This window comes from Tachysurus fulvidraco, chromosome 16, assembly GCF_022655615.1.
Source record: "Tachysurus fulvidraco isolate hzauxx_2018 chromosome 16, HZAU_PFXX_2.0, whole genome shotgun sequence".
NCBI lineage: Eukaryota > Metazoa > Chordata > Actinopteri > Siluriformes > Bagridae > Tachysurus > Tachysurus fulvidraco.
The window spans coordinates 10,135,656-10,207,744 of record NC_062533.1 but is presented as its reverse complement, the minus strand read 5'-3'; the positions used below and the strand labels follow the sequence as shown (position 1 = coordinate 10,207,744).

At 37.4% G+C, this 72,089-nt stretch overlaps 5 protein-coding genes and 1 pseudogene across 9 annotated transcripts; 2 read left to right on the top strand and 4 right to left on the bottom strand.

Moving 5' to 3' along the window:
* Positions 1-4,441: 4,441 nt before the first annotated feature.
* On the bottom strand, positions 4,442-10,089 carry LOC113634349 (leukocyte elastase inhibitor-like). Of its 4 annotated transcripts, none has more exons than XM_047801779.1 (8): positions 9,967-10,089; positions 9,517-9,694; positions 7,315-7,389; positions 6,823-6,963; positions 6,338-6,455; positions 5,913-6,055; positions 5,455-5,622; positions 4,442-5,025 (listed from the first exon to the last, which is right to left on the bottom strand). In XM_047801779.1, exons 2-8 carry the CDS (start codon positions 9,682-9,684, stop codon positions 4,621-4,623), a joined length of 1,218 nt encoding a protein of 405 aa, XP_047657735.1. In that variant the 5' UTR covers positions 9,685-9,694; positions 9,967-10,089; the 3' UTR covers positions 4,442-4,620. The 4 variants fall into 4 exon arrangements, with proteins under 4 accessions (XP_047657735.1, XP_026989053.2, XP_047657737.1 ...); XM_027133252.2 differs by having other exon boundaries at positions 9,517-9,633; positions 9,967-10,034; XM_047801781.1 differs by lacking the exon at positions 7,315-7,389 and having other exon boundaries at positions 9,517-9,633; positions 9,967-10,034.
* LOC113634339 lies at positions 4,442-17,507 on the bottom strand (annotated as a pseudogene).
* A 6,909-nt stretch (positions 17,508-24,416) lies between these two features.
* Positions 24,417-26,542, bottom strand: LOC113634338 (syntaxin-11-like). 2 transcript variants are annotated; one of them, XM_027133237.2, is made up of 2 exons: positions 26,387-26,542; positions 24,417-25,565 (listed from the first exon to the last, which is right to left on the bottom strand). In XM_027133237.2, the coding sequence occupies exon 2, from the start codon at positions 25,563-25,565 to the stop codon at positions 24,738-24,740; it is 828 nt and encodes a 275-aa protein (XP_026989038.1). In that variant the 5' UTR covers positions 26,387-26,542; the 3' UTR covers positions 24,417-24,737. The 2 variants fall into 2 exon arrangements, with proteins under 2 accessions (XP_026989038.1, XP_047657343.1); XM_047801387.1 differs by lacking the exon at positions 26,387-26,542 and adding an exon at positions 26,094-26,218.
* An 885-nt stretch (positions 26,543-27,427) lies between these two features.
* On the top strand, positions 27,428-29,639 carry LOC113634352 (syntaxin-11-like). Its single transcript, XM_027133254.2, has 2 exons — positions 27,428-27,900; positions 28,717-29,639. Exon 2 carries the CDS (start codon positions 28,723-28,725, stop codon positions 29,617-29,619), a length of 897 nt encoding a protein of 298 aa, XP_026989055.1. The 5' UTR covers positions 27,428-27,900; positions 28,717-28,722; the 3' UTR covers positions 29,620-29,639.
* Positions 29,640-32,670: 3,031 nt separating this feature from the next.
* On the top strand, positions 32,671-37,022 carry irf4b (interferon regulatory factor 4b). The gene is given in 10 exon segments (XM_027133247.2): positions 32,671-32,808; positions 33,040-33,237; positions 33,398-33,584; positions 33,727-33,809; positions 33,924-34,038; positions 34,157-34,264; positions 35,113-35,445; positions 36,242-36,354; positions 36,544-36,660; positions 36,663-37,022. Coding segments are annotated over 9 exon segments (1,284 nt in total). The 5' UTR covers positions 32,671-32,808; the 3' UTR covers positions 36,693-37,022.
* A 2,012-nt stretch (positions 37,023-39,034) lies between these two features.
* On the bottom strand, positions 39,035-62,440 carry exoc2 (exocyst complex component 2). The gene is made up of 28 exons (XM_027133246.2): positions 62,293-62,440; positions 59,536-59,663; positions 59,209-59,385; positions 58,932-59,058; positions 57,574-57,693; positions 56,470-56,594; positions 55,223-55,303; positions 54,626-54,771; positions 54,380-54,461; positions 53,966-54,068; positions 53,756-53,874; positions 52,454-52,567; positions 52,222-52,346; positions 52,060-52,128; positions 51,506-51,663; positions 51,290-51,411; positions 49,469-49,530; positions 49,289-49,369; positions 49,099-49,158; positions 48,855-48,916; positions 48,374-48,440; positions 47,833-47,949; positions 46,258-46,399; positions 43,977-44,032; positions 42,584-42,706; positions 42,391-42,452; positions 42,197-42,256; positions 39,035-40,084 (listed from the first exon to the last, which is right to left on the bottom strand). Exons 2-28 carry the CDS (start codon positions 59,651-59,653, stop codon positions 39,991-39,993), a joined length of 2,772 nt encoding a protein of 923 aa, XP_026989047.1. The 5' UTR covers positions 59,654-59,663; positions 62,293-62,440; the 3' UTR covers positions 39,035-39,990.
* Positions 62,441-72,089: the final 9,649 nt, after the last annotated feature.

The window sequence follows — 72,089 nt, the reverse complement described above, 5'->3', positions numbered from 1 at the left end:
TGCTGGTAGATTGGAGGTTGCGGGGTGCAGTGCGAGGAATGATGAGGGCTTTGAGGTAAGAGGGAGCTGGTCCATTTTTGGCTTTGTAGGCCAGCATCAGTGTTTTGAATCGGATGCGTGCAGCTACCGGAACTTTGGCAGGTTGAAAACAAGCCGGGCAGCTGCATTTTGGATCATTTGCAGAGGACGGATTGCGTTCATAGGTAGACCTGCCAGCAGTGCATTGCAGTAATCCAGTCTAGAAATGACAAGAGACTGAACAAGTACCTCAGCAGTCTGTGTGGACAAAAATGGCCGAATCCTTCTAATGTTGTAGAGAAGAAACCGACATGAGCGAGTCACATTAGCAATATGAGAGGAAAAGAACAGTTGATTGTCCATGATTACCCCAAGGTTGCGAGCTGTGGCTGAAGGGGAGATCAGATCGTTGTGCAAGGATATAGCAAGATCATGACCTGGGGATGTATCACCTGGGATGAACAGCAGTTCAGTTTTGCTAGGATTGAGCTTTAACTGATGAGCAGTCATCCATGATGAAATTTCTGCCAGACATGCTGAGATCCGGTCAGAAGCTGTGGCATCTGAGGGTGGGAAAGAGAAGATAAGTTGTGTATCATCAGCATAGCAGTGGTAAGAGAACCCATGTGATGAAATAACTTCACCAAGAGAGTGAGTATACAGCGAGAAAAGAAGAGGACCAAGTACAGAGCCCTGTGGGACGCCAGTGGAGAGTCTGCGTGGAGCAGATGTCACTCCCCTCCATGTTACCTGATATGAGCGTCCTTCCAGGTAGGAAGCAAACCATTCCCAAGCTGATCTGCAAATCCCAAGACTCTTGAGGGTGGATAAGAGAGTCTTGTGGTTGACCGTATCAAACGCTGCTGAAAGGTCAAGGAGGATAAGGACGGATGACAGTTTGGCTGATCTAGCAGCATGTAGTTTCTCAGAGACATCCAAAAGGGCTGTCTCTGTAGAGTGAGCTGCTTTAAAGCCAGACTGGTTGGGGTTTTGGAGGTTGTTCTGTGAGAGATAGAAAGACAGTTGATTATAGACAATGCGTTCAAGAATTTTTTAAAGAAATGAGAGAAGTGATACCGGTCTGTAGTTACTGATGTCTGATGGATCCAGAGCAGGTTTCTTTAGGATAGGAATAACCCTTGCTCTCTTGAGAGTAGTTGGTACCTGACCAGATGCTATGGATCTATTGACGATAGTGGAAATGAAGGGCAAAAGGTCTTGCGAGATGGTCTGGAGCATAGTGGTAGGGAGCGGATCCAATGGGCAGGTGGTAGGATTGCAGGACTGGATGAGTTGTAAAATCTCTTCTGCTGCCACAGTTGAGAAATGTGACAACGAAGGTGTAGGGGAATGCATACTCTGAGATGTAAGTGCAGTCGGGGCTGAAGTGAAGGTCCGGCAGATTTCCTCAATCTTCTCCTGGTAGAGCAAAGTCTTCTACAGTCAGGGAGGATGAAGAAGGTGGAGCCGGGGGTTGAACAGAGAAGAGATGATGTTGTGGAATTTCCGAGGGTCATGTGAGGAAGCTAGAAGCTTTTCCTTGTAGAAGGACGTCTTTGCAGAAGTCACAGCTGAGGAGAACTTGACAAGAAGTGTTCGGTAAAAATCAAGATCTGCATCAAGTTGTGATTTCTTCCACTTTGTCTTTGAAGATCTTAGCTCTCTTCGATTGTTGCACAGCACATCTGAAAGCCAAGGAGCAGAACAAGAAGTTTTCTTGGGTTTAGTGAACATAGGGCAGAGGAAGTCCATAGTTGAGGAAAGCGATGAGAGGAAAGTATCTGTGGCTGAGTCCAAGGGTAGTGAGGAAAAAGACTCAGGATCAGGAAGGGAAGAAAGAGTGCCAGAAGCTACAGGGGAGACAGAGTGAATGGCGGGTAAGAGCGAGGGGTGAGAGGTAGTTTTAGGTAGGATAGGTAGAGTGATGGTGAAGGATACCAGGTGATGATAAGAGACATGTAGAGGGGTAGCAGTCACGTCTGTAGCTGGAGAAGGACAGGTGAAAACCAGGTCCAGGACATTGCCTCCTTTGTGTTCGGGGATGTAGCTGTTGAGTGTGAGGGAGAATGAGTCGAGAAGAGACAGGAGGGAAGAAGAATGTAGCTTGTCAGAGGGGAGGTTGAAGTCACCAAGCACCGTCAGGGGGGAGCTATCGAAAGGGAAAGCACTAAGCAGTGAGTCCATTTCTTCCAGGAAGTCTCCTAGGGGACCAGGAGGGCGGTAGACAACAATGATAACAAGGTTGATTGAAGAGGTAACTGAAATGGCATGGAATTCAAAAGAAGAGATGGTTAAATGAAAAGGAGAGGTGTAAAGCACCATTTCTTTGACAACAATAAATCTGTACCACCACCCCTGCCTGTTTCTCGTGGTGAGTGAGAGAAAGCATAGGCAGAGGATAAAGCAGCTGGTGTAGCAGTGTTCTGTGGGGATATCCAGGTCTCTGTTAGCGCAAGGAAATCAAAGGAGTAATGGGAAGTTAAAGCAGAGATAAAATCAGCTTTCTTTACAGCAGACTGACAATTCCAGAGCCCGCCTACCACCACTGTTTGAGACTTCCACAACAGAGGAGGGTAGATATAAAACAGTTCTGCTCAAGCCCAGACATTTTTAGTGTCATGATTGAGGACAAGCTGTTGTCCAGAGACAAGCTGTTTCCTGTTGAGGTTTTGTTCAAACCGACCATCGAAAATACCCTCTCTAATGAATGTTTTTTTTTCATTGGTTGTTGCGTTAAATCTCACCCATATAGTGCTATTTTCTGATTGGCTATTGTGTAGCCTCTTTTTTTTGATTGGCTGATAAGTGTCAGGCTCGACTAAGAACTGAGATGCGCTTGATTTCTGCCCGGTTCCATGCGGTGCGGACTGATAGATTTTGGGCTCTGCGGCTTATTAAATATATAATAAATAGTCAAAAAGCTTTCTGCGTGAGAAATACAATGTGTGGCGGGGGAGCGTGAGAAAAGACCAAAATGCGTGATACTTGACAGCCCTGATAACTGTACCCAGGGCGGCATTAACAACAGGGCCAGGTGATGCCGAAACCCTGGGGCTCACATCCACCCATCACTCTTCAGTCTTTATTTCCTTCTAGTCTAATCTGAAAATGATCACACATGAGGAAGTCTTTGATAGGTATAAATGTCATACCTACATATCAAATGTTTTTTACTGTAAGTGTGAAAAATTAAAGAAAAACAACAGAGGAAACATGAGTTACCAGGTTATTTTACTAAAGTTGATGATGGAGTGGAAGTTGAACTGGTAGTAAACCGGGCCGGGAACGTGACGGTGGATAAAAACACAGCTTCATCATTATCCCCACCAATTTTAGGCTACTTTGTTTATTTACTTGATGCAGGTGTATTGCTTTGTTGCACTTGAACAAACCATATATTCGCATAAGGGATGGGCATGTGATCTTGAGGTTTTAAAGTCAATGCCTAATAAAGCTGTTGTTGCCCTGTGTCAATAATGTTAAACAAACATTACAAGGAAAATCACTCACTGTCCTTGACTGAATAACTTTCGTATTAAATAAGAAAGATTTCATACAATGAAAAATACAGTAAATTTTTTAAAGTCAGCCATTTTCTTTATTGTATATTTTAACTGAATTGGCAACTGTTATTCTAAATATCTGTAGGTGATGGTGGTGGGTCCTGCAGTAACTCATAGCCCTTGGGCCCAGTGAGGTCTTAATGGGGATCTGACTATACCATAACTGCTGTCTCTAGAGTTTACTCAGAATGGTGAAATGAAGAGAAAAAACACCCAGTGAGCAGGTCTGTAGACAGAAACTCCTTGTTGATGAGAGACGTTGACAGAGATTGTCCACACTGGTTTAAGCTGACAGAAAGGCTACAGTAACTCAGTATCCACACTGTACAATTATGATGAACAAAAAAGTATGTCTGAATGCACAACACATCAAATCTAGAGGTAGATGGACTACAAGAGCAGAAGACCATGTCAGGTTCCACTTTTGTCAGCCAAGAACAGAAAGCTGAGCAAGAGTCAACACATGCTAACCAAAAATGTACAGTGGAAGACTAGGAAAATTAATCTCTGACTATGTGCACCCCTTCAGGGCAACAATCTTGAACCATAATACCCTAACTTCTAGCATGATAATGCACTATGTCACAACACAAATGTCATCTCAAACTGGTTCTATCCAGTATTAGTACAGTGTTCCCTATAAAATAATAATATTCTATATGGCCAAAATTATGTGGACACCTGACCTTCCTGGAAAGGCTTTCTAGAAGTATGGAGGTTATTATTAGAGCAAATGGGACTTAAACTCAAATGGGATTACAGAAAAGTACATATGAATGTGGTGTGATGGTCTGGTGACTTTTGGTCATATAGTGCATCATATCTTATATTTTACAATAAATAAGAAAATACCAATGATACACTGTTAAACATTGAACATTTATTACTTTCTCCAAAATTCACACGCACTAATACAATTATTTGATTGAAAAACAGTATAAATGTCTTAATAACAGTCAGTATGGACATTTGATCCTCCTTTTAATATTATTAACTGAAATTTTAAAAAAAACAATCTGGCTATCTGCAAGTTAGCAATTTAAGGTGAGCTGTAGCGGCCACAGAAGAGAATGCTTCGGGTTGGTTTGTGTTGAATGAAAAAGAGGAAGGGATGGTCAGCCACAAAGCGCTCTGATATAAATATTGCACAATTAACCATGGTGGCTGCAGTAGCTGCAGCTGCTTCGGTGCCTTCCTCGGTCACGTCTACAAATGACTTATGCACCACCTTGGAGAGCACCAGATCACTGCAAGGAGACATGCGTGAAAAATCACACTTGCTGGGGTCAAAGGCATCTACCATGCCCATGCTCATGAGGAGCTTCTTCAGGTCATAGGCTTGCTCCAGTTTGAATCGTGGTACAGACACTTGCACCTGCACAGTGTTCATCATATCGGGCCGTGTCCACTCCATGAACTTCTCATAGGTGAGATGTTTCTCTAGCTGAAATATATTTACACACACACAGACACTAATATATTATACAGACACTAATATATTTACACACACACACAGACGCTAATATATTATACAGACACTAATATATTTACACACACACACAGACACTAATATATTATACAGCCACTAATATATTTACACACACAGATGCTAAAATATTTTACAGACACTAATATATTTACACACACAGACGCTAAAATATTTTACAGACACTAGTATATTTATACACACACAGGCACTTATATATTTTACAGATATATATATATATATATATATATATATATATATATATATATATATATATATATATATATATATATATATACAGAGAGAGAGAGAGAGAGAGAGAGAGAGAGAGAGAGAGAGAGAGAGAGAGAGAGAGAGATTTACAAAGAATTACAATTTAGTATTTACCTTCTCAAGGCCAGTGGTATCATCTTCAATCTCAATAGGTAGCATAATTAGCATGCTGAGCTCCTGGCCCACATACGGCATTTCAAGAATCTTACACTGCATCTCAGGAATAAATGCAAGGGGAAAGCATGCCTCCTGATTCATCATTGGCACTGGTTTAGTTTCTATCTGCATTTAATCAAATATGAAACACATTAAAGTACATTCTTTAGCATTAATCTGAATAAAAGAGAGGGAAAAGCACAATTCACAAATGTGCATGACAGATCAACAGTGTTTTGACATGCTGTGATTTTTAACTGTAGCATTTTTACTTCCACAGGAGAGGAAGTGAACAAGAGAGGACAAGTACACAGAGGAGGACAGAAGATAGAACTGCATACAACTGCACAATAGAGGACATAAAATAGAAGAGGAAAGGTTAAGAGACCACATTTTTATCAGTATGTAGTACCCACCTTGTTTAACCTGAAAGGAAGCTCCTTTGTTTCCTCTAGCATAAACTGCATCTCCCAGTTGCACTTGAAATAGATGGCATTGACCAAGACAAGTCTAGTCAAATGATCAAGTGCTCCTGGTACCAGCAAGTTCTTGATCTTATCTTTAATGGGCATTTGAGTTCAATATTTTAAAATTCAAACATATTGTTCAGCATGAGAAAACATTCATGGGGCAACACTGCATGAGAAGAATTCACTCATTTTCTATAGTGCAGTTAAATAGAATATATGATGATACTGTTATTATTATTATTATTATTATTATTATTATTATTATTATTATTATTATTATTATTATTACTACTACTACTACTACTACTACTACTAGCAGTAGTGTTTTTTCTGACATTTTATGTGCATTTAAAAAGGTTTAAAGTACTAACCTTTTGTTTGTTTCTCCACCCAGTTATTAATTTTGACACGTGAAGCTTCAAAATTAGATTTAAAGTCAACACTTTCCAGCTCTGCATTGTAGTGTGTTTTTGTGTCACTCAGAAATTTCTGTTTTAAAAAAAAAAGCAATTTGAAATGTACATGTATTTTGTTGTTTTGAATTGCTGTAGAATAAATTCAACTGAGCTTTGTGCCAACAGTAATGTAAATTATGGGACAATCTGATTATTTTTCTATAGTTGCTATTGAGTGCTGGGCAGTTGTTAAAGGCATTACATAAGTAGCATAATTTACATATATATTCAACTTCTGCCATTTCTTCTTTGACTGATTGACTTGTCTCCTTTATCTTCACTATAATAATTCTAATCATACATATGAATTTATTTTTATTTTTTATGTAAGGCTACTATTTTGCATTAGCAAAGATCTAAATCATAGTGTATATAGGTCATTTTGTAATCAGACATCTCACCTCCACAAATTGGTAGGTCTGCTCTCCATAAAGCCTATTGGCCAGGCTGAGGGTATATGGAGTTCCTGCTTTGTTCAGTTCACTCATCAGTTTGTTGAAGCTGACATGGATATCATCATTGGCTGAGTGGTGGTGAAGAGTCTGGGTATTGTGGAAGAAGATATAATTCAAATCACCATCTTTGGTAATACATAATCTTTGTAAGTGAAGATGAACACCATCCTGAGAGTTCTCCATTTTGGAGTGACAATAAATCATGAGTAAATAAGCAAACAAGTTAAAACTGTTGTTCATATGCGTGACACATTTTTATTATGTAAGCTGTGTAGTACGAATGCGAAGAAAGCAGGGCAGCACTGGATCCCGGTTATCTGCCACCAAGGATAAGCACTTATATGTACGCCATGAACCACCATCACCAATGTTATTGCCAGAATTGTGGCTTTTCCCCATGGATGTTAGTGACCCAACTGAGTATTTGCAACCAATAACCTTTTGTAAAGCCGCTGGTAACTGGAACTTCTGAGTTTGTTGTGCAGACTTCCCTGCTTTGTTGAAGCACAAGACCTACAGCAACTTTTTGAAGCACAAGACCTACAGCAACATATTAGTCATTAGAATTGCAAAAACCTTTTCACTGCATCCATCTGGTGTTTTTCTGAGCATTAATAGTATTTGTGCAACACTTTCCCAAACACACTACCCATGGTTCATGATGATCTAAGCATTGCGCAAATGGGCTTGTATGAACAAGCAAACTTATGATGCATTGCAACTAAGGAGTGGCTTGCAACATATCATCTATCAACTACTATACTGTACACTGTTCTTGTGACAGAAAGGGTTCTGAGTAATCACTTGCAATATATAGCTACAAGCTGTAACAGTGGCACATTCTGGGAAACTTTTCCAAGGCCCGAAGAAAAATCTGATTCACTGCTGTGTGAAAAGTCTTGCTTGTAATTTGCATAACTGCAATCACTTGTTCCTACAAACTGCTGCAAAGGGTCAAGAAATGGAGAAATGTTATATTCATGTATCATTTTAACATACCATATGGGTGAATTTCCACCATATTCATCACACTCACCTTGAGTGGGTCCTGCAATATTCTGCTAAATGATGGAAATGAAAAAAAATAAAAATAAAAAAATACCCTCAGTTCTACCAGCACTGCTTGACTGGTCCCACTATCTCTCAGGGTAAGAGGTAGTTATACAAGACTCTTTTCTGTTTTGGCACTGAGGTGTTGGAATGAACTTCCCCTAGGGGTGTGGACAGCTGAGACACTGGCTTCAAATCTTCAAATGGTGGCTGAAGACCTATTTCTTTATGAAATACTTGAACTTGCACTTTTTTCCCGTTTGTTGTATGTGTGTAAAAAAAAAAAAAAAAACTTTGTGTTTTTTAGCTCATGGTATCTAAAGGCTGTATAAGGCTGTCTCTCTGGATAAGGGCATCTGCCAAAGGCTGTAAATGTAAATGTTCCTTCATTATAATTACAGTAAACAAATTAAATCCAGCCAAATCAAAAGAAGGTGACCAAGCTGGGGGAGCAACTAAATAAGAGTCTCAATTCAGAAGAAATAATGCTGATTAAATGGGCATGCCTTTGTAGCACAGGTTTCTGGAGTACCTCCTGTCCTGCACATTTTAGTATTTTACCTGCTTCATCACACCCACTTTAAAAGAGAAAGTGTTGTTAATTATATGATTAGTTAAATCAGACGTGTCGGGAAAAACACTAAAATATGCAGAGCAGCAGGTATTACAGGACCAGGGTTGGGAACATGTAATTTAGTATATTGCCAAAATTTATAAAGTATTTAAACCTACATAAATGTAGTTTGTCTGTGAAACACTATAACAGACTATTCTAACTGGGTCTGAGCCAGGTCAAATCAAGATATTTTAGGGCTGACAGCAACAGAGTAACTATAGATACAACACAAAGTCACACCTAAATGAATGAATGACTAGACTACAAAGCTATAGCGTGTAGTCATTTTAAAGATCACAAGACCTTTGAGATCACTAGGATTTTGCAACAATTCCACTCACAGCTGAATACAATGTGATTAAGTCTAGGTAATATGGGCTTGTGCAGCTGAGTGTATCTCAAGATAACAGTATATCTAAAGACAGTCATCTTAGCAGTAAATAAATGTGGAAACATGCAAGTCTACAAAGATCTATAAACTGACAAAGTTTTTTTAAAGTAGGTCTAGTTGTGGATGGTTTATAATCGATTAATATGCTGCAACGTAACAATGCTTGCATTCAGTCTCCATGATTTATCATGTTTGAACAGTCACAAATCTCTACATATGCAAACCAACAGGTTTGATTCATAAACAATTCACATGTAAATGAGACCTACAGTAACTCCTTAAAAAAAACAAAAAACAGACTTCTTATGCAAGACAGAAAACATAGTTAAACTGTTTAAGGTGAAAAAAATAAAGATCAATAAAGATAATAAATGTATGGAATATTTGTTTGTAAAATATTGTGAATGGTGGAAATGTACAGGTATAAATAAAATAAATAAAAACATACATAAAAGAATATTAGAGAAAAATACCCATCAAGTCTTACTCTTTGACCCTTGTTTACTTACTTATTAATGACATTTATTGCCTTATGTATATTAATATGATTGTTATTTTCGGTGATTATTATTTCTGTTCTGACCTCAGACATCTGAGTTGCTGTGTTTCCTGCAGCTCCTAGAGACACCATGGCCAGTGCAGAAGAGATGCTGAGAGGAGAGTAGAAGATATTGGTGGTCTTGTTGTCTTCCTTGATCTTCTTGAACAGGTGAAGGGCAAAATTGTTGTTTGCCATTGAAACTAACTCCATTTTGCAAAACCTGTACAAGAAATATATCATTTTAAATAGCAAGCTGACCAAGAGTCATATTATGTATTCCGTATTTGAGACTCCATTCAAAATAGCGACTTTAATGTGCTTAAGCTAATAAAACACGTGAAAGTGAAGTTTACTCAAATAGTTCACAGAAACTTAAACCTAAGTTCTGACCCTTACTTAGTAACTACAGCATGTGTGATCGTCCGTCTTCTGACAACTACAGTAAGATAACATTCAGACTGCAAAATACTCAGAATATTTTGGAACACTTACTTCTGCTCCTGCACTGTCAAGGAACCAAGTGTCTGATCAAACGCAGTGTTCCTCAGGGGGTGTGCGTGTGTGCGTGTGTGCGCACGATTATATGTAATATATCAGTGCCCCACCTCTCTGGAGGCAAACCAGGAAATGACGTCATGTGTTTGGAAAAGTCATGCAACTGTGATGAATTCAAATATGGTGCATTACATGTAGTGTGTAAACTTTTTTTTAGCTACCTTCAGATAGGGAAATAAAAAAGTAACCTGTGCCTTGCAGTAGTTTTGATCAGGTTCTGTGATATGAATTTGTATGTTTTAGTTTGGTGAAGTGATAATAGTACATAAGTACACGCTCACTGAGCACTGTATAAGGAACACCTGTCTAGATATGGGGTTGAAATTTTGGATAATGTTCACATCCAACATCCAAAAATGATTTTTATCGTGGTATGATTGTCGGTGCCAGATGAACTGGTTTCAGTACTGTATAACTGTACCCAGGGCGGCATTAAAAACAGGGCCAGGTGATGCCGAAACCTGGGGCTCACATCCACCCATCCCTCTTCAGTCTTTATTTCCTTCTAGTCTAATCTGGAAATGATCACACATGAGGAAGTCTTCGATAGGTATAAATGTCATACCTACATATCAAATGTTTTTACTGTAAGTGTGAAAAATTAAAGAAAAACAACAGAGGAAACATGAGTTACCAGGTTATTTTACTAAAGTTGATGATGGAGTGGAAGTTGAACTGGTAGTAAACCGGGGCCGGGAACGTGACGGTGGATAAAAACACAGCTTCATCATTATCCCCACCAGTTTTAGGTTACTTTGTTTATTTACTTGATGCAGGTGTATTGCTTTTTGCATTTGAACAAACTATATATTCACATAAGGGATGGGCATGTGATCTTGAGGTTTTAAAGTCAATGTAGCCTAATAAAGCTGCTGTTGCCCTGTGTCAATAATGTTAAACAAACATTACAAGGAAAATCACTCACTGTCCTTGACTGAATAACTTTCGTATTAAGTAAGAAAGATTTCATACAATGAAAAATACAGCAAATTTTTTAAAGTCAGCCATTTTCTTTATTGTATATTTTAACTGAATTGGCAACTGTTATTCTAAATATCTGTAGGTGGTGGTGGTGGTGGTGGTGGGTCCTGCAGTAACTCATAGCCCTTGGGCCCAGTGAGGTCTTAATGTGGATCCGAACAAAAAAGTATGTCCAAATGAACAACACAAAAAAATTTTTAACCTTCACGTGTCAAAATTAATAACTGAGTGGAGAAACAAACAAAAGGTTAGTACTTTAAACCTTTTTAAATGCACATAAAATGTCAGAAAATCCACTACTGCTAGTAGTAGTAGTAGTAGTAATAATAATAATAATAATAATAATAATAATAATAATAATAATAATAATAATAATAATAATAATAATAATAATAATAATAACAGTATCATCATATATTCTATTTAACTGCACTATAGAAAATGAGTGAATTCTTCTCATGCAGTGTTGCCCCATGAATGTTTTCTCATGCTGAACAATATGTTTGAATTTTAAAATATTGAACTCAAATGCCCATTAAAGATAAGATCAAGAACTTGCTGGCACAAGGAGCACTTGATAATTTGACTAGACTTGTCTTGGTCAATGCCATCTATTTCAAGTGCAACTGGGAGAAGCATTTTATGCTAGAGGAAACAAAGGAGCTTCCTTTCAGGTTAAACAAGGTGGGTACTACATACTGATGAAAATGTGGTCTCTTAACCTTTCCTCTTCTATTTTACGTCCTCTATTATGCAGTTGTATGCAGTTCTATCTTTTGTCCTCCTCTGTGTACTTGTCCTCTCCTGTTCACTTCCTCTCCTGTGGAAGTAAAAATGCTACAGTTAAAAATCACAGCATGTCAAAACACTGTTGATCTGTCATGCACATTTGTGAATTGTGCTATTCCCTCTCTTTTATTCAGATTAATGCTAAAGAATGTACTTTAATGTGTTTCGTATTTGATTACATGCAGAAAGCAACTAAACCAGTGCCAATGATGAATCAGATTGCAAAGTTTCCCCAGGCATTTATTCCTGAGATGCAGTGTAAGATTCTTGAAATGCCGTATGTGGGCCAGGAGCTGAGCATGCTAATTATGCTATATATATATATATATATATATATATATATATATATATATATATATATATATATATATATATATATATATATATAAATGCCCAGTTCTTGATCTTATCTTTAATGGGCATTTATATATATATCTCTCTCTCTCTCTTTATATATATATATATATATATATATATATATATATATATATATATATATATATATATATATATATATATATATATATAAAGAGAGAGAGAGAGAGAGAGAGAGAGAGAGAGAGAGAGAGAGAGAGAGATATTAAATAGATTTACAAAATATTGCAATTTAGTATTTACCTTCTCAAGGCCAGTGTTATCATCTTCAATCTCAATAGGTAGCATAATTAGCATGCTCAGCTCCTGGCCCACATACGGCATTTCAAGAATCTTACACTGCATCTCAGGAATAAATTCCAGGGGAAACCTTGCCTTCTGATTCATCATTGGCACTGGTTTAGTTGCTTTCTGCATGTAATCAAATACGAAACACGTTAAAGTACATTCTTTAGCATTAATCTGAATAAAAGAGAGGGGATAGCACAATTCACAAATGTGCATGACAGATCAACAGTGTTTTGACATGCTGTGATTTTTAACTGTAGCATTTTTACTTCCACAGGAGAGGAAGTGAACAGGAGAGGACAAGTATAGAGGAGGACAAAAGATAGAACTGCATACAACTGCACAATAGAGGACATAAAATAGAAGAGGAAAGGTTAAGAGACCACATTTTCATCAGTATGTAGTACCCACCTTGTTTAACCTGAAAGGAAGCTCCTTTGTTTCCTCTAGCATAAAATGCTTCTCCCAGTTGCACTTGAAATAGATGGCATTGACCAAGACAAGTCTAGTCAAATTATCAAGTGCTCCTTGTGCCAGCAAGTTCTTGATCTTATCTTTAATGGGCATTTGAGTTCAATATTTTAAAATTCAAACATATTGTTCAGCATGAGAAAACATTCATGGGGCAACACTGCATGAGAAGAATTCACTCATTTTCTATAGTGCAGTTAAATAGAATATATGATGATACTGTTATTATTATTATTATTATTATTATTATTATTATTATTATTATTATTATTATTACTACTACTACTACTACTACTACTACTACTACTACTACCAATCAAAAGAAGGTGACCAAGCTGGGGGAGCAACTAAATAAGAGTCTCAATTCAGAAGAAATAATGCTGATTAAATGGGCATGCCTTTGTAGCACAGGTTTCTGGAGTACCTCCTGTCCTGCACATTTTAGTATTTTACCTGCTTCATCACACCCACTTTAAAAGAGAAAGTGTTGTTAATTATATGATTAGTTAAATCAGACGTGTCAGGAAAAACACTAAAATATGCAGAGCAGCAGGTATTACAGGACCAGAGTTGGGAACATGTAATTTAGTATATTGCCAACATTTATAAAGTATTTAAACCTACATAAATGTAGTTTGTCTGTGAAACACTATAACAGACTATTCTAACTGGGTCTAAGCCAGGTCAAATCCATAATGAGAGAGAAGATATTTTACTATATTGTAACTATAGATACAACACAAAGTCACACCTAAATGAATGAATGACTAGACTGCAAAGCTATAGCGTTTATAGCTTTTAAAGATCACAAGACCTTTGAGATCTTGAGGTTTTAAAGTCAATGTAGCCTAATAAAGCTGCTGTTGCCCTGTGTCAATAATGTTAAACAAACATTACAAGGAAAATCACTCACTGTCCTTGACTGAATAACTTTCGTATTAAATAAGAAAGATTTCATGCAATGAAAAATACAGTAAATTTTTTAAAGTCAGCCATTTTCTTTATTGTATATTTTAACTGAATTGGCAACTGTTATTCTAAATATCAGTAGGTGATGGTGGTGGGTCCTGCAGTAACTCATAGCCCTTGGGCCCAGTGAGGTCTTAATGGGGATCTGACTATACCATAACTGCTGTCTCTAGAGTTTACTCAGAATGGTGAAATGAAGAGAAAAATACACCCAGTGAGCAGGTCTGTAGACAGAAACTCCTTGTTGATGAGAGACGTTGACAGAGATTGTCCACACTGGTTTAAGCTGACAGAAAGGCTACAGTAACTCAGTATCCACACTGTACAATTATGACGAACAAAAAAGTATGTCCAAATGAACAACACATCAAATCTAGAGGCAGATGGACTACAAGAGCAGAAGACCATGTCAGGTTCCACTTTTGTCAGCCAAGAACAGAAAGCTGAGCATGAGTCAACACATGCTCACCAAAAATGTACAGTGGAAGACTAGGAAAATTAATCTCTGACTATGTGCACCCCTTCAGGGCAACAATCTTGTACCATAATACCCTAACTTTTAGCATGATAATGCACTATGTCACAACACAAATGTCATCTCAAACTGGTTCTATCCAGTATTAGTACAGTGTTCCCTATAAAATAATAATATTCTATATGGCCAAAATTATGTGGACACCTGACCTTCCTGGAAAGGCTTTCTAGAAGTATGGAGGTTATTATTAGAGCAAATGGGACTTAATCTCAAATGGGATTACAGAAAAGTACATATGAATGTGGTGTGATGGTCTGGTGACTTTTAGTCATATAGTGCATCATATCTTATATTTTACAGTAAATAAGAAAATACCAATGATACACTGTTAAACATTGAACATTTATTACTTACTCCAAAATTCACACGCACTAATACAATTATTTGATTGGAAAACAGTATAAATGTCTTAGTAACAGTCAGTAGGGACATTTGATCCTCCTTTTAATATTATTAACTGAAATTTAAAAAAAACAAGCAAAGTCCAAAAACTGTAACAGTCATCTTTATATTCACCCACAGGAAAAATTTAGTGTAACCAATCTGGCTATCTGCAAGTTAGCAATTTAAGGTGAGCTGTAGCGGCCACAGAAGAGAATGCTTCGGGTTGGTTTGTGTTGAATGAAAAAGAGGAAGGGATGGTCAGCCACAAAGCGCTCTGATATAAGTATTGCACAAAATGTAATCATGCTGACTGCAGTAGCTGCAGCTGCTTCGGTGCCTTCCTCAGTCACACCTACAAATGACTTACGCACCACCTTGGAGAGCACCAGATCACTGCAAGGAGACATGCGTGAAAAATCACACTTGCTCGGGTCAAAGGCATCTACCATGCCCATGATGATGAGGAGCTTCTTCAGTCATAGGTTTGCTCCAGTTTGAACCATGGTACAGACACTTGCACCTGCACAGTGTTCATCATATCGGGCCATAACTGGAACTTCTGAGTTAGTGGGCGGAGCATGGCATAACAGGAGATCGTATGGCTGCCATCTTTTAGTTTTGATGTGATGTAACAGAGGGCAGGTCTGCGGAAGAAAAGGAAGCAAAAGACACCCAGCCCACCACCGACAAAGACATACAAATGCTTGCAGGAAAACAAAGTACATAGGGTGGAGTAACAAATGGTTCATGATGATCTAAACATTGTGCAAGTGGCTTTGCCTACACAAGCATAAAAAAGCATTTTTCTTAAGAAGCAATGCATTGCAGTGTCTGGTAAAATAACATCCATCAATTACCATACTATATACTGTTCTTGTGACAGAAAGAGCTCTGAGTAATTAACAAAAATTGCATGACTATCAATAACCCTTGAGAACATATTACAACAGTTGAACCACACTTTCGATATGTTACAGTGAACCACACTTTCGATATGTTACTACGAGCTGTGAAGGTGGCACATTCTGAGTAGCTTTGCCAAAGAACAAACTGACAAACGGTGGCTTTGCCAAAGAACAAACTGATTTACTTCTGTGTGAGGAGTCTTGCTTTTTATTTGCCTGGGCATTTCCATTCCTCGCTCTCTCACAGTTTTCTGCAGAGAGTTTCCACCTGTCTCAAGAGAAAATGTCAATTTTCACCATGCGTCCTGTTATGTTACTTCTTTTTAAATCACAGTCGACAAACTAAATCCTGTGAAATCAAAAGGGAGCAGGGCTGAAGAAGCAACTAAATAGAGTCGCAATTCTAAAGAATGTTAAAATAAATAATATTGATAATGAAATGGGTATGCCTTCAAAGCACAGGTTCCTGGAGTATCTCCTGTTCTGAACATGCTTTATCACATTCCCAGTAGAGGAAAGGCTGTTTATTAAAGGAGTAGTTAAATCAGATATGTTGGGGAAAAATAATACAAAAAAAAGCGTTACAGGACAAATTATAGTTGGAAACCTGCAAAATGACTGCCAAATTCTATAATGTAAATTACATACTGCTGTGATACTGTACAAAATGCATGTAAATCTGCAGCGCAGCCCCTCCTTCTTTCTCTCATTTTCTACCCCTTATCCGAACTTCTCGGGTCACGGGGAGCCTGTGTCTATCTCAGGCGTCATCGGGCATCAAGGCAGGATACACCCTGAACGGAGTGCCAACCCATCACAGGGCACACACACTCTCATTCACTCAGACACACACACTACGGACAATTTTCCAGAGATGCCAATCAATCTACCATGCATGTCTTTGGACCGGGGAAGGAAACCGGAGTACCAGTAGGAAACCCCCGAGGCACGGGGAGAACATGCAAACTCCACACACACAAGGCGGAGGCGGGAATCGAACCCCCAACCCTGGAGGTGTGAGGCAAACGTGCTAACCACTAAGCCACCGTGCCCCCCTGCAGCGCAGCCTCATTTCATTTAAAATTACATTTTGTTTGTTGACTTTTTTGTCCAGAATTCCAGCAACCTTTACTGGCTGAATAGTATAAATCATCCAAAAAATACAGGTAGGATGCTGCAAATGTCATAGGTGGGAATGTACAGGTAGTTTAAATCAATATACAAGAATATTAGACTACAATACCCACAATAACCATCAACAGTCTTACTCTGTTCTACTTGTCTCTTGTTCTACTTGTTCTACTTCTACTTAACTCTTCCTCATCCAAACCTTCTCTCTTTTTCTTCTGTGACTGCCAACTGTTCCTGCTATCCAACCATATAACGATTGGAACTGTGCTATGTCCCTGAAAAAACTTTTAGCCACTTCAATCTTTAGCTTTACATTTATATCACTACACACACCGTCTTTAAAACACATTTTCCCCAGGGTTTTTTATTTTTGTCTTTTTTTTTCTAACCAGTCATGATCTTATTTTTGTTTACACCCTTATTACTGACATTTATTGTCTCATATATGTTAATATAATAATTATGTTAGTGATAATTATTATTATTGTTTCTTTTCTGACCTCAGACATCTGAGTTGCTGTGTTTCCTGCAGCTCCTAGAGACACCATGGCCAGTGCAGAAGAGATGCTGAGAGGAGAGTAGAAGATATTGGTGGCCTTGTTGGCTCCCTTAATCTTGCTGAACAGGTGAAGGGCAAAATTGTTTGCCATTGAAACAATTCAATTCAATTCAATTCAATTCAAGTTTATTTGTATAGCGCTTTTTACAATAGACATTGTCTCAAAGCAGCTTTACAGAACATAAACACAGAGCAGAAGGTAAACATAATTAATGATAAAGGAATTAACGAATAATAAAAGAAATAAGAATTAACAGAATAAAAATTCTAGATTATTATTAGATGTATATAGTTCACAGTGTGTATGTATTTATTCCCCTATGAGCAAGTCTGAGGTGACTCAGGCAGCAGTGGCAAGGAAAAACTCCCTTAAATTGGTAAAGGAAGAAACCTTGAGAGGAACCGGACTCAAGGGGGAACCCATCCTCATATGGGTGACACTGGGGGTGTGATTGTAATATACAGTCAGTTAAATGTTGTATTGGTGTGAGGTTCAAGGACTTCTGATCTCCTGAGTGCCACAGAGTCTAACTGGAGATGTCTCAGGATTCTTAGAGTCAGCCTCGGCTCAGTGGACGTCCAAAGGCTTCGTCCCACAGAGGACGTTGGGAGCTGGTACAGTGTCTGGATGCCTCGGGATAGGTACAAAGAGAGAAGCAGTGAAAAGGGATTAACATATCTGCTGTTCATAAAAATGTGCTGGTCTGATGTACTAGTGCATGATATTATGGGATGTATTATGTGTACGCCTGACTAAAGAGATGAGTTTTTAATCTACATCTAAACTGGGAAAGTGTGTCTGCGCCCCGAACACTATCAGGAAGACTATTCCAAAGTTTGGGAGCTAAATAAGAAAACGCTCTACCACCTTTAGTAGACTTAGATATTCTGGGAACTACCAAAAGTCCTGAGTTTTGTGATCTCAGAGAGCGTGAAGGATTGTAACGTGTTAGAAGACTAGTTAGATACATGGGAGCTAAACCATTAAGAGCCTTGTACGTAAGTAGCAGCAGTTTGTAGTCAATTCTATACTTAACTGGTAGCCAGTGTAGAGATGATAAAATTGGGGTTATATGGTCATACTTTCTTGTCCTAGTGAGAACTCTGGCAGCTGCATTTTGGACTAACTGTAACCTATTTATTAAAGATGCAGGACAAGCACCTAATAATGCATTACAATAGTCCAGTCTAGAGGTCATGAACGCATGAACTAGCTTCTCAGCATCAGATACAGACAGGATGTTTCTCAGCTTGGCAATGTTTCTAAGGTGGAAGAAGGCTGTTTTGGTAGTATGAGCGATATGATTTTTAAAAGACAAGTTACTGTCTAATATGACACCAAGGTCTTTCACTGTCGAGCTACTTGTAACAGTACATCCCTCTAAATGGGAGTTAAGTTGTGAGAGTTTATGTGCACTGGTTTTTGGACCTATGAGTAGTATTTCTGTCTTATCGGAGTTTAACAATAGAAAGTTGCAGCTCATCCAGTCTTTTATCTCTCTAAGGCACTGAGTTAATTTGGACACTGTGGCTATTTCATCTGGTTTTGATGAGATATATAACTGTGTGTCATCAGCATAACAATGGAAACTAATCCCATGTCTTCTAATAATATTCCCTAATGGAAGCATGTATATAGAGAAAAGCAGAGGTCCTAGAACTGATCCTTGAGGGACCCCATAATTAACTGGTAGTAAACTGGAGGATTCACCATTTAATTCTACAAAATGGTATCTGTCAGACAGGTAGGATCTAAACCAGCTTAAAGCCTGACCATGAATACCTGTGTAATATTGTAAGCGATCTAGAAGAATGTTGTGATCTATAGTGTCGAATGCAGCACTAAGGTCAAGTAGAACTAATAGTGACATACAGTCTTGGTCCGAAGCTAAGAACAAGTCGTTTGTAACTTTAACAAGTGCAGTTTCTGTGCTATGATGGGGCCTGAAACCTGACTGAAACTCTTCAGGGATGTTGCTCTCCTGTAAGAAGGAGCTCAGTTGAACAGACACAACCTTTTCAAGTATTTTAGACATAAACTGAAGGTGTGAGATAGGTCTGTAATTTGATAGTTCATTAGGGTCTAAGTTAGGTTTTTTGATGAGTGGCCTAATAACTGCCAACTTAAAAGACTTCGGGACGTAACCTAAAGATAACGAGGACTTAATGATATTAAGAAGAGGCTCACCAGCTTTATGTAACACTTCTTTCAGTAGTTTAGTTGGGATGGGGTCTAGTGAACATGTTGTTGATTTAGCTGTAGTAATAAGTTTATCTAACTCTTCCTGTCCTGTACTTGTAAAGCTGTGTAAAGCCTTAGATGAGATTGTGTCACTGGTTGCTCCCATATGTTGAGCGTCACCTATTTTATTCCTGATACTTTCGATTTTATCAGTGAAGAATCTCATAAAGTCCTCACTACTGAAATGTAATGGAATAGTGTGTTCAGATTTCTGATTTTTTGTTAAACTAGCCACTGTGCTAAATAAAAACCTGGGATTGCTCTGGTTATTTTCTATGAGTTTGCTCAGGTGCTCAGCCCTAGCAGCTTTTAGAGCCTGTCTGTAGCTGGACATACTGTCCTTATACGCAATTCTAAACACCTCTAATTTAGTTTTTCTCCATTTCCGTTCGAGGTTACGGGTCTCCCTCTTGAGGGTGTGAGTATGACTGTTATACCATGGTGCAAGTGTTTTATCTCTAACCTTCTGTAATCTGACTGGGGCAACAGTGTCTAATGTGCTAGTGAATATAGCGTCTATGCTGTTAGTCATTGCATCTAGGTCGTTTGAGTTTGAGGGTACAGTAAGAAGTCCAGACAGATCAGGCAGGTTATTTGTGAATCTGTCTTTGGTGGTCGGAACAATAGTCGATAACGTGGTGAGACACAGTTAGTCTGTTCTATAGGTAGTGTGTACATTATGATGACTCCAAACAGACTCCATTTTGCAAAATCTGAAGGAGAAATCTATCATTTCAGTTTGATCATTCATTCTATGGCTGTCAATCCCTTACATTGTGTGTGTGCGTGTGTTCGTGTGTGCGTGCGTGTGTGTGTGTGCGTGCGTGCGTGCGTGCGTGCGTGCGTGCGTGTGTGCGTGCGTGCGTGTGTGTGTGTGTGTGTGTGTGTGTGTGTGTGTTATATCCACCGCAATCCACCTCCCTTCTGAGCCCCACCTGTCTGGAGGCAAACCAGGAAATGACGTCATGTGTTTGGAAAAGTCATGCAAATGTAATGGATTCCAACATGGTGCCATGTATTTCGAAATAAGGCCTTATCTAAGCAAACAAAAATTATCTTTTTATTGGTAACGATTGCAAACATTTGATCTTACAGTTTCTTACTCTTAAGACCACACCTCAAATGGATTAAATATTGATATAACTCTCTATATATCAGACCACAATATAAGACCTTGTTCCAAACTGATTAGAAACAACTGTGGTTGGTTAAAACCTTTTTGATGGTGTCACAAGATGATATGTAGTAAACTTCAGACAATTGTCGTATGAAGTGTGTGTTTCTGTTTATACTTCATATATTTTAGGAAATCATATGTTATAGAATGCTATACATTCTAGAATGTTATATATAATTAAAATGTTATATACGAATATATATATATATGTGGCATAAATACATTTATACAACATTAAAATAAGTAAATTCAACTATATGTTTAGATGTAGAAGTAAAAGAAGAAGTAAAATCACATGATAAATACATCACTAAGATGTTTCATATTTCTTGCAGTAGCAGCATAACAGAATTTAAATAAAATAAAACCATCATAAGCCTAATGATGAAATACAATGGACAAAGTAAAAAACTTTGCATACTGACTTCTATATTTCCCAGTATTTCTTATTAAAATAGTTATAAAAGATTGTTATAAAACATTAAAGGCAGAAAACATCATGTAAAATGGAACTTTAAATGATATATTTTCAATAAGTAAAATAAACTACATATTTTTAATATATAATTATAATAAAAAATATATATTATATATATATTCAGAGTAGCTCTACACTACTTCTAAATAAAAGATGCTGCCCAGACGTCACTAGGGGGCGCCTGAGTCATTCTCTGAGATGGGTGCCTTTTGGGTCATACCTTTTTTTAAAAATATACCTTAAATAGTCATATTTCTGGTCATTTCATGTGATAGTGGATTAGTCAAACTTTTAAGAAAATACATTTTCCCACCTCAGGCATGAAATTCTAATCAATATTGAGTGTTTTTTCTCACTAAAAGTTGTTTTGGAGTTCAACCCCGTCACAGACCACTTGGACCCTGTTTAAATATGATTTTAAAAGATTTTCAAGCAAATTCTTGTAGAAACTTTTTAATGAGATGTCCCTTGTTTGATATCATTTATTGCATGTAGAATTTTATTTTTAAATACTCACCATTTGAATACCAAATCAAGTCATGAAAACTTTATCTAACATTGGTCTTCATATTTTATCACAAAATATGCATTAACATTAGAATCTAATCAGGCTTCATATTTTTTCAGACTGTCCTGTAAATTCTGCACACAGCAAAACAAACATTGAACTAATTTGTCTTCTTATCACGAAAATATTATTAAAAAACTATCAAATAACAGGGTTGAACTCAGCATAACGGGGTTGAAAATGATAACAGGGTTGAAGTGATGATCATTATTTCAATATAGCATGGATTTCTTACCTGTAAAATTAATGACATCACATTCAGTAAAATTGTATTTTATTAAAGTTGGCAAAAACAAAAACATTTTAGTAAGTATTTAACAATAAATCAAAAGCATTAAGCATTAATTAATCACAAACATCAATAGATCTTTCCATTTGGTGTTGGTCTCCAAAAGGGCCTCGAAGAGCTCATGTGCATCTTGGATGTCCCGGCCATGGCTTATTAGCATGTCAGCAGTCCTCCTCAAGGCTGCTCCAACACCATCTGATGCTCCATGTCCCTGCCTTAATTGCCCTTCTGCTTGTACTGGGTACAAGGCCCATCACTAAAGAAGTGTATCACAGAAACCTCTGGATGTTTTGCCTGCACATAATCCAATACAGGGTTCAGATGCTCCCAAATAGCTGCTGGGCCTTTGTGCTTTGATGGAGATATTGTGCTAAAGCAGGTCGATTCTTTACTACCGCCTACAAAAAGAATCCCTGTATGTAGTGACGCCTGTTGATGAGATGATTCAAAGTGCACTGCTTGGATTTCAGAACTGTACTATGTGAATTAGACATTCATCAGTAGCCATGCTCTTTCTCAGCTCACGGTAGCAGGCATACTGTTGCCTAATATTGAATGAATGCTTCTTGAACTTGCTTAGGTGTGTGTGGAACTGCTCAGCAAGTTGCTCCAAACTTAGATTGTTAGTGTACTAACTTACACTCAACAATCTAATCTAAATTAACTCCTTACAACTGACCTTGAGGACCCAGATCTAGGTTGCCCTGGATTTTGATTATCCGGACTTTGTGGAGGGGTGTCGCTATTCCTCAAAGCTTCCCTCTTCTTCTGTCTTTTTTTAGCATCCCTCCACATCTTTCGCTTATGTCGTTTAGCTCTGTCACCCAGATCGCTTATTTTTTCTTTTTCCCTGCCTCTGTGTCTCTTTTCCACCTTTCACGCTCACTCCTGAGATATGTTTCCCTTCTCTCTGTGTCTGTATCTCTTCTTGCTCTGTACTGTCTCTGCCTTTCTGCTGCTGTTTTTGCCATTGGGATGTCTGAAAATATTGAACATAAAATACCATAATTGATTATTTCTAACAGTTCACATCACAATACAACAAGTCTACAATTGAGTAATCTACTAAGAAGTGTTAAACATTCAACCCTGTCACAACGATTCAACCCTGTTATAATAAAAAATGTGACGGGGTTGAATGTGATGGGGTTGAAGTTTTTGGCTAACAGTAGCTGTAACTCCATACTTAGCTAAGACAGTAGCATCACATGGCATTTATGACATCATACAAGTTTAATGTTTTGCAAAACTTTTATTTAATTCTTCTTAAACCGTTGTTTACTATCATTTAGTCATACAACAGGGTTGAAATGTTGAGCCTGACAATCTTAATCTGACAGTGAAAAACATGAAATATAGGTAAGAAAAGATACTGACACTTGCCTTTCTTTGCAGCATATTCTTCAAGAGACATGTGTGATGTCACTTCCCGGATGTGATGCCACAGGGATTGATCCATTATTTTTATAGGGGGGGTAAATAGTATGGCGTGACGGGGTTGAAAACAAACTGGAGGACGTGTATAAATATTGCAATTTCATATATAATTAATGCATTTATATATGTGTGTGTATATTTTAGTTAAAGTAGACCAACATATGATTATATTAGCAGCAACATTTTGGTATTAATTGCAGTTATTTGTTTGATATTCAATGAAAATGTAATGATGGTTAGTGAGGACATGCAAACATGCTTGTTGTCTACTACTTAGGCAACCCATTATCTTTAAATTAAAATAAAAAAAAAGCAATTGTGTTGCATTATAATGCAAAGGCACCTGGTTCTATTAATTGACAGCGTTAAAATGCATTTTGTGATTTCCTTCAATTGAAAATCTTTGAAGTAAATTTGGGGGACTTGAAGGGCACCCAATTCAGAGAATCACCCGCCTATGTTTCTTAAGGACTCGGAGATAAAAGTTTGGAGTTCAGTAAACAACCAACAGTTTTGTAATGACTGCTTCCAACATAAAAATGCACTACCATTTTACAACTCAAAATCATTCTCACACTGTCCTGATCCAGTATTAATACAGTATAGATGATAAATATTAGGAAATACATATTATATTATTTATTATAACATCTAACCATCACTGAAAATTTTACAGAAGTATGGAAGTTATTATAACAACAGATGTAATCTAATATGTGGTGTGATCGGTTGGTTTCCATAGACCTTTAGTTATATAGGGTATCAAATTTTATATACAGTCAATAAGAAGGTCATACAATAATACACTGTTAAGCATTCAACATTTCTTTATTACTTCCAAAATTCACACATACAAAATCAAATATGTGAGAGAAAAAAAATTTTTTAGTACAAAAAAATCTGTTAAAGCCTGATATGTAGAACAAGGCTGATTTATTTAGTAGACAACAGTGCCACAGTATAACAGTAACTTATCAACAGTATTAATAGCTTAAGTATGTCAGTGTGGGTATATTATCCTCCATTTAATATTACCAATTAAAGTACAAAAAACTCTCTTAAATAGTACACAAAAAAATCACAAGAGCAAGCAAAGTCCAAAAACTGCAAACAGTGCAGTTACATGTTGATTAACGCCTCCTGAAAAAGATCTTCTTAAAGGGGCCGTTCCTGTTATATTTCTTGGCCTTTTCCAGCTTTACCAGCATATTCTTTATATCTGCATCAGTTTTTTGGACATTTGTCTGTATGTAGTCAATCATGCTGTTCTGTTCTTCTACCAGCATGGCCATGTCTAGAAAAACTTCATGGATGCTCCTTATGCGGCTTTCCAGTTCCAGCAGCTCTGTGTGTCGATTTTCAATTTGGTTCAGAGCAGACTGTGCTGTTTTCCCTTCTGTTACCAGGTTCTCACTAAAGATGTTCCACTGGTCATTACTTAGCATTTCCTCAATCTGCTCACCAGTCACCTCTCGCCCCACAATCTCCATCTGCCTCTGGATATGTGCTTTGCACGTCTCCCTGTGGCTCATCTCTGCCTTGTTGTATTCCATCATCACATCACGGAAGCTGCTGCTCAAACCAGCATACTGTGTTCGTGCAATTCTATAAAGTGCACTGTTCATCCCATACTTTTTCTCCAGCTCGCTAGCATGGATGTCCAGGTCGCGAAGACGTCCAAGCACGTCTTTAGCATGAGACTTGATGCTAGCAGCAATGATATTAGAGTCTTGCTTCACAGTGCTAGAATTTGGTAGTTCATTACGAACACGAGAGTTCTGTTCTTCAAGATGCTTTACATCCAAAAGGATGAGTTGAATCTCGCGGCGAATGTTTTCAGCCTCATCAAATAGGGCCTCCATCTCAGGGTCGGGATTGCTTTCCCAGATATCCACATCACTGTTGGATGGTGAGAATGCCTGAAGATGGCTTAGTCTGTCCTTCATAGCTGGAAACATCTGGAAAAATGACAAATGGGCCCATTTGAAAATACAATGAGACAGAGTGACAGCTTTTCTCTCCTTACTTTCTGTTAATCTAAGCTGCACCTGCTGGACCTGATTAACATGACAGACTTGTTTGCAGACCAGTTTGAGATTTCCAACAATCTTTGTTTTAAATCTACAAAGTGGCCATTTTTAGGCACATGCACATACTATAGATAGGCTTTGTACTTGTAGCATCTGTTACTATGCATGAGACATCTCAATGACACCAACAGAGAGTAAGGGCTGAGAGGGTGAGGAGGTGAGAGGGTAGAGGGGGTGAGAGGGTAGAGGGGTGGGGTGTTATTAGTGTATTATTTGCATTTTAGTGCATTACGAGTGTTAATACGCATTTTAAACATTGTGCCACTTTACCATACGTCCTGTATACTAAACACTACACTACAATTCTTATAGACTTGTGTAACATGCTTTTTTTTATTATAATTATATAGAAGACAATGTATTTGGTTTTATAACCTGAGTAAATAATTGACTGACCCTATGTACACAAAGGCTCGTGCAGTATTTGTTCTACTTTGCTCTACAACCTCAAAGTACACCCTGAAATAAAGCAAAGATTACATTAACATTAATATTATAGCTAATATTATACATGTCCTGCCCTGAATGCGTGTTTATGGCACTTTTCTTTATTTTATTTTTTTCATTTGAAACATTAATTTGAAATTATGTCTACAGAGCTAAATAAACACATACATATGTGTATGTGTGCGTGTGTGTACAGGATCTAGACTACACATTAATCAACCGTACACGTTTAAAATACTCACTTTTGTAAGATAAGATCCAGGACTTCGCCTTGTCCAGAGATAGGTAGTCGAGTCACGTGACCTTGAGGCGTGTTCGAGCTTCTGTCAGACCTGAGTAATTGAGCTGATGTGCTAGTACTACGTGAGGGAAAGTGCAGAGTGTACATGACATATAGATCACATATCAGTCTGCGCTTCCTGTTTTTTGTTTTAAAAACTCCGCCTCCATAAACTGCCGTGACGTCTGTTTACCTGTATATGTTTTTTATACCTCTGGCACGTTTTTCAAGAAAAAAGGCAGTAGCGTAATACATTTAAAAATTAATTAACATTTATAATTGATCCGTATGATATATTTCAAAACTTATATACTAGATAGCTCTTGGTCAAAAAGACTGCCACTGTTTTGCATACTGTACAGTATAATAAGGATATCTTGTCAGACTGTGGTATTGGATCTAGGTCTTTAGAAATTATGCAATATTAATTAGAATAAAGACCCTTACTCAAAACTACATATGTATTTTTTTTTAATACAAACAATTAGAGATGTAAGTTTGGTCATATGAATAAATCCCCTGTCTTTAATAATGAAGCAGGCACACTTATCCAGTATACATTTTATACAACTGAGTAATTGAGGGTTAAGGGCCTTGCTCGGAGGCCTTGCTCGGCAGCTTGGTGGACCTGTGATTTGAACTCATGACCTTCCGATCAGTAGTCCAACACCTTAACCACTACGCAAGGACACCCCATATTTTGATGCATACTTTTGCCATGAAAACTGTTTTGCAAATTAGAAATTTACATCTCCAGCATTTAGCAGATGCCCTTAGCCAGAGGGACTTACATTTTATCTCATTTTATACAACTGAGCATTAAGGGCCTTGCTCAGGGGCCCAGCAGTTGTAGCCTGGTGGACATGGGAATCTAACTCACAACCTTCCATTGGTAGTCCAGCACCTTAACCACAGGCTACCACGTACCTAAATAAATTGATGTGTGTGTTTGTGTGTGTGTGTGTGTGTGTGTGTGTGTGTGTGTGTGTGTGTGTGTGTGTGTGGTTGCGTTCTCTTCCTACAATTACTATAAGTTCTGCTTCACTACTCTCTGTCTTTTCTATTTGTTTTTTGGTCATAAAAATGCAGAGGTGATGTGATTCGTTTTTACGTGATAGCGACACCGTGTGTTCAAACATAGAACTTCTGTTTATTTATTTTCTTAATAAAGGTTCAGCTTTGGTTTTAATACCAGCATATCTCGTACATTATACTGATAATAAACATGTTCTCTAGTCTATAAATATGCAGCTCATCTTCATTCCACAAAAAAAATAACATCACATTTGCAGATATTTCCGCCTACAATCAGTGACGTTGTTTAGCGTAAAAAGGTGTGGTTACGCACCGCTACGCACAATCTCTCACGCACGCTTCTGGAGCTCACTAATCTGATCCACTCACCATGATATAACATCTGGAAGTCGTGATTCCAAAAGGCCTTTACACTGCTGACAGGTCCGACACATCATTAAGGTATTGTGACATGAAATGTTTAATTGTTCACAATGTTTGGTGTAGATTTTATTACTTATAAGTTATATTAGATTAAGTATAACTGCTCTAATCCATAATTGTAAACCTCTTTTTAAAATACTTTTGGTTACACAAAAGTCACTGCTATTTTTTATTATTTGTTATTAAATTCTTTAACAAATACATATTTAGACAGATTTTAAAGCATTACACTGAACATATACTTATATAATAAATAAGGTCTTCTTTGATTTTCTGTCTGTGGAAACTAATAAGGAGCAGTAACCTATCTGAAAATATTCCAAATAGAAGCTAATAAGCCCAAAAACCCAAAAATTTCTAAAATGGTGTACACATATTTCTAAACATTTCCTGACACTATGTCTGGACAAAAATATCATCATGCAAGAGTTCTAAACTATTTGTGCAAACTCGTTGGGCGAGTGACGCCAACCTTTGAGAATAGTTTTGCTAAGAGAAACTTGTTGTGTGACATTATTCTTTCAGAGGTAAGTAGCACTTTCGCCATTCTTCACATTAAAGCCAGTCGTTAAAATAATTTGCATATACTTAGTAAAAATAATATTTTACAGACCATCATTTTCTAGCCATCGTTAAAAAGGGGTCTTTGTTGTCAAAATGTTTGATTTGAATTTGCATTTTAGAGTAAAATAGAGTGTTTTAATACTAGGTGTGAGACATGCTCACTGGTGGTTCCATAAACAAGTTGCTTCAATCGCTGTTTGACACACATGCTTAGAATTCACTGTTCAGATTTGCCTGTTTATTAACCCGTCTTTTTCATCTCTATCAAAGGCAGCCATGAGGGATAGACTAAGTAACCTACAGGCTCTTTCTGCGTCCAGAAATAATCTGGAAGAGCAGGAATATGCAGATTCGGTCTCAGATTCATTCAGCAATGTGGAACTGGAAGATGAGTTCCATCAGCAGGCCATCGTCTTTGACAACAATGAGATGGATGCCGTGTTCGATGAGGCTCAAGCTACAAGGCGTGAGATTCAGTTCATCCATCTGGATGTAAAGCGGCTCAGAGAGCAAAACACACGCATCCTTAATGAGCCAACTCGTACCAGCACGGTCAAGCGCGACTCCAATGCTATTGCTGCTGACATTAAATCCCGTGGGGAGGATTTGCTGAAACGTCTTCATGAGATGGACTCTCATGCCAAAGAGCTAGAGGAGGAACATGGTATCAATTCGGCTGTAGCCAGGATTGCTCGAACACAGTATGCTGGCCTGAGTAACAGCTTCCGTAACGTGATGATGGAATACAACGAAGCTGAGATGAACCACAGAGAAAAGTGTAAGACGCATATCCAGAGGCAGATGGAGATTGTAGGGCGAGAGGTGACAGGTGAAGAGATTGAGGAAATGCTGGAGAATGGGCAGTGGAACATCTTCAGTGATAACATTCTCACAGAAGGGAAAACAGCACGATCTGCACTAAGCCAAATCGAAAGCCGACACCGTGACTTGCTGGAGTTGGAGAACCGACTCCAGAGCATCCATGAGGTTTTCCTGGATGTGGCCATGCTTGTGGAAGACCAAGGGCCCATGATAGACTACATATTCACTAATGTTCAGAAAACTGATGCTAAACTTGAAGAAGTGCTGATTCGACTTGACCGAGCTAAGAGACATGACAAAAACAACCCTTTCAAGAAGATGTTCTGTAGCTGCTTTCCATGCTACAAGTAATTTCTTTGGTGAAAGATGCCTGTATATTGATTATGTGAATGATGTTGGGAATGTTGTTTGTGTTTTTAATAATCCCTATTTGGCTGAGAAATTATAGGCTAGCTTTCATACAGATATAAATAGATTCATATAAAATGTAGATGCCACAGCTATTCACATAGATCTGTTTTTCAATTGCTGGTATCATGAACCTAGAGAAAACAATAGAAAAAAAGTGTGTGTGTTTGTGTGTGTTGTGTGTGTAATGGATGTTTAAAAACACTAGAGCACATATGATAGTATATAAATTATCTGTATGACATTCATGCATTATGTCTTTAGAATCTGCAGCTTTTAAAGATAGAAGCTATGAAGTAGCCATACAGTTTAAAATGAAGTAAACTCATTAAGATGAATCAAGTATTAAGTACAGTATACTGGTTTCATTGTTCTTTATTCTTCTATATTCTAGTAGTTACAGTTAATACACCGGGCAGTGTAAGTTATGTTGACCTTTGTCCAAACATGAGGAGATAAACTCAAATCAAAGTAGGTGTTTCAGAGCTTTTTGCACCTTGTTATGGACATGTATATTCATATCTCCCTTGTCTCTGAGGCTGGATATTACTCTACAGTAGCAGTTCAAATAGAAAACATGGTAAGTCACTGTGTATTTGGCTGTGGGTCTTCCCACACAATACTCCCTTTTCAAACTGCCCTGAGAGTGTGATTTCATGAGGTCAGCTTAGTTTTATTTCAGAGAAGTGTTTTGCCAACTGGAATATCGTGCTCCATCAGAGCTTCTCCCTCAGTAACAGTAACAGTAAGTTGTAATATTTTATCATTTAACCTGATATGTAGTTAACCCTAACCCTTCATCTATAAGCCCAGCTCCTAGCTGTACTTAACTTAATACTAAAAGGTAGTGAAACACGTTCCTCTGGATTCCTATTTCAGATTTAAATATGTTGACATTCTGATCCAAATAACAGCTATCAAGACATTTCATGGGAGCTTCTAAACCACATAAACCACACAATATCATAAAATAACTCTTATTTTGTTTTTGGCCTAGTAAACTTTTAAGAGCAGACAATGGTTGAACTAGTACATACCACACATTCCTTTTAAATGAGATAATGTATGACATTTAGGCCAAGATCTTCACACAGTCTGCATTACCATCTTACAAGAACACATTCTTCCATCTTCCAAAAGTAAAATAAAAATTGAACTACATCAAAGAAGCATGCTAATCTTTATGCCTTAAAAGGTTGGAGAATTGTAAAAAATCTAAGCTATGTCAACTAATTAAAAATATGTGCCAGTGTAGCAGGTACAAAGGTTTCTCATTTGCTTCATCTACTGCAGTGAAGATTGGATGGTCTGCTCGGTATTAGTGGAAAGGACTGAAAAACCATACAGCCACGAAGGTGAGATAGATTTCCAACAGCACACAGTCAACTTTATTCTATCAAACTGTAACTATGTCAGTAACTACTTATGGCTGTAAGCTATAACAGCACTATAACTATCATATCTTGAACATCCAAACTATGAGGAAGACAAGCAATTATTTAGCCTTTTTTTATTTAACAGCAATGGCTGTTACAGGGTATTTGAGGTATAGATTTGATGATACATATGTAGCAGTCTAAAGACATATATACAATGTTAATATATACTTAAGAGGAAGAGAATACTGTATTTTATAACAGTAAAACCATTTTTAAATTTAAATTACCTCCATCAAGACCCGTATAAACAAAAACACAAACAAAAACAGGCAATAATGAGCTATGAATTGATTGCTCAATCATTGATTGAAGCCATAAGGTTGAAATATTTTCAGAGCATTAAGTTACAATAAGTACCAGGCTCATCATGTCTGATTCCTGTTTCCCTTTCCCCATTCTTCTCATGACTAACTAATCCTAACTAAACCTGTTCTGTTGTCTTCTTTTGTTAAGTAAATACTACAAGCACAAACAATCAAATGACCAAACCTAGGTTGTAAACATATACTACAGTCTTATAAACAAAGACCAGAATCCTTGGAAGTGCAGTCATTATACTGTAATACAATGCAGAAACACAAACATTTCACATAGACTAATCTGAATACTCTTTATCTTTAGACATAAGTTAAACATGGACAAGAAACCGGGTGATAAGCCATCTCACCTATACTGCATGATATTATGATATCTTAAAACAACCATGCTCTAATATCAGAGTGGCTTATGCCTTGCCCAGAGAATGATGCTATTTTGTCTCACCCTGGAGATGCATATTAATGGAGATCATAGCATTTTGATTGCATAGACACCAACTCCATTTATGTGTTATAAAAGTAATAATCTCACCATGTCAATATATTACATATGCATTTAAAGCGAATATTTAATGGATCATAGCCTATACAAACAGTTCTGTCATAATATATGTGAACTTATTTTCTTTAACTCCAATTGTCATGACAATTTTGAGATACTGAAATCTAGTTTATAAGTTACTTTTTTCTAACTCTAGTAATCCTTTGTATAGACTATTTTTGACTTCTGTGAGAGAAACAAAGGTTATCTTCAAATTTCAGCAAGGGAGCATGTGAACTTTATTTAACCATCTTTTTGCTTTGTCTTTAAACGTTCAATGAGGGATTAAAACTCAATGAGGGTTTCATTTTTATACAGAATGGTAAAAAATCATTGCCTTATTGAATCTTATGGTGGATCAACAAAGCCCAGACCAGATCAGATTGTCAGAATCTAAACTGTTTACAGGCTTTACATCATTTATTTTAGTGATTTTTTTTCTTTAAAAATCATTGCTTCATGTTTTATAAAGTGATTAGATTAAGTGATATAATTGATGTATAACCTATACAGTCTGACACTCTATACTCTATAAGATGCGGTTTATTTATAGTTTATGGTGGCCTACTATCAATAACTAAATCGGTCGTGATTTCAGAGAACGATAAATAATTTAAAAACATACTGAGCGAAAAAATCCAGTCACGCTGTTGATGAACCCACGCAAGTTTCCCCGCACTCTCGCTTACGGGACGTGCGCTTTTGAAAAACTCACGTGTGCGCGCTGTACTGAGGCTCCGCCCTTTTTGAACGCAAAACATTTAAGAAAACTCGCGGGTTCGAGTCATTCTGCATCCTTCTGACAGTCATCAAACCCCCTGAACTCTGCAGAGAGGTAAGGACAAGCCATTCTGATGAAATGATTATATATACCTGTCTATTATATATAATAGACAGTTGTTCATGACAACGGTAAAACTGAGATTGATGATTTATGGGCTTTGGATCATAATGGATTTTAAAATAAAGATCTTAAACAGAACCTTTGCTGGTTGTAGTTGAAGTTAAGGTTCTTTTTGAACTGAGTTTTTTTTAGTCTGATCATTTTGGGCATGTGTGGTGTTAGATGTGCTCGGATGGAGAACGCGCGGCGCTGGGCAGCTCGGGAAACGGTAAGCTGCGCCAGTGGCTCATAGAGCAGGTGGACACCAGTAAATACCCGGGACTCGTGTGGGAGAACGAAGAAAAGACTGTGTTCAGGATCCCGTGGAAGCACGCGGGGAAACAGGACTACAATCGGGACGAGGACGCAGCGCTCTTCAAGGTAGAATTAAATGAGAGGAAAAACGACATAGTTGCATCAGACTTTAGACCAAGTTGGAGAGTGATGGAGATGAAGAATTTATTAGGAAAAAAAACTTAATACTGTGACGACTGGATGATTTCATCATCTGATTGCGCTCACGTGTTCGTCCTTTCCGTAGGCTTGGGCGCTGTTCAAAGGCAAATACCGGGAGGGCTTCGACAAACCGGACCCCCCCACGTGGAAAACGCGTCTCCGTTGTGCGCTTAACAAGAGCAACGACTTCGAGGAGTTGATGGAACGCAGTCAGCTCGACATTTCGGACCCTTATAAAGTTTACCGTATTGTTCCTGAGGGCGCCAAAAAAGGCAAGTCATGCGCAAAGCAACACGCGCGCGCGCAAACCTGCAAACTTCTGCATGCTGCAGACTCCGTTAACGTGTCTTTGGGTACAGATGTTCATTGTACATTGGTACATTGTTTGTTACAAATATGATTTCTGTATTACAGCTTCCAGAGCTCTAGAGGATACGACATCAAACCCGAGCCCTCCGAGTTATCCACTACAATCCTATCCGCCAATTCAGAGTCAGGTAAGAGTTAAATGTTAGACTACAAAACACTTTGATTATATTGAGGCGTGTGTGTGTGTGTGTACGCGCGCGCGCACGAGTGAATCAGTAAAAACGTGTTATACCCCCATGCAGGTCTGCAGTTTCATATCTCCAGCAGAGAGAAGTTGGAGGGAATATCTCTCAGAAAAGCCCCCTATGACTGACATCCCTTACAACCAAAGTCCATACACCTCTCGATGGGATACAGGTACACTAGGGTCTCACAATATTGGTGCAGAGAGGATGTTCTGAATGATCAATTCTTTATGTGCTAGGTTAATGCACTGTAAATGTAGCAGTGGCTGCTCCTCTGTTTCTCTGATCAGGATATCAGTTCACTGGCTCCTTCTATAGCTGTAGTGCCTCAGAGCCCCTGCCATCTGCCTTTACACTAGATGCCAGCATGAAGTCAGCAGAAGCCATGGCCCTCTCAGGTGCACATGCATAAATACACATGCGTTTACATTAAGAATGTCATGACCAGATTTTTTCATGTGATGCCTAAAAGCATCCCTTATACAACAAAATGCCAGAAAACAAGTATATCTACTTTCACAGATGCTCTGTTGTTCCTAATGCCTAACACATTTTTGTAAAAATATCATCAATTTAAGGAGAAATTGAAACAAAACTATTTAAAACTGCATAAAAGTAGAAGCCCTCGCAGAAATGGGTGGGCAAGATTGTTTTAATGTTTCCACTTGCCCTCTTTACCTCCCATGTGGACTTACCAGGTTGCAGTCCTAATACTAAAGCCCTTGATTCATTAATACTGAGTAACAGATGGACATTTTTGAAATGTAGACTAAACCTAAGCCCTCCTTTAACATATGGTGATATGAAGCACGACTGTAGAAATCTAACAAAATTCTGAGAACTTCTCCATTATTGGGAGGAGAAACAGAGCTGAATGAGGAGGATGGGAACAGGGAGTAGGAACGTAGGAAGTAGAAGTTTCAGGCATCTTTATGCCAAATGTTAATTATTTTGGAACTCCAATTAGTATTAAACTGGTATACAAGTTTAAGCATGTTTTGTGCTTTTGGAAACACATTTCTGTGGAAGTCAAATGAGCATTAGCTTTAACAGTTCATTTGATTTAAGTTCCACTAAAAAAAAGCTGACCATACATTTAAAGGCCAAGGATGTCATTTATTCTCCATTAAAAGAGTACCCAGATTTTTAATAACTTGATGTTGGTCTTCATTTGTCTATTGACTGCAGCTCTTATTTGACTTAATAAAGTCTAAATTTTGATCTTGCTGGTCTCTTTCCTGGTTAGATTATCGGTTCCACGTGGCTGTATATTTTCGGGATGTCCTTCTTCGGGAGGTGACTGTGAGCAGTCTAGAAGGTTGCTTTCTGGGTGCAAGCAAAGATAGTATGCCATTTGGTGCCTCTCAAGGTCCAGAGTTTATAGAGATTCCACAGATTGAACACAACTCTCTGGAACACGGGGTTCTGCTGTGGATGCTACCAGATGGGCTGTATGCTCGCCGATGCTGCCCCTGCAGGGTGTACTGGGAGGGAGGGCAAACTTTGCCCAACAACAAACCCAGCAAACTACAGAGAGATCAGAACTGCAAACTGCTGGACACTCAGCATTTCATCACAGGTTAGAGTGAATATCAGATTATAATGATTTAATCTTGATCAGGAATTTATTTCAATTGATCAGGTTTCATTTCAATTAACCCAATTTGGGGGTTTGCTCTTTTCTAGGTTCACTTGTTCTTTGTAAAGTTTTATGATCAACTGCACTTTTGTATTTCTATCATCTTTAGTTAAAAAGCAAGCAGCCATGTAAATCAGCTAAAAGGCCATCGATCATTCTTTTTCTGAGAATTAACCACTGATCAAAGACCACCAGGGAAATTATGTCCAATAATTACAGTAAATAAGGTCACTGGGACTTACAGTAAATATTGCACCACAGCACACTCAGGATACAATGCACCACAACAGATAATCTCTGTGCTACAGCGTCCACCCACCTTTCTCGCGTCACACTTAAATGCACACTTAGCAGCACATTTGCATAAATGCGCACAGGACTTTCCAGGATGTGATTAGTACACAGATGAGAATCCCCATCGTGACTCCATCAAATGACTTCTTGTAAGACAGATGGCGATCAGGGCAGAAAGTGTGAGCAACTTATTTGACCAAATATTTTCAATGAACGAGCTGTTACCGTAATACTACTCTGGCTTGTGGGGGAAAAACCTTTAACACATATTGTGGATAAACGAGAAAACAGATCCATTAAACTTTCACGAATAACCACAGATTTGTTAGGTATTTATTTTGTTTTGGGATTTTTTTCTTTTATTTTAGAAGTGAGATAGAGGTGGATTATATAATTTATCTTTAACAAGGTCATGATCCAATGTGTTTTCCCTCATCCACAGAGTTACAAAGTTATGCTCGGCACATACGTCCTCCACCCATGACCCATGTGCTCCTGTACTTTGAGGAAGACAGCACGGAGCCACAAAGACCTGGAAGGACTCTTACTGTCCAGGTATTCTGAAAAGTGATTCACCTTCTTTCAAACTGTTGATCATTCAGCTCTAACTCACCAGTGAACCAATGCACCATTGATCTATATATCAACCCCTTAGCACTGGCATAAGGCATTGAGCCATGCATTAGACCTACTTTGGGTTCGGATGTGCACTGTGTGTAAAATCCACTTTCCGTTCTGCTCTAGGTGGAGCCTATGTTTGCTCGTCAGTTTCTGTACTTCACCCACCAGAGCAGCATGAACTACATCCGCAACCACAACCTTTCCCCTCTGAGTCCAGAGCACACAATTACACCAAGTCAGGACTTCCACAGAGTCATCAGCCATCACCATAGCCTTTAAAATGTATCTTCACCTGGGAAAGCTAACATTGGGTAAGTCGAACTGAAGCATGGACAAGAATGGACGCAACAAATGCACCACCATGGCTCATGTGTGACGCTGACAGAGTATCAACATCAACACCTATTTTCTCCACACACTTTCAAGCAGTTGGACTTGCAAAATGGACAAAAAACAAATTGCACTTATTTCACAGACATGTCTGTTGAGCCCTACACATTCTTTTTCTATTTTTATTTGTCATCTTTTTGTTGTTGTTTGTTTTTAATATAACCTCAGGGAACTGTAAATGAAACATTATTAAAAAAAAATTCATAAACAAAGTCAAGCTTTATTGTGGTTTATATATACTTATGTGCTTCCACATGCCTGTGAGACATCTGAAAAGAGTTTGATTGATCACAGGTTACTGGGTTTTAGCAATTTATATCATACATGCTGATAGTTTTAACAAGAAAGTAGTAAGCAGTGAGTGAATATATTTTTGAGCACACAGGAAATGTGGTTTCTGAGACAGGATGGTGATGGTTGATAGACCAGAAGGCTGATGACATCACACAGGAAGAGGTGGATTTTTAACGTAAATAATTTTTTTATGTAGTTTAGTCCCCAGAAAGGAAAGTGTGTATCCAGTCATTATTCCACTTGCTGAAAAAAACAACACACATTTGATTGTACTAAATTCCAACAGGCCATAGGACTAAGTTAAAAAATAAAGATCAGATTATGAGCCAGGTTGTTCATTATCTTTTGCCCTAATTGATATTTTGGCTTCATTATTGACTTCAGCATCATCATCTATATTGCTGCTACAGTATGTTATATGCATACAATTACAGATTGTAACTAACATGCTGATTTAAAACTCCCTCTACACACCCCAATGGCAAGGGACCAGCATTAACTTGGTACTGTGTTGCACTGATATGATTGTATATGGGATTGTTACCTGTGTGAACTTACAGGTCATTTTATTAGACACACAAATACTTCCTCTATTCACACAGTTTGTGTCAGGTTGTCTTCTTGCTCTTGATATAATAGTAATGATTAGCATGCTAGTTTTGCCTGATAATATTTCTTGTGGATGTAGGTTAAAATTAGCAGTAACTGTAAATAGCACTAAATAACATTATGAAAGGAAAATGGCATTTTAGAAGAAAACAGTGAGACTGAAAAGATAATCGCCAATAGTAGGGTCACCATTAATAATTCCTTATTATTATGCTTAGTGAACTTTTAATTCAATTCAATTCAAGTTTGTTTGTATAGCACTTTTTACAATTGACATTGTCTCAAAGCAGCTTCACAGAACATAAACATAGAACAAAAGGTTAATATAAAGAATAATATAAAGATTAATAGAATGCAAAATTCAAGATTAATATTAGATAGATTTAGTTAGTTTAGATAGATTTTACTAGATCTGACTGATATGATCAGAATTACCATTGGTCATTTTATGATTGCTACTGTTTCTTATATTCTTTGTGCAAATCAGAGAGAAATGGGGTTTATTTCACAAGAAACTTATTCTTTATGACTTTAGCATGAGCAATTGATTTTTTTTGTACAGGCACAAGCACACACAAAAAAGGGTTCAAACAAAAATCACCTCCTACCAAAAAAAAACCCTATTATAGAAAACATACTAAGTGTATTATTTGCAATCTTTCTAATTCAGAAAGCACAACTTACAATGAAATGGTTAGGGAATAAATAATAAGAACAAGTATATCTTGATTTTGTCTTGATATTTGACATTGTTTTCTAGACCGCTTTGTGGGGATTATACCAAACTATGTAAACATGTTTGGATCAACTTCCTTCTGCCTACGTATAATGGAAAGACAAAATCAGAAAAACTTCCCTTAACACCTTAAACGACACCTACAGGGTTACCTGAAACCGCAGAGCTTTGAAAAAATCCTCCATTAAACCTGTTTCTTTAAATAGAACCATGTTGAGTAGGAGAGAACTATTATAGAAAAGTAAATAAACAAATCTGATGAAAGAAGATGGAATGTAATTTCAGTGAACAGCTGCAGTTCCAGTAAGTGTCATAAAAACATTAACAGGAAAAAGTTATCAGACAGGTCATTACTTTTAAATAAAATTATTTTAATCAAATGACACACCTTTGTGATCCAATGGTGACTAAGAACAAGGTTTTTGTACAAAACTTTAAACATCAATACCTTCCAATTTTAGACTGTCAAAAACGACAATCAACACAATATGTATTCTATTCTGAATTTATAGCTTTCCGTAAATTTGCATTGAGACAGCATCCATTGTTATAAGTACTAAAGAAATAAAATGTAACGTAATTGAATTGATTGTGGCAGACAATTTTATTTTATTTAACAAACTGTATATACAATTATCCTCAAATAATTCAGAAAGTCATAACTGGTTAAAAAAATGATTTGAATGAATTGTTTTTCAGATTTTTTTCTAGTAAGAAGACACACAGGACAATCAAGGACAATCTTTTAAACTTTTAACCGACCAATTCATTTATTTCTCATTCACAGCTCAGCTGATCAACGGATATCTACTTCACTACTTTGTTTTCAGTTATCCCATTGACACAGTAAGAACCCAGATGCTAGGGAGGGACAGGGTGTGAGGCTTTCTGTACCAGACGGTGGATGGGGTGTGTATCCATACTCACCAGACAGGGTGTGTGTGTGTGTGGTTGTGCGCATGTGGGTTGATGGTGGAGGTAGGGTATATGAGTAAAGTTTACAATACAGAATATACTATACAGAATTTTATTAATATAACACCAGTAATAACTAAATTAGTGTTTTAGTAAATTTTCACAATCAAATAGAAAAATGACTGGTGCCGCAGACCTCCATTCAACATAACACAGGACATTTATTTATGTTTATGGTGACGTGTACAATTTTGAAACTTGCATTAGGAGGAAAGCACTTTATTCAAATTAAAGCCTTTTAAGAATAATTATTGTTACAGAAATGCCAAGGAGTTTTCTAAGTTAAACCTGTGTTTCATATTGTACAATGTACGTTTGGACATGTGTATATGCGTTTATTTCTACTGCATGAATACACCTCATAGATGAACACAAACCCAGGCCTCCTTCTCTATAATGACAGAAGAAAGACCTTTTTTTGTGTGTTTATCCTTCTAATGAACCAGTAAACATTATTGATGTAGTAACAGTGTAATCAAAGTTTTAGTAATGTACTAGTAGTACAGTAGTTGGCTGAAATGCTTGCTGCTGTATATCACTGTTTAGGCACGGTGAAGATTATTGGCTTATCTTTTGATGGGCTGAACAGAAGAAGGATGGAAACAGGTGAGCTGAAAATGCATACTGCTCTTGAACTTATTCAGCAACTCTTCCAGCAGCCTGAGAGAGACAGAAATGCCAAAAATAAATAAATAAATAAAGTTGAATCACTTAAAAAAAAATCCCTTGAACAAGTAGATCTCAATGCCAACAATATAAACAGGGATGCCTCTGCCAACAAGTCTAATCCTTTCAGACATAATAAACCCAGTAATCAGTTCATCTGCTAGATAAAGCACTAATTCTATATAAATCTTCAAAACATTCAACCACTTGTTAATGCGCTACGGAGTCTCAGAAGTTCGAACAACAAAAAAACCCAAACATTTTTTTGGGAATTCTTGAATCCAAACGGACGGAACATGTTGATTAGTTTTCTATAATAGCAGCTGGAATTCAAATTGCAAGTTTATGGAATAAAAACACTGTCAATAATAATCGTACGTAATTCAATGCATTGTGTGTAAATTTTAATTTAGTTTTGCGTAATTTAAAACTACTGTACGTAATTATGTTTTTTTGTGGACTTGGATCCCAAAATCTACGGCCACGACAGTTTACAGATACGAGATTTTGTGTGTTTGTTCAAATACAACTCCAAAATGTACGACTATGACATTTTACAGACACAACGCTTGTTTTCACAACACCTCTTTTTTACACACGAAAACGGTCTGCGAAACAACTGTCAAAAATACGTCATCATGTTCACAGGCATTACTATCTGAGGGAAGATGAATCGATTCCACAAAGCGCGCATGTGCCCGCCCTCTTCTAAACCACTCATAGAAACCACTGGCGCCGAAATGGCGGGTTAGTTATCACTAATAACAGAGAGAAATTTGTGCTAACACTTTAAAATAATGGTTTTTATTTTATTTCTTGACTTTTACAAGGCATTTGATACTGTTGAACATACTTTTTTATTTGAAAGCTTAGATTTTTTAGGTTTTGGGAGTAATTTTTGTAAAATAATTAAGATGTTTTATACTGACATATAGTTCTGTATCCCTGAATCCTGGTATAACTCCTAGGTTTGAAGTGCTCCGCGATATTAGGCAGGGATGCACGATTTCTCCCAAACTGTTTATTCTAGCCACTCAATCACTTATATTACTCATTAATCATAACCCCCATTTGCATGGGATCTCAATATTTGACAAGGAATTTAAAATTAGTCAATTTGCAGACGACACAGCAATCCTTTCAAAGAATAAATTTATGGTTGATGTTGCCCTAAATTCAGTCTCGATTTTCCCTAAAGCTTCAGGATTTACCTTTAATATTAAAAAATGTGAGCTCCTTCCCATTCACTCATCAACGGACTCTATCATCTCTTCAATTTAGGTTAACGATGAAGTGAAATATTTAGGAATAGTTTTATCTAAAAATGCTATTAGAAGAGAAGACGTTAACTTTTCTAACCAGTTAATAGATATGAGGAAATCTTTGAGCTATTTCCAAAATAATCTATCCATGCCACTCCCTGTATGTTTCTACAGTTAATGTTAAGAAAGCTAATTCGATCGTTTTCCAATTTCTGTGGAAAAACAAAACTCATTATATTAAGAAATCACAGCTGGTTAAAGACTAAGATATGGGTGGTATTAAAGGACATTCGAGATTAATTGGTTGAAAACATATCGGTGGCTTAGTGGTTAGCACGTTCGCCTCACAGCTCCAGGGTCGGGGTTCGATTCCCTATGCTATTACTTATACTGCTTAGTTCATCTTGCTTCCATATTAGTTAGTAGTATTAAGCTCAGTGTTAATGCAGTACTACCTATTACTTCCTGCATAGTCACTCGTTACCAACAGACCATTATTTTTAAGTGTTAGCACAAAATTCTCTCTGTTATTAGTGATAACTAACCCGCCATTTCGGCGCCAGTGGTTTCTATGAGTGGTTTAGAAGAGGGCGCACAACTAAATTAAAATTTACACACAATGCTTTGAATTACGTACGATTATTATTGACAGTGTTTTTATTCCATACAAGTTTACATTAACATGCTTGACAAATACATTATGTTTTCTATAGAAACAACTCATTCACAGACTTCTGTATGTTGGAAGCTCCACATAAATGTCTTCTTATAAACAAGGAAATATGTGCTGTTATGTCCTTTACTTTAGTGGAAAGAGGAGATAAAGCTGAAAACACAAACTCACTTCTTATCAGCTCCGCTCTGAAGCTGTGGCAGGGCCTCGACTGCTTGCTTAAAGCTAGCACTGAAAAAAAAAAGAAAAATCATCAAATCTTTATGCTGTTAGACTAAAACATGACTCACTACTCACTGATTAGGTTACTGTAAATGACACTTCATTTGTGGGAAAGATGAGCCTGTGTGTGAAAGGACTCTCACTGGCTCTCTGGGGTCAAGTAACAAACTACAGCATCCTTCAGTGCACAGATTTCCAAACGTGCCTAAAACAAAAAAGGTTTAAAAAAAAAAAGAAAGAAAAAAAAAGTACGTGTCAAAGTCATCTGATCATCTCAAGTATACCAACTTTTATATATGTATATAAATGTATTATGCAAATGTATAGTGTGTGTACCTGCAGTGCACCATTCTTGCTAAAGGATGACACACACTGCATTAGACGACTCAACTCTTCAGCTACAGATTCAACAATCTTTGACAGAACACGCGAAACCAAGTCCTTGGAAATGCTGAACACCTAGCAGACAAAAAATGTACAAAAATGTTAAAAAAAAAATTTTTTTGAAAAGACCAGAAAGAATAAATCTTGTATAATACACCGAAACTGCTGCAAAAACATAACTGACAAGAATATCCTCAAGTATTTTTAAGTTTGCCTCTTTAGTTAGACATACAGATAATGCTAAGGCCCTTTTTATTTGATTTGTATAGAAACATTTTTAAATACATATATTCTGCCATTTCAGGAATCTGATCATATACAAATTGCACTACCAAGAAAAATGATGTCCCCAATTTGGTCATCTGCCAATTCGTAAGTGCCATCATGTGACAGCTACCAGCTAAAAAAAAAAGTGAGAACTATCAAGTGCTTGCACTGAGATAACACATTGAGAGGAAAGCACCCTCAGTCCTCTTCTGCATATACTGTATGAGCCTGCAGACAACAATGATTGGTTTGACTGAATTGCAACTGAGCAGAAAGTTTTTAAGCAAAATGACTTACAAATATGTGGATATAAGAGATGTGGGGCAAATTGTCTTGATAAACTGACCTAACAGTGAAAGCTTGGTGGTGTTGGATTCTGAACTCACAGCCTTCAGATCACCCCAGATATTGTTTTATACAAGAATCACAAGATTTTGGCCCAATCTGGCAACCATGTCATTAACTGTCCAGGTCTACTCCTCCTTCTCCAACATAAAATGATCAAAATTTAAAAAGCCTTTCAAAATCATTGGCTATTCAGAAGAGGTACTTAACATTTTAGTGGAATTTAAGATGCATGGTGTTGTGAATCAAGAATATTAATAACTTTATAAAAAATGTTTAATGAACAGCTGATATATTTGGCGGAGTTCTGTCACTATGGACAAGCCACAAATGACTTGTATTACTGCAGCTTTAAACAGGCTGCCGTTATATTTTCACTCTCTTGAGTTAAATAAAAAAATTATTTGAAAATAAAGAAACCTTAAAGTGTAAACTCTTTGTTACATTAACAGAAACTGTGGATAAAAAATAAATAAATAAAGTAGCTCATTTTGACCAATCAGTCTTGACCCTGCAGCAGATTTTCACTGGTTTGAAGCACACTTTGGTACCTAGTCAGTTAGAACATTAGTGTGTTAAAGGAGAATGGCTGAAAACTTCACATGTAGTCGCAGAAACAGACAGGGACACACCCCTTAGCTTATTCATAGCAGAAGTGAATGATGTGCAAAAATAAAAGTAACAACATAAAGACTGAGACAAACCTGAAGTATGATAAGGTTATATAGTTTACCTCAGCATGAACAGAGATGATGCTGACCAAAGCTTCCTTCAAATAACTCCGTACACCTAAGAGACAGACACAAATACAGAATGAAGGATAGAAACAGAGACACAGAAAGTGGCAGAATGTTACACAAACACGTGGCACAAGTAAACACTGATGTATGCAGACATGTACAGGGTTTTTGTCATTCCTTCCCACACCTGTTAATATGTCGAGGGACTGCTTAAGGTGGAATTAATGTAGCACACTTATTATCATGGGCATGAACTGCCTTGTTGAAATCTTTCAGATGTTTAATTGCAAGAATTTTTAATTTCAACTACTAAACACCTCAGGTGAGGTTTCATTCCCTGACCCAACTTCTCTTGTGTTCCAGAATCTTTGAGTTGATATATTATATTCTGCACATGTATTGCAAAAAAAAAAATAATTCTGTAAAAAGGTGAATCTATGAAATTCGTGAAATACCTTCAGATTCTTTACTATGAGAGCAATAATGCTGAGGACGCATTTGGACTTGAATCTTTAGATTTTAAACATAATTTACACATTTACAATTCTTAATTTATACAACTGAGCAATCAAGGGTTAAGGGCCTTGCTCAGAGGCCCAGAAGTTGCACCTTGGTGGACATGGGATTTGATCTAATGACCTTCTGATCAGTAGTCCAACACCATGCAGCTCTGAACAACCAATTAGTGAAGACTCTGAATGGTCTTCTTCTTTCGGCTTTTCCCTTCAGGGGTCGCCACAGCGAATCATCTCTCTCCACCTATCCCTATCTTCTGCATCCTCAACACTTGCACCCACTAGCTTCATATCCTCATTAATTACATCTATATACCTCCTCTTTGGCCTTCATCTTTGCCTCCTGCCTGGCAGCTCCATGTCCAACATTCTCCTACCAATATACTATCTCTCCCTCCTCTGAACATGTCCAAACCATCTTAATCTGGACTCAATAAACTTTGTCTCCCAAATGTCCAACATGAGCTGTCCCTCTGATGTACTTGTTCCTAATCCTGTCCAATCTTGTCACTCCCAAAGGGAACCTCAACATCTTCAGCTCGGCTACCTCTAGCTCTGACTCCTGTCTCTTCTTCGGTGACACTGTCTCTAAACCATACAGCATGGCCGGTCTCACCACTGTCCTGTACACCATCCCCTTGATTCTCGCTGATATTTTCCTATCACACAGAACTCCTGACACCTTTCTCCACCCATCCCAACGTACCTGCACTCGCTTCTTTACCTCTTTTCCACTCTCTCCATTACTCTGGACTGTTGACCCCAAGTACTTAAACTCCTGTACCTTCTTCACCTCTTCACCCTGTAACCTTACTGTTCCACTTCCCTCCCTTTCATTCACACACACATGTACTCAGTCTTACTACAAATGACTTTCATTCCTCTTCTCTCCAACGCAAACCTCCACCTCTCCAGGTTTTCCTCCACCTGCTCCCTGCTCTCACTACAGATCACAATGTCATCTGCAAACATCATCGTCCAAGGAGACTCCTGTCTGACCTCCTCTGACAACTGGTCAATCACTATAGCAAACAGGAAGGGGCTCAGAGCCGATCCCTGATGCAGTCCCACCTTCACTTTGAACGCCTCTGTCTGACCTACAGCACACCTCACCACTGTCCTGCTCCTCTCATACATGTCCTACACCACTCTGACATCCTTCTCTGCTTCTCCCAACTTCCTCATACAGTACCACAGCTCTTGGCACCCTGTCATACACTTTCTCAAAGTCTACAAACACACAGTACAACTCCCTCTGACCATCCCTATACTTCTCCATCAAAATTCTCAGAGCCAAAATTGCATCTGTTGTGCTCTTTCTGGGCATGATGCCATACTGCTTCTCACACATTTCCACTACCTTCCTTAACCTAGCTTCCACTACTCTTTCCCACAGCTTCATTGTATGGCTCATCAACTTTATCAGCCTATAGTTGCTGCAACTCTGCTTGGTGAATATTTGAAATGAACATTTTATACATTTCATTCCTTAAAGAAAGAGAGCAAGTGTAAAAATGCAGAAGTTACAAAAAAAAGGGAAAAAAGCAGTTGTGTGTGTCTCATTGTGTAAAAAAATTTCCACTCAGTCTCTTGAGGACTACGTAATTTTTTTCTGAAATGTCTAACTTTGTTAGGGGAAAAAAAAAGTGTTAATCTCATAGAAACATGAAAACGTATAAATTCGTAATAAAAACAGTTCGTAAGAAACATGGATTCCTATCACTGCATTAATAATCAAAACATCAGAGAGCAGCAGTACCTGTAGGTGGTAGGCAGTCCTTCCAGTCAAAGTAGCCTGCATAGATTCCTGGCTCCAGAGATCCCACAATGGGATCAGACTTCTTCTCAATGTACGACTCAAGCAGGCGATCATCCAACTGCCGTACTGCATCAATGCTCACCTAAAACAGACACATGTTGAAATGTTTGAGATTTTTTATATATATATATGCACACACACACACACATATACTGTATGAAATGGATTTCTCTCTCTCACACACACACACACACACACACACACACACACACACACACACACACACACACACACACACAATGAATAAACCAGTCATGCATGCCTGTGAGCTTGACTGCATTTACATGAAGTTAAGAAACCACCGCCTAATTAATGAGAAATGTAAAGGAATTGATTGCTAAGTGTGATTTTTTTCCCCCTTTCATTTCAATACTTTTTACTAAGTATAGCTGAATCATCCAAGTTCCAACAGTAATAAAGACTTTATTTAGCCCAATAAATCTGCAAAACATTGCAAAAATGTTAGCAGAGTATTTGACTTTTATTTTAACACCGTAATGCTTGTGCACCTGTCCACCCATCAGCACGTCCATCCATATATTATACATCAAGAACAACTGATAGGAAAAAAATGTTTACAGGATTTATAGAGAATCATCACTGTGAAGATCAGATCAACTGATCAAATTCATATAAAGTTCTAATGTCTGAAACAGTTTTACTTTAACTAAATTATTAACAAGAAATAGACTAGTTGGCAAACGAGGCATTCAGGAAGATTAAGTTCAGATTACATACGTGCTTGTGTGTGTACATGATGTTGCACATAGCAATAAACAGTCAACATTGTAATGAGCAATAAACTGCTTCTTGTTTGTACTTGTTCATACTGGGCATTAACAGAGAAACACAGAACTGGAACCTTTGGTACTAAAAGATAATAGCCAATAAAATAAAAAAAATCAGCTCCAGTTTTCTGGTGTTTTGAGCAGCTAATAAAAATCTTCATGGTATTTTATGGGTGTGCCCAAACTAATACTAAAAACTAATACTAAAAACTGAGTATTTATTTATACTTCAGTCAGAAGGCCTGATCCAGGGTCAGTTTAGTTGTCCATGGAGCTTCCACTTCCCTAGTTGTTTACTTGTACCATTTTGTGTAATAACATAATAATAACTTTACCATTTGACATCACCACATGTAATTTTCTAGCTGTATTTATTTCTTTGAAACACACAGACCTATGTTACAATTCAAAGGCTCTGTTCTTGTTTTTATACTACAGCATGATTCTGATGTTCCTTCATTTTGCCTGATTTGGACAGCAGGTCCAGCTGTAAGATGTAAATGAATGTGCTTGATCTAATAAATAATCGTTTCTATAGTAATAACTTACATAATGACTGGTATATTAGGCCCATAGCACTTGTCTGACTGTTGTGGCATTAATATGAGAACACTCATGCCACTTCTGAGAAGCTTGTCCATGAATCATTTGCCAACAAGCAAAACAAAAAGTAACACACACACACACACACAGGTGTGTAGGTGTGTGAATGTCTGCCTTTGCTTACTCTGGTGATCTTTTCAGCTGTGGTGAAGCCATGTTTCTCCAGGTGCTCAGCAAGATTAAGGAAAGTGTGTCTCTCCAAATACTGACAGTTACTTAGAATTATGAGAAGACGTTGTTCCTGTGCATACACACACACACAAACACAACTCCATTAACGGTCTATTGAACAGACCTTAAACCGTAGCTCTCTGCACAGCAATGTATAAGAAAAAAGCAATGAGGAATGAAGTGATATGACAGCCAACATTCTACATCAGATATTATAAAACATTTGAGTCATTCAGCAAGAAGTGAAGGGGATGCTGGGTGAGTAAGAGAATAACAGAAAATGTCATTGATTGAAAGCAAACGGAGACAGGACGGAGGGGAAATCAGCAGCCCTTTCACCACATGCAAGGGGAAACCACCGAACTTCTGCACAGTACTGTATATATATCTTGCTCATTCTATTTTATTATGTGTTTAGGCTATTTTTCTATCATTCTAAGGTTATGACATATACAACATAAAATATCATGAAAGAGAAAATGATAAAAACATACTGATGATGGAGCAAAGTCTTCGTGAACGCTTCCAAAGAAATCAGGCGATGTCATCTCTACAGACAAACTAAACACAGAGATCAGAATATTAGGACTATCCACAACACTAACAGGTGCATGAGTATGAGGGCTGTCAAATTCATTTAAAACGCATTACAAAAAAATACCCAAATGCATCGGAATAGTAACTCTTGTTGGTCTTCCACCAAAGGTGTCAAAGTTTTTCAACACATCTAGGTATAAATATCAGTAAATAAAAGCTGAACCATGGTCTATTCTGATTTAATGGCTAATATTTATCTTTTGAATTTAAACCCAACTGTCTTCAGTGTATAGTGTATAGAAAAGACAATAGGCCCTATTGTTCGAAATTTTTGGTGGGGACTGTAGCTAAAATATATATATATATTTTTATGTAAAATTTGTTCTGATAGCCTTTTTTATGCAAACACACAAACACACAGACTCACACAGAACTTACTGGGAGGTATCAATGTCTCCATCAGTCTTGGTGCTAAGCTGCTCCAGACAGTTGATGAACACCTAAAAATCATCATAAAGTCATCAGCACCTCCAAATAATGCTGTCTGGATTCATATGCATTTCTAATTATGCTTCAAACTACTGACTGAAACATCATTGCAATGTGGTAACTCAAAACATAACCATCATCATCAATGTTAAGAGTGAAAACGGATATCTGCACTGTTTGCTTTTCTACACACCTTCATGATGCCCACACACAGCTCACAGGCTTTATTCTGAGCTAACTCCAGCTGAAACACCTACAGAAAGTAAAGAGGGTGGGAAAGGAAAAGAAAAATCAGCAGCAAAACCACAGCAACTCTGATGCAATTCACTTATTTGTGTTTGTAAAGTGTTGCACTGGGATATAAACAGTAAAGAGTTTCTTACATTGACCTCTCCATGCTTGCATTCCATGGGCTCCTTGAGAGACTGCAGCATCTGCACCATGCAGTGTTCAAACTGGGATGGCTGAAACACACGCACAATAATTTCATTCTGTGTACATTATTTTCAATTATGATCTTCAGACTTAAAAATAAAAAAAATGAAAGCATAAAAGTATCTCACCAGTGATGTGATTCCCTCGTTATCTACAATCCAGTCTTCTTTTTCTGGAAGTCTCTTGACATCTAAATAAAAACAATAATTACATATAGAAAAAAACAACAAGATAATAAAGGGCCACAATCATTTTACTCAAAAAAGTAAAATGATTGTGATGATGAAAATGATAGTAAAATAAAAAACATAATTATTTTGCCCAATTGTTTTGAAATGATTTCAAACCAACAGACATCAAGCCTTTTCATAATTGAGAATATTAGGCATATTACACTTGACTTACTTTATACTATAAAGGTATAGTCTCATGCTACACTATGGTTTCTCATGTCTGATTGCATAGTAGTGATCATAAACCTATACAGTCCAGTGGGGATTGATTTAGGTCACCTTAATACAACTATGTTAATGACCATAAGAAGAACCAGATGCCGAGCTCTCTGCTCTCTACCTCCCCCTACTGGCCTTTAAGTCCAACAGGACAATAGTGTTCTAGGGAAGAGAGAAGAAAAACCAAGTTCACATGTTGATTATACAACTCTAAATGGTTCTCATGAAATTTGTAGGAATTTCTATTATTATTAGTTCCACAGCCTCTAAAGCACTCACTGAGAACTATCATTCAAAATGTGAAGAGGTCTTTTGATATAAAGATAACAGAAAGGTTTTTTCTCTTTTAAAGCAATAGTCAAAGCAAGAGATCTGAAATGAAAAAAACAGACAGAGACTCTTCCAGTGAGTCATGTCAAGATCAGCATCAAAATTGTGAAAAATATATATATATAATGAAAAGCTGTGCTTAATTTGCACCTGCAGCATAATGACTGGTTGATAACTGACAAACTGAGTGATTCACAAAATATTTACACTTAGGACTTTCTAGAATTTTTGGAATTTTACTGTGTTGGATTGCATTGATTGAAGGGGTTTTATTTGCTTTCACACTAAGCTTTTTTTAGTGCTACCTGCTCTGATTACCAGCTCAGTTAATACAATTAATAATGGAAGCCTGTGAAGCAGACACTTTTCTGTATTCTATTTCTGCATATACTTTACCTGAAACGAGAACAGATCTCTACAGATAGAGAACAATTATACAAATGTTGCAAAACACTATAGTTTTTACATTTGTTTGTTTCAAATTATACAATATTAACATGTACAGATAGAGGTACGTAATGTGTTATAATAAAAAGTCCCAAAGAACAGGCCAGTCTTGCATGAGTAATGTGAATGTTCATCAGTCGATCATCAGTCAAACACTGAATAAAAATGGCAAGACAGGAAGAAGCAAGACACTATTGTGCAAAAAGAACAGTGCTGCCCATGTGAAGTTTGCTCCCATGTGGATAAGCCAGAAACCTAACGGAGAAAATCATTAAAAATTCCACATTCAACGTTCCAACCTCAAATTGATTGTGAATCATGGTGGTGGCAGTATCATGGTGTGTTGTTGCTTTGCTGGTATTATTCATGGATACATGAATTCTGAAATGTTCCAGCAGATTAGAACTATACATGGGTCATGTAACAAGACATGCAACAATATTCCTCCATCCACCAGTTACTAGAAAGTTTGGGTTGAAATTATCGCTGCTCAAGGTCACACCAGTTACTGAAAGAAAAAGCTCACAGTTTTTCTGACAAAGATTTTGGATAATTGTGCTCAATAAATGAATGTAAAAACTTGAGTTGTTGCAAGAATTTATATAGTCCTATACCTTAGATTTAATCCCATTTCAAATCAGAATGATCCTGAAACACAGAAGATTGTAAAGGGCACACTAATGATACTGTACTGTACATTATTATTTCACAGTGACCCACCTTCAGCGGTGTGCTGCAGGGTGATGAGCAGGCAGTGCATTCGCAGGTCAAGCAGCAAATCCTGAATCACCTGCAGTAGATCGTTGGGAATCTCTAAAGCCGATAGAGCCTCATGACTCAGCCTGAAGGTCAGAGATGAGAAAAAGAAAGAAGGCTCTTTAAAACAATACCGTAGGTTTTGGATAGGAAAGTCAGTCAGGCCCTCTGTTTTCTCACCTGACAGTGTGTATGATCTGTGTGAGCCAGGCTCCAGTGAGGGGGCCCCTGGTATACCAGCCCCCGTACACACGCAGCTCAGACTCAGAGAGACTACTGGGCAACAGAGCACCACGCACCAGTTGAACCAAACGCCGAATCACCTCCTCGATCATGCCCTACACACACAGAGAGATACACACAGACACATACGCACAGGTTTATTATCAATCATACAAATATGCTGTCAATGCTGTTGTGACATCTGGTTTACACTTAAAAAAAAAAAACACAACGAAGTGTGTCCTACTTTATTATCTATCATAAATCTATTTACTGAAGTCCTGGTAAAATGAGCTGGAAGATCCACTTGGAATGATGAATCAATAGCGAGTTTAACATGTTCCAGTGCTGAGGTAATAACACTGTTCCATTATAAATCAAGTAGCTTAAATATTTTCTCAATCTAAAAGGATTAAAAATTTTATGTTGCTGCATTTTTGTGTATTTTTCTGGTAAATTACACATATGAGGATAAGTTTTATTCAGGCATGTATTCAGGCTGTAAGACTCACTTTAAAGTCATTCTGTCTCTGTCGGGCGTTCTTCTTCAGCTTCTCCACCTGACCTGACTTCTCCCCAGTCTGTCAGAGAGCATGCACACATTGCACAGCATATCAGCCAATGAACCTAAACAAACCAGCATTTCATCTATACACTCTCCTCTGTGCACATACCTCACTAAAAAGGCTGCCATTAACATATGAGATCCACAATTTCCAGAAATTTGGCAGCTGACTGATGACAACATCTGATAGCTTCTCCACGAACCTGACCTGCTGAGGGCTCTTGAACTGCCAGGCTAAGAGAGAGGATTATCAACATTACCACAAATGCAGTTACTATTTACTTACAATGATACAGCAGACTAATAGTGTATTACTGAAAGTCAGAAGTAAAAATCCTTACAGTCATCTCTAGGTGTCTGGGAGCTGCTGCCTCTCTTCAGTGAGGCAGTGTGACTGATTCTGTTCAGAGCTGATGAACGAGGTTCTCCGTCCAGCTCCAGCCCTCCACCACCCACTTAAGAGAAACGCAACATGTAAAAAGAGATAAAGTACAAAACACAGTGTTGAAGAAGGACATATTAAAATTGATATTTATTTTCATCACTAGATGGCACTAAAGGACTTTCAGGTACCACTTGATTTTCACTGGGCACCAGAAATTGAGTTATGGAAGTTAATACTCGTTTGTATGCTTTATGCATAAACACACAAAATCCTTTATATTCAAAGCTGATCTCTCTTCTCTTTTTGGAAAAATATTCGCAGTATAAAGCCTTCCTACATTGCAGCCTCTTTTATTTTCTCATTCTGCATTTCTCAGTGTCAGGCTGCTCCCCTCCTTTGCTACTCTGTGGAACTGAGGACTTCCTGTTCTCTGTCAGGTCATGACCAGACCACACATATGCTGCTCGCTGACTAAACACAAAAGGGCACACCACATGGTCTTATGAACACAGTCCACTCAGAGAGAGATCACCTAAGATAGTAAAGATACAACTATCAAATAAATCTGACAACAATAAAATGTGTGTTGGTTTACATCAAGGCCATGCAAAGTGAAGATCAGGACCATAAGTGGAACTCTCAAGACCAAGGCAACTTAAGGGCTTTAGTTTAAGCCTACAAATTTGGGATTTGCAATTTTGAATAGTGTGTCTAGTCCTGTAACATGGGGAAATGGGGCTCCAGCCTAATAGCAGCAGGTTCAGAGTACAGCCTAAAGGCGCTCTTACAATGAACAGCGTGACTTTGCCATGGGCAAAGACCCCAGGACTTTGCATAACCTGTCTAAGTTTGAGTGTCTTGTATTTCCATCAAAATACTGGTGAGTAATTGGAGTTTCTCCAGAGGTTATCTGGAGGTGACTTCTAGGCACAAGCAAAATACAACATACGAATCAAAATTCAAATAAACACCTTCGATAGAAAGACATATCTTAGCTGATGTTTAAAATGTGTTTGACTTCTCATTGAGTGAAGCACAAAAAAATGTGTGAATTGAGAGAAGCATAATATAAATTTTGTGAAAATAAAGATGAGAAGATTTTTACCTAATGGCTGAACTTTTAAAGCAGTAACACTACTCTTGTCAAATACTACAGACTTGTTACAGAGCCTTTTTAAACATAGTTGCATTTCCACTTCAACTAAAGAAAATATTTGATGCTGAAGCCCACACGTTTAGAGTATGTATGTTCCCAGACCTCTCTGCTCTTTAATGAAGTCTTCTTTACAGTTCTGCATCAGCTGCAGAATCCATTTGTGTTGGGCCACGATACACTGCCATGCCGGATCACCTGGAGCATGCAAGTCTGACAGGTACCTGTAAAGCAAACAAATCTCAGTAGAATTTTATACTGAGCTAATAAGTAAAACCCGTTAAAACTCGTTAAACCTGGACAATATTCACTCACCTGATGTAGCGTTTCTGATCATGCAGAGTAGAAGGCATCTCCAGTAGCTTATCCAGCAGTAAATTCCTCAGAGCACTGATACGTGTTTCCACCTCCGTATACACTGTACACAGTTTTATGCTTAATGTGTTTTATCAAATTATTTAATCATTAAAAGAACATGCAACAATTCACCCTTTTGGTATTTTCTAAGATTAGTTTGCAGGCTGCTTTACTTTGAAATAGCTTTGCCTGAAAATCATTAGCCTGAAAATATACAGTACATGGTGTAAGTACATTTGCATACAGACCTGGAATCAGTACTGATATATCCTTTCTAAGTAAACTAGTATCGGTAGTGATGTACATGTAATTATTGTCAAATATTGACACCATTATGCATAAAAAATATGGATTCTTCTTAGGCGCATATACCTTTTTTAAAGACAGGAACCTCTGTGTTTCCAAACAGGGACTTGGCTTTCTCATAGTCATTGATGACCACGTCATAATCCCCCTAGAAGAGACAGAAACATCAGGAATCTACTACGGTATTGAGATAATGTTATATTTTACAACAAGACAAACCACCATAAGAAGCTACTGCATATTACATAGTAAACCAAAGGATTCCCATCCAGTGGACACTGTGTGTATTGTGCTTTTTCACATGAGCCTCACCTTCTGGATGTTGCGCTCAATGTTAAGTGGCAGGTTGAAGAGGAATTTGAAACGCTGAAGTACATTGAGGGCGTTGCGTGTGGAGTCGGCTTTATCCTTTCGGCCCAAAACCTCCTGAAACAAAGTGTCTGCGGTATTGCTTGCCCCTGTAAGAGGAAGAGAACACATGAAAGAGAGTTACAGATCTCTAGCTTGCACACAGATGAAATCCATTCTGCCTGTCTCCTCGGCTTGGGTGGCCATGGCCCTGCTGTATGCACCAGTTCAGATTCTTTTAATTAGAACAAGACCTTGAACCACAATAAAAAAATAATCAGGGCAGCTGGCCAAATTATTCCTGTTTTCCCCACACCGTGCCCTGCACTGGCTGATCGAGAGACAGTTAGGCACTGATGGGAGTTAGGATGAAAGCTTGTCAGTGTGATTGGTTTATTTACATGTGCTGCAGGAAACGAGTGTGTTTATTAATCTTTCATTACATCTTTCAAATTAACATCCAGCAAGGAGAACTAGGGTTCTAACTGTGAGAATGTGTGTGTGTGTGTGTGTGTCTATGTTTATTTATGTACACAAGAGCAAGCTTCTTAATGATCTTACTGTTGAGGACATTCTCTAATCGCTGTGTCATAGAGCCCTCCACCTTCTCCGTGCCATCTGATTCGAGCTTCTGATGAATTGCTGTAAACAAAAGAATGGTAGACACTTAATTTGTGGATTTTGCTACCCCAACACAAACTGAAATAAACACGGACATGCAGAGAAACAGACACTATATGGCATACATACATGGACATTTCTGAACTCTTCTCACAAAAAGTTGGAAGTACACAATTGTCTAGAATGTTACTGTGTGCTTTAACTTCAACATTTCCATTCACATGAGCTAAGTGGCCCAAACATGTTCCAGCATCACATTGACAATGCATTCAGAGACTTTCATAAAGACATGGTTTGCCAAGGTTGGGGTGGAAAAAAAACTCCAACATTAGTGGCCTGCACAGAACCCTGACCTCAACCCCAATGAACAACTTTGGGATACATTGGAACATTCTCTTTGCCCCAGGCCTCCTTGAATGATATCATTGTCTGATTTCACTAACGCTCTTGTGAATACATGGACAAATCCCTACAGCCACCCTCCAAAGTCAAATGGAAATCTTACTCAGAAGAGTGGAGGTTATAATAACAGAAAGAGGGTATAATTTCCAGAAAGTGATGTTCAACATGCACACATTACACAGTGTATACATACACACACAGAGACACAGATGCACACCAATAGACACACACACACAGACTGCTTCCCATGTGCTTCAGGACAGCACTATCACATATGATTTTAATGGAGATCTTGACATGCAGTGTGCTCCCACACACATACAATACACAAACCCACACAGAAAGACTGGTGACGTCAGAGCTAACCTTCAGGCCCCTAAGGTCCTGAGTGCTGTGTGGACCATTTCCTGTGTCCTCGCTCAGTGTTTTGACTTGGGCAATGTGAGGTTTGTAAATTTTCTCTGGGAATCTATGCGGTGTCCTTTAAATTCACTCCCACTTCCTCTCAGGACAATTTTAATAATCTTAATAAACCTGATTCAAATACAACCCTTACTGTTACATTAGCCTCACATTCTCACCAGTCCACCTGACCTGCCATGGTACCTGCCACTCTTATATACACACATGCAGCTAAATGTTGACCACCCCAACTTTTCACAATTTACTGAAATCCGGATTAATCCACCCATGTATTAGTTCTCGTTTGTTTTATTTATAAATCTGCTGTGTCATGAGAAGCAGAACAGATAATGTTTTCCATAACAACGTTGGTTCATGCATACCTGCTAGAGCATCCTGGGCTTCAAAGAAAGTACTGAGTCCTCCTTTCACACAAGCCAGACTGCCCTCATTCTTCTTACTTGCCTGCTTTTTCAAATTTCCCACTGCCATGCGCAACTGCTCAAAACTAGCACAGAGGGGAGAAAAAAAGCAATGAGTTTTTTTTTGTTTGTTTTTTTTTAGCAATATGATGAGTTTGGGTTCCTCCTATAATTGCTTATTTCCAGGAACATAAATATTGCTTTAAAAAACAACCATGTGTAGAAGATGGGCTGTCTATAAGTGGTTGCACTGAAAAAGCGTTTAGATTAATTATCACTTCACTGACAATCTCAGAAAACTTGGTAATGTAGAGTATTTAAAGTTACCCTAAACTTGTTTTGGAGACTGTGAGCAATTGATCTTAGCTAATGATGGAACACCATAATAACACTGGGTAGGGCTTTACTTTGTTCTCAAAACAGCTTTAACTCTTTGGCCTTGTATTCTATTGAGATCCATGTCCATGCTGAAATGACTGCATCACAAAATTCCTGCACATTCATGTTACAAATCTTCAGTTCTTCCACATCCCAAGAAATGTTCAATTGGATTCAGATCTGGTGACTGGGAAGAGAACTCATCATGAGCTGCTGCTAAAGGGTTGTTTTTTATTTAATATACAATTAGAAACAATTAGTAAACTCTGAAGACTGTTGTATGTGAGCCCCAGATAAGCAGTTGCTCAAACCAGCCAGTCTGGCACCAGCAATCATTGCATGGTCAAATCACTGATATCACATGTTTCCCCCCAAACTATAGTTGATTTGAACCTTACATTACAATCTGTTTTTTTCATTAAAATATTAGACCATATCTGAGAGTTTTCTGACAGTTCAGACTGTTGGCTCAGTGAGTTTAAATGTGGATGTGTATAACGCTACTCAAGGTTGGTACAATACAAATATTATAGGAGCACATGGTTGTTTGATTAATTATATATGTTTGTCTCTTTGGAATAAAAACCTGCAGCTAAACTGGACACTGTTTTCCCTGTTCTATATAAAATCATGTTCTTTGCTCTGTTTAGCATTCATAAGTGTCAGATAAGCTTAGAGGTGACGAACCTGGTTGAGGAGTGGTTTTCAATCAGGTACCAAGTGGCAGAGAAATTCTCACTTGTGAAATCTCCGCTCTTCCCCGGAAACAAACTCTCACAATTTTTGTCTTTTTCCAAAACCTTTCCTCTACAAAAGAAGATCAAATATGACCAAGGGTTAGCAAACAAATAAAATAAAATAGATAAAATAAGTGTCATCTGTGTGTCTCTGTACATTTGAAAAAGTTACATGAAAAATGTATTTAAATGTTTATTACAGTGCTCTGAGTTTAATAAGGAAATAGGAAACCTGCTGCATCACTCAGGGAGAAACAAACTCACTCACTCACTCTCACACGCGTACACACACACACACCTTGTAAAATAGAATGGCCCATTTGTCTAAATTATCAATAGTGCTTGTGTATGAAAATGTAAATGCTCACAGTTGATTGACAGGCAATGTGGGAAAATGTTTTACTTAAAAGAAAATAACTGTCATTTTAAGACTTAAAGAAATGCAATTTACTACATGGCCACTAGTATCCACAGCCTTTTGTGGTTCTTTCTCAAACTGTTGCTGCAGTCGTAAGCACACAATTATCAGAAATGTCTTTGTATGCTCTAGCATTATAATTCCCCTTCACTATAGAAGCATTAACAATATGGACATTAACCTTGTGCACAATGCAAAGTCATAATCTGCATGCTTTTGTACAATAAGAAATGATTTGCTAAGCTAAAGTGGAAGAATTTAAGTGTCCTGCACCCAGTCCTGTCCTCAACCCCACTGAACACGTAGGGGCTTGCAAACTTTGATTCTGAAGAAAATTAGCTATTTTTACAACACATACAGACTTTCACTTAAAAAAATGTCCCACATGGTTCTGGCCATAAAACACAGTTCCCTTAAAAGTTTAGTATTGTCTAGTGATCTCTATGTGTAGATGCTTGTGGTTAGATGAAAGAAAATATTTTTCTAGCGCGTATTCCAGTTTGCTGGCAGAGAGGTGGTGTAGATTTGGAGATCCTGAGACTCTCCCAAAAATCTCCTCTCGTGATCTCTCTAAACATCTTCTTCAATGTTCATTTATAATTTCTAGCAAATCTGAACATGAGATTAAACTAACATCTTTAACCATCTTTAAAAAAGCTGCAAATAACTCTGGAGATAACTATGTTGTCTTCTTATTCTGAGTCAGTTGTTACTCAAGGCTGCCAAAAAAAGAGAAATGCACTGACTGCCTCTTTCGCATTCATCATCTTACAGATGCCTGTGAATGGTTAGTGTTGCTCTAATTGACAGGGGACCAAATAACACCATCCCCACAGTCAGTTCTATAGGTTTATTTTTGTTTGTGAATGTCTGTGTCTGCTTTGACATACTTATCGGTTTCGATGCCAAGTGGGTCAGCCTGCCGCAGAGACAGTGGGGAAATGCCCTTGTTTCGGTTTAGTCGCAGGTCGTAGTAATTCACCTCATCTACCCACACAGCAGACTGCTCTAGAATATCTGTAAATTTGCACACAAACATACAACTCACACATTTGAGTAATTTGCAGTACAGTATATGCGTTGATAACCAATGGATTGAACTGAACTTTTAATATGCACCAGAATGCATAACATCATCACAAAGGTGTGCAGAAGTGTACTTCTAACCTATCTTATCAGCTTTGAGGACTTTGAAGGAGACAGTGGATGTGCCTAAGCCTCCGCTCCTGGTCGTAACGATGATCTCGCCTTTGTCATCTTTAGCAGGTCCGACACGGCACACGATCTTGCTGGCAGACATCCATTCAGCCGTCAGCAGACAGTTATGCCCACAGATGGACAGCCCTGATGCGGTAGAGACAAACAAGTACAAATTACTCATTATATATATATATAAAAATATATATGAATTCAAAAGATACTATCCGTAGAGCCAAACAGAAATGTGTTGAGGCATGCAAGGTCTCAAAAGAAGCAGAAATGACTTCAGCTCACCAACAAGGTCATTAGGTCCAGTGCCCAGGTTTTCTCCTCGGATGGTGACTTTAGTCCATGGTGTGCCCTCGTTGGGTGAAATGCCAGTAACTAGCGGAGGCTGTCGTGCACGAGACATGGCTCACAAACTAAAAAAAAAAAAGACAGAGAAAGAGAAAGGTTATTTAAAAAAAAAAAAAAAAAGTTATTTGTTGCTCATTATTTTAACTGAATTTAGTACAGGTAGAGAATCTGAGAGGGTTTATAACATGTATTTTACATGTATTAATTTCACAGTCTTTTAGATCTGTACATTATGCTGTCATGTTACTGTAAACTTTATTAGAAAAACCTAAAACAAGGTCATTTAAAGGTTTAGGAGGCAAGCAAGTTTTTCAGTTCGACTAAAGGACGCATGTTACAAAACCCTCTTATGCACACTTACAGAGCAAAAAAATAAATAAAAAAAATCACTGCAGACAAGAAAAAATAAACCGCTCCATCCGGTCCTTGATGAAATAAAGACTGAGAGTGTTAGTGTACCAAGTGTAGTGTTGTAACAATTTCACAGTTAGTCATGGCATATGACTGGACTGTTACCTTATAGCTGCCTTTTTCGAGCTACAAGTGCATATGAATTTATTACAGTCTACCTATAACTTTTTATGCCAAATACTTCCATTGTTCCAATCGCTGTTTCAGTCAGTAAGCCAATTCTGTCTTTTAGTGTCTATTCACAAGGTCGTTTAAACACTTTAAAACTCTACTGCGAGAGTATAAACTCTCTTCTCTGTTGAGATGATGAAGTGAGGGCACATACATTGGATGTGACCATTATATGCACACATCTTGATCTATTTAAGGACTTCTAAAATGTAGCCCTGCAAAGTACATGATGTGTAAGTAGATATTGCAAACGATCAGTGTGACATCCGTGCATTCTGAAACCCCAACCACTTTTGAAATTAGGCCTAATCCCAAGAGACCTCAGACTTGAACTCATTTTCCCTGCTCAACTCAACCGACCTCATTCATGAAAGTTTAGTAATTAGTTGAGAAGTCGAGAGAGAGAGAGAGAGAGAGAGAGAGAGAGAGAGAGAGAGAGAGAGAGAGAGAGAGAGAGAGGGGCCTTTGACAGAGAACCAATAACACTTCACTGTGTGTTGCTCAGCTGTCTGAACTTCTCTAGGTGTATTTACTGTCATATTTTTAAAGTGTCTTGTGCCAAGTCATCAGGTTGCAAACCTGCTTTCAGTTCACATTTAAGTCAAGCCCTAAAAGAGTCAATTCACTGATTCAAGGCCCTGAAAACTAAAGGTCAACCCCAAATCATCTATCTTGTGTACACAGCAAAAATCAGAGTGTTTCAGTTAGTGAGACAGCCAGAGAATATTTATCCTCATTTTGAATTTGATGTCATTGAACAAATTGGGGTAATGCACATACAGCATATTTGCAAACAGGACCAGTAATAATTTACAGAATTGCATCACATTACAGTCATTTGGGTATCTCACAAACACCTGACAACGTTTCCGTGCTGTGACAGATTATCTGATAAATGTTAGCATTGTTATATTGCCCAAATTTTCAGTTTTATGTACATGGACAATGGACAGATTCATTTAAACATGCTTTCAAACAACCCAGTAGTGCTTTTGCAAGTAGTGAAACTGTTTTTCCTGCAGAGCATAACACCACTCCTTGCTGTAATGTCTAACAACAATGGAGGTGTCAGTGATCATGGTTCTCTCTTACATTTAGAACATATAAGATACCCTATTCAGAGACTGAAATGGTTTAACGCATTTGCGTGCTGTCTTGGGAGTACGTTTGGCTCAGCATCTAGTCGAACTCCATATCTGTGGTCAGGTTTATACCTGAGCATGAGAAAGTGAGAAATAACTGCAAAGAAGTTTGATGTTTGACACACAAAATGGAGTTACTGTTAGCAGCTTGGAGTTGAATATTTTCTTAATCCACTACATTCCTCTTCAATAGGCAAACTATTCCATTTTATTTATGTACATAATTCGTCCATAACATTATATCAGCTATAATGAAGGTCGACCTCACTTAAGTTAAAAAGACAATAATTCTCACTGTTCATGAGAAATAAAAACGCAATATTCTCTATCTTGAAAATCATCAGTGACACTGAAGATTTCTTAAATAAAAATGAAATATAAAAAAAATGAAACCTCCATACACAAAACATCAGCTTAGATGATGTAGTGTTCGAGATGTTAGTACTGTATAGAAATCCTTACAAGTGTAATGTGCACAAACGGCACTACTGAGACGCTACTGTTGAAAATGAATGAATAATTTCTAATTTCATTCTTGTACAATGATTATTTTACATGAAAATCCAGTAAAGCTATTTAACCATGGAAATAACTAGCTATGTAATAAAAAGCGATTGTTTTCTTCCTGATGTAGTGATATTGTATAGCAAAGGAATGAGTGTTTTTTGTTTGTTTGTTTGTTTGTTTTTTTTAGCCTATAAATGTCTTAAGTGTGCAGAATAATGGTTTTGAAAGCGAACTGATGTCAAATGTGTCGCTGACAACGATGACAAACTGCTCCAGTTCTTGTCGCCCAAAATTCTGCTAGCAAGCTAAAAACAATTAGCCACCAAGCTAAGGTTTTAAGCTACCAGAGAAGAGACATTTCTCGCTCGGGGCCACGACAAGAAAAAAATAGTTTTGTCATATCTTTCTAGCACTCTCACTACCGCGTCCAGGACATTTTATAAAATAGTACATTATTACTCACGTAATTCCCGACAGCTCAGATGAAAGCAGGCCCTAGATGTTTTTGCACCACTGACAGCACATCCGGGTCACTCGGTTTCTGGCTCCTCCCCCAAACAGGCAGTCTGGCTAGAAACCTGTTTTGTTATTCACTCTGAGAACATCTGCTTCCTCTGGAAATCCTTTCTCCTACATCTATCCTCTCCCTGATCGATCTGTATCTATATTTAAACATAAAAATCAATTAAATCCAGAAAGGTTATTTTGTTTTATTCTATTTAAATCTGAAACCTAGCACAATGTCCCCAAAATTTCCTTTTATAGCAAGTTATTATTTCAAAATGCCCCCCCAAAAAAGGTCAGCATGTAAATTCTAGCTTTAAAAAAAATTAATTCTTCATCCTAAGGAAATTCAACTCAAATTTAAAAACTGAAATCAACTCGATAAAAAAAACCCAGTGAATGTAGTTATTACCAGCATTTCTGCACACTTGCAAGTTCTTTATAAAACAGTTCTGTAAATAAGAAATTAATATTGAGTAACTGACAGTTGTCACACGTTTCGTCTGTTTTTGTTCCACTAGCGGGGTTTTGTTCCACTAGCGTCCTGAAGAAACTACCTAGCTCACAATGATTTGTACAAAAACACCTTAAAGGTGTTTTTTATAATAACGTCTTCCCTTCTTTGTTTTAATTCTCGGCTCATGAGGTTTCATATTTTAAGTTAAACCTTATACACACGGAAAATATATCAATTGCCATTCCTGCTGAAGCTGCTGCCAAGACTATTGTAGTAACTAGAGCGAATTTTAAACCAGGGACTAGAATTTTCATTGGATATTGTCACAACTTAAGTAGTACAAGGATTTAGATTTTTCTATAATTAGCAAGCCAGAGGAATTGGTGGCAGGGAAAACTCTCTGAAACAACTGTGGGATAAAACTTTAAGAGAAACCAGACTAATAAGCCTCCTAATGCTTTAAAACTACAGAAATATAGCAAAATATGAACAATTGTTTTCTAAACATTTTTTTTTCAAGAAGGTCTATATCCTGTACAGTATGTCCAGGTTTTATTAATATGCAAAAGATAAACACCCGCCTTAAACATCACCATCCTCTCCCTCATCCTCTCATCCTCTCACCATTTTATACTTGCAGATTGGAATACAATTGTTTGTATTTTTTGTGAAGTAATGTTCTTTCAATATTCTACTTTAAAGAATAAACCAGCCATTACAGTGACAGTTTGCCCACTCAAATACATTTTAAGTGAACACATTTTATACAGCTTGGTTGCCTTAAAAAGATTATTCAATCAGACACAATTCATATGCTAGTCACCCAAGACGTCATTGCACTGCTCATTGCAGACCACCCACCCAGCCTGTACTGTTATCTGTGCAAGGCGAGGAAACTCTCCCTTTGATGAGGACTCATGGGAAGTCATTTTTTTCAATTATGCTTTCCTAATCAGAAGAATCAAAAACAGTTTGGCCTTTGTGGTTTGAAGCATATTGTGTTGTGTGTGGCACAGTGAATATCTTGATAGTGATGTATCTTGAGAATTATATCCAGCACACAACTTCCTGTACTTTTCACGGAAGAATAGCATAATTACTGCAGTCCCTCCATGTTAACACCCCACACATATTACATCACAGATTGGTAATTTTACCAAAAGGCTTTTGGCTGCAGATCCCTGTACAATTTAAAGTTTTCCCAAGTTTAATACACCTAAGCACAGTACATACAGATTCATACAGATTTTTAGTGCAAAGAGTTGCTCCTAGTGATGTAATTCTTTAAAAATGTTAGCTTTTCCCCTTAAAATTAAAGAGAAGATCTTAGTAAAGATAAATGTTATTCATAAAGCATCTTAACCCTTAAAAGAGCTCATAATGTTAAAAAGTGACTTTTTTTAGCAGAGGAGAAAAGGGCCGAAAGGTGAAGATGGAGAAGAAATGTGTTGCATACAATATTTAATAATGATACTGAGTCAATATGATGCTACAGATTATATCATGTAGGGATTATTTTTGTGACCAATCATATTAGAGGTAACATCTCCAACACAGTGCAGAAAAGACACACACAGACACAGACACACACACACACACACACACACACACACACACACACACACACACACACACACACACACACACACACACACAAATATATAAATATCTTTTCATGTGACACATTTCATGTGACAACACTGAAGAAATGACACTGTGCTGCAATGTACACACTGTGCTGCAATGTATAACAGCTTGTATAACAGCTTGTATAACAGCTTGTATAACAGCGTCATTTTTGCTGTCCTCTCAACACACAGCCATTAATGTCTAAACCGCTGGCCACAAAAGTGAAGATGTCCAAATTGTCCCCAAACCATCAATATTTTGTGTGGCCACCATTATTTTCCAGCACTGCCTTAACCCTCTTGGGCATGGCGTTCACCAGAGCATCACAGGTTGCCACTGGAGTCCTCTTCCACTGCACCATTACGACATCACAGAGCTAGTGGATGTTAGAGACCTCCGGTTTGAGGATGCCCTACAAATGTTTATGCTTGGCCAGTCCATCACCTTTACCCTCAGCTGCTTTATCAATGCAGTGGTCATCTTGGAGGTGTGTTTGGGGTCGTCATTATGTTGGAATACTGCCCTGCAGCCCAGTCTCCGTCATGCTCTGCCTCAGTATGTCACAGTTTCTTCAGTGTTTCCACATAAAAAGATATTATAAAATATTTACATGTGAGTGGTGTACTCACTTCTGTGAGATACTATATATAAATACCGCTATAGCATTTAGAGATATGCTAACATCTCTGAAACAGAGATGAAATGCCATAGCATCATGTAAATGTAAACATCTCCGACACAGTGCAGGAATGTCATAGTGGCTCTATTTGGCTCTATGGAATTTCTGCATTGTGTCAAAGATGTTTACATTTACATTTACATTACATTTAAAGCATTTGTATCATACAGATGTTAGCACGTCTCTAATATCTAATATCGTTCACGAACATAATCCTTACATGATATAGCCTCAAATATCTTAACATAGAGACAAAGTGAAGGCTTATAATAGACCATATTTTAAAAGCACTCTGTTTTTATTGGACAACTAATCACAGTCTTCAAAAGAATGTGTTATACCAAGTAGCCTCCTCTATAAGATAAAAGCTGAGTTGCTTTGAGATTGGGCCTGAATTCACTCTTAATCTAATATTCCTAGATAGAAATAAGCTAATTATTTTTAGATTTTAAGCTAAGTTAGGAGCTCCCTCAGATAATTCTTAGAATCTTTATGAATACAGACCCTGATCCTGAATTAAAGGATTGAGGAATGTCTGCTTCTTTCATTGGTACCAAATAATCTGTTTCTGTCTTAAGATCCTAATTTAATTCACCACAGTTTAATGTTCAGAATATTCTCTGTTTGCTGGTTTTGGCATAAAAATAATAACAAATTTGATTATTTTCTGACAATGATACATGGATTAAAGAAGCAAATTAGAAGGATTTTCAATTGGATAAAATAATATATTTTGTTTTAATTATCACACAACTTTAATTGCTTTAAATGAAGAAAGACATTTCCAAAATTCAATCTTTTGATAATGTTCCAGACAGCCAGAGTTTAAAGCATTAAATGAGGCCGAGAAACACAACTGAGCTGATTGGACAAAAAATAGGTTGGTTTTAAGGATGTCATTAAGCCATAATTTTAATCAAAGTCATAATTACATAGTTACTCTACAATAACGGCAGAATACATTTAAATGTAAAACTACAAAGCAAACAAATTGACAAAATCTAGATTTGATTTTGGTTAAGTTTAAGTGTCTATTACCACTTTAACCAGAAGGGGGAACTGAAGAAACACAGAATATAACACGTTTTGTGTGTGTGTGTGTGTGTGTGTGTGTGTGTGTGTGTGTGTGTGTGTGTGTGTGTGTGTGTGTGTGTGTGTCTGTGTGTCTGTGTGTGTCTGTGTGTGGTGTGTGGTGTGTGTGTGTGTGTGTGTGTGGTGTGTGTGTGTGTGGTGTTGTGTGTGTGTGCTGTGGTGTGTGTAGAGAGAGAGAGAGAGAGAGAGAGAGAGAGAGAAAGAGAGAGGAGAGAGAGAGAGAGAGAGAGAGAGAGAGAGAGAGAGAGAGAGAGAGAGAGAGAGAGAGAGAGAGAGAGAGAGAGAGAGAGAGAGAGAGAGATTCTGGACAGATTTAAGAAGCTCTGATTTACTTCACACACACTAGATGAAAGGGAAACTCAATCGCATACGCAGCAGACAAAGATGTTGCAGGATAGTCAAATCCATTAAAATCCAAGTAGGTGTTGATATTGCATTTTGCTTCCATCTTCAACACTTAAAAAAACCCCACAACAATTCAGGTATTAATAAGTAGCAGTACCACTGTACAGAATCTGTCTATTCTCTGTATTCTGTACATTAGTCATTTGTTTTATTGTAAAAGGATTAGTAGCAGGATTACTGACAATCACAGTAAATGACACGGTGAGATTGCATCTCCAACCACACTATGTAAATCTCTAGGACATTTTCCTACTAATATAAACCTGATAAATCAACAGCCCACTCGACTTCCTGTCTCTTGAATTACTTCTCAATGTGTCAAAGATCTTTTTGAAAGCAGGGTCCAGTGACCAGTGACAACATGTGACACTGTGAGAAGTAATAACTTAAGTGTTCAGTCATTTCTGTTTTATTCAGGCTCAAATTAATACCAAATAAAACCATAAATGAAAGAGTAAATACAGAAAAGCTTCTTCATTTTAGAAGCTAGCTTTTAATTATTCATAAAGAGATTGGGGAAACTAAAGGATGATCACCACTCCAGTGATGCTGATTAAGATCCTTAAATATCACAAATGTCCTATTTGTCTAGATTGATTGATTGATTGATTGATGTATTTATTTGTAGTTTATTTATTTATTTAGCTATTTGTTTTTGTTTGTTTGCTTTCTTTTTTAACTATGTTATTTACATGGCAAGGTATATTTTTGTGTTTTCGTTTTACAAAATTTTATATTCTACTATAGAGGTACAGTTTTCTCTCTTGTCCCATAAATGTGTTTGCAGGGACTATAATAATTTAATATTTGTAATAAAGCTGTAAGATAAAAAATTTAAATAAAATAAAGATAAATAAACTTTAGCATATTTTAAAAGGGGGGGGTGGTACGGTGGCTTAGTGGTTAGCATGTTTACCTCACACCTCCAGGGTTGGGGGTTCAATTCCCACCTCTGCCTTGTGTGTGGAGTTTGCATGTTCTCCCCGTGCCTCGGGGGTTTCCTCCGGGTACTCCGGTTTCCTCCCCCGGTCCAAAGACATGCATGGTAGGTTGATTGGCATCTCTGGAAAATTGTCCGTAGTGTGTGAGTGCGTGAGTGAATGAGTGTGTGTGTGCCCTGCGATGGGTTGGCACTTCGTCCAGGGTGTATCCTGCCTTGACGCCTGAGATAGGCACAGGCTCCCCGTGACCCAAGGTAGTTCGGATAAGCGGTAGAAAATGAATGAATGAATGAATATTTTAAAATTGTCTTTTTTATTTTAATTGCATTTCTTTTGTGTGTGTGTGTGTGTGTGTGTGTGTGTGTGTGTGTGTGTGTGTGTGTGTGTGTGTGTGTGTGTGTGTGTGTGTGTGTGTGTGTGTGTGTGTGTGTCCTAAATCACTGCAAACTATAATTTCCAAAATATTATAATTTGAAGGACTATTTTTTATACTTCTACTATTAGAACAACTAAAATTATGAACATAAATAATTTACAAAATACATTTTCTGTAACTGTGCTTTGTAAATATATATAAAAAACTTTTAATGTGCTAATCAAGAAAGTTTTCAATTTAATCAAAATAAAATCAACATAGAAATATTCAGTAAGTATTTCAAATTATTTATTTGATAAATATTTATAAAATAATAGGTCCAAATATTTATAAAATAATAAGTCAAATTCTCCAAAGAAATCTGTGGCAGATTCTCAGTAAAACCTGCCAGCTAATTTGCTTATAATGCTGTACAAACTGTACATCAATTGTACACTTTTTTCTTTTTCTTTTTTTGGAAAAACCAAAGACATATAACATCAAATATTGTTTTAGTTTATTATTGATTGCTGCTTTTAATAGTATTTTTTAAATTTTAATCCGGTGATTTTATTACAGTTCACTTTTCAATGCATGTTTTTGGACTGTGTGAGGAAACTGGAGCACCCAGAAGAAAATCCTGAAGCACAGGGAGAACATTTATATAATCATTATGTCTACCATGTTATGAAAACATACAATGGGTAAATAAAATAATATACTACAATATAGTGAAATTATTAGCTCTTTATAATATTGTTAGTAAAAGGGGAGAGCAAGGTCCAAAAGCCTATTTGTAATAATGATATCCCGATCAGGTCTTTCCATGGAGGTCACTGGATAATCTGTTTCAAGTCTAATATTCCGTAAAGTTCTAGACTCAAATATATGAAACACTGAAACACACACAGAGACCCGTTCACTCACAGAGGATGGAAATGACGTCACATTTTACAGTCTTTGAAATATCAAAGAGACATGGTGTGCAGAGCTTGGAAACTCATAAAAGCGCATGGAAAGACTAATGACCTATTGTTCTCAGTTTCTGTGTTTGTGTGTGACCTGGGGATAGAACTGATAGGAACACTATTAGGAACAGTGGGTGGATGCAAATAGTCCCTGCTAAACTGTAGAACATAGTAGACAGATAATGGACAGAAGAAAACCTGAGTCCACAACCGTGATCAATACCAACTCCAAAAGCATTACATATCTCTCTTGCGAGAAAGTATGATTTTCAAAGCATGTGTAAAAAGTGATCCCTTACTGTTATTTAAATGCTCATTTGAAATAATATAGTTCATATAATATAATTCATAAGGTGAACTTATATTCTTGTAACTACATACTTACCCTATATTCTAAATAAAGTCTCTATATATAGACATATCGCAAAATATTGACATAACAGTGAAAAAAGGAAATTTTCTTTATCTTCCTTACAAGCCAAATAACCACATTACAACAAGAAATACCAAAGAGAGCATCTGTGTGTATCAGGAACTGTGTGTCCATAGTGTAGGCGGTATGAGAACAGAGGGAGTTTAGGTAAATTGGGAATCAATCTCCGCCTTTAGTTTAATTACCTTCATCTCTCTTCCCTTCTCCTACAGGAAACGGAACAGCAGGAATTTGCATTGACTAATACATCCCATAATCACAGCAGCAAAGTCTGTATACTGCATCAGGATTGAGACAAGATACATTAATTATTGACTGATGATAGTTTTAGTTATATAAAATATAAAATATTTAAACAATATTAAAAATGATCAAAACCAATCAACTCAAAATCCATCAATTGTCTTTACTGCTTATCTTGTACAGCATCACACAGAACAAGGGGCATGTCCTATAAGACTCAGGGTACAATGTGTTGGACACAAGGTGTCTAAATATTCATTATATAGTAGCCTATAGCATTAATCAGATAGCTTCTTGAATTACGTTTGTTTGCATGTCATTATTAACACCATCTTGCCTATTTGAAGAGTTTTACTGTAGGTACCATTGTAATCAACATTCATCTGTACATGAAGTCTGCATTCATTTTCAGTTTTGCATGTTTATATGTTCTACCTCAAAGATTCTAGATAAATTTGACACAAATTTTTTTTACCTGTTGTTGAGTTATGTAGCTGGGTAGAAAGCTAATAGTTTCTTTAAAGTAATATTAAACTAAAACTAAACTAAATGGAGGGGGGCATGGTGGCTTAGTGGTTAGGACGTTTGCCTCACACCTCCAGGGTTGGGGGTTCGATTCCCATCTCCGCCTTGTGTGTGCGGGGTTTCCTCCGGGTACTCCGGTTTCCTCCCCCGGTCCAAAGACATGCATGGTAGGTTGATTGGCATCTCTGGAAAATTGTCCGTAGTGTGTGATTGCGTGAGTGAATGAGAGTGTGTGTGTGCCCTGTGATGGTTTGGCACTCCGTCCAGTGTGTATCCTGCCTTGATGCCCGATGACGCCTGAGATAGGCACAGGCTCCCCGTGACCCGAGGTAGTTCGGATAAGCGGTAGAAAATGAGTGAGAGTGAGTGAGTAAACTAACTGGTAAACAAAACCAACCCTACCTACAGAACACGTTTAGTAGGAAGCAGAAGCAAAATTGGTACAAATTCTACAAAAAGCAGTAAGCTTTTAAATATAAGCTGGATTTAAGGCACTCATAATGCTAAAGCATATACAATATTTTATTAATGGGAAAATCTGCATGTAATCCAACTGTAGAGTTTTTCATCATGCCCCATATTAGCAATTTAATTATCTTTATAATATTAATATTTTAATAATGAAGAATAAAATAGTATAAACTAAAAGAAAACAGATGTGGCCACTACAAACCTGAAAATTATTTGACATAACTGTTGCAAAAACATAAACCTAATCTCCTTATTTGTTTTTATTTTATATACTATCTGGTATTAACAGATATAAATATGACGGTGCCAAAGGAAGAATTCTGAAGCATTTTCATGATTCAACTTGTATGAAAAGTTTCAATTGCTGACAGTCATTATTATTATTATTATTATTATTATTATTATTATTATTATTATTATTATTATTATTATTATTATTATTTTACATCTTTATGAAATTCAACCAGACCTGCTTGTTATATTATTTCTTGTGGAATTTGTGTGAAGTCGGGTTGATACAGGAGAACACACAGCTATTGTAAAATCACACAACACCACATTCATACCTCATTAATCTGCCATGATGAACTTTTTTCTGCTTAAAGGAGTCAGACAGACCTGCATGTTTGTGTGAGTTCCACCTGTTTTGTGCAAATGGAATAAAGCTCCTTTGAAATAAAGCTTCCTTTTATCTTCTCTATGTAATGCATGAACAAATAAGGTTGCTTTTAAACTTTTAGCATGTTTAAAACACAGCAGAGTTTGTTAGTAATATATCTAAAGTGTAAATGTGTTAAAAGTAAATAAATTTTGTTTGCATGTGTTATTTTTAATGTTTTGCATTTAAACAGGAGAGACTGTTGTGTGTGAAAATCCCTGGAGATCACTAGTTATAGAAATATTTAACCCAGCCAGTCTGGCACCAACAATCCTACCACGGTCACACATTCTCTTTATTCTGATTTGATATGAACATTAACTGAATCACTTTATTCTGCATGTATTTATCCACTTTGCTGTTGCCACATAATTAGCTGATTAGAAAACTAATAACAAATCTAATGTTCCTAATAAAGTGGAAGGTGTGTATAAGTGGGCTGTTGTTCTGTTACAACTGTGTCACACCTTTGCAAGAACATGGTACAGTGTGACACATTTGTGTGTGTGTGTGTGTGTGTGTGTGTGTGTGTGTGTGTGTGTGTGTGTGTGTGTGTGTGTGTGTGTGTGTGTGTGTGTGTGTGTGTGTGTGTTTGTGTAATCTGGTAGCTCTCCTGCTATAAGGTTGTTTACAGAAGATAATGCAGATTTATTTCCTATCTATCTATCTATCTATCTATCTATCTATCTATCTATCTATCTATCTATCTATCTATCTATCTATCTATCTATCTATCTATCTATCTATCTATCTATCTATCTATCTATCTATCTATCTAAACATTTCAGTTATATTTATTTAGTTGATAGAGTTATTTAGTGTAATACTTTATGTAAGGACACTAGAATGGTACATTGTTCAGAGGAAAGAAGATAAATGAGCTGCCAATCTGAAATAATG

Bases quoted from the DNA above. Each gene is read 5' to 3' on its own strand.
- LOC113634349 (XM_047801779.1), bottom strand. From the start codon at position 9,684: ATGGAGTTAGTTTCAATGGCAAACAACAATTTTGCCCTTCACCTGTTC. The intron at 6,964-7,314 runs GTTATTGGTTGC...CACAATACCCAG, and splicing joins TACCAGCGGCTTTACAAAAG to ACTCTTCACCACCACTCAGC. The intron at 6,056-6,337 runs GTTAGTACTTTA...TGCCCATTAAAG, and splicing joins GGTGGAGAAACAAACAAAAG to ATAAGATCAAGAACTTGCTG.
- LOC113634338 (XM_027133237.2), bottom strand. From the start codon at position 25,565: ATGTTTCCAGCTATGAAGGACAGACTAAGCCATCTTCAGGCATTCTCA.
- LOC113634352 (XM_027133254.2), top strand. From the start codon at position 28,723: ATGAGGGATAGACTAAGTAACCTACAGGCTCTTTCTGCGTCCAGAAAT.
- exoc2 (XM_027133246.2), bottom strand. From the start codon at position 59,653: ATGTCTCGTGCACGACAGCCTCCGCTAGTTACTGGCATTTCACCCAAC. The intron at 54,069-54,379 runs GTATATGCGCCT...AACTGTGTACAG, and splicing joins GGTTCCTGTCTTTAAAAAAG to TGTATACGGAGGTGGAAACA. The intron at 40,085-42,196 runs GTGAGTTTGTGT...TGTCTCTCTCAG, and splicing joins CAGAGCGGAGCTGATAAGAA to GCTGCTGGAAGAGTTGCTGA.